Source organism: Pundamilia nyererei, unplaced genomic scaffold (genome assembly GCF_000239375.1).
Source record: "Pundamilia nyererei isolate P.nyererei 1_Seehausen unplaced genomic scaffold, PunNye1.0 scaffold00028, whole genome shotgun sequence".
NCBI classification, from domain to species: Eukaryota; Metazoa; Chordata; class Actinopteri; order Cichliformes; family Cichlidae; genus Pundamilia; species Pundamilia nyererei.
The window spans coordinates 3,394,706-3,454,108 of record NW_005187429.1 but is presented as its reverse complement, the minus strand read 5'-3'; the positions used below and the strand labels follow the sequence as shown (position 1 = coordinate 3,454,108).

Below are 59,403 nucleotides of genomic sequence, written 5' to 3'. Positions count from 1 at the left end.
AAAAAATGCTGTATCACAGTGTGACATGTTTGCTTTCATCCTGCATCGAATTAAAACACAGAGAATATGTGTACTGGGTTTTATTTTAAGGTGATCTTTTTAATTTTTCAACAGCTTATTGCTAATTACAGATTTTTGGGAATACTAAAAATCATGACACATCAGGAAAAACCCCTCTTAGATTTACGCCTACTTTAAATATGATAATAAAATCAAAGCTAGCTACCCCTCACCCCCCAAAAAAGAAATATAATATCTTCTAATATCTAATATACTTTGGCTTTAGTTTTCACAGAAACAAACTCTTAGGTTTCAAGAATAAGTTAAGGACATACAGTTTATGGTGCTATTTCATTACAGATAATAAATAGTAATCTAAGCTTCTCTCAGCTGTTTACTACCTGTTACAGATAAAGAAACCTAAGTGCTGTTGAACTCTATTCACAGTCAAAGAGGAGAGACTGCAGACATCCAGGAGGAGGAAGAAGGCACAGTGGTGACTGAGCACCCGGACTCAAAGTGGTTTCCACGGGGTCTGGATCTTGGCAACAAGACAATGTCTTTCTTTCTCATACACACACACACACACACACACACACGGACATACTTTCACTCATGCGTGCAGATAAACTCCTCTGTGCAGTCGGTCATGTCGCACGTCACTCACTGGGAGCTGGAAAAGAAACGCAGAGAGGAGGACGCATATTGGAAGAGTTCAAATACCAATTTGTGGATCATGTGACATAAAGAGGAAGCTGCCGGGATGCTCACCAGGTGTCTCGTCTGTTTTGGGCTCTGAGTCAGTCGCTCCGGCATCCCCTTTTTCTGTTTAGAAAGACAGCAAATTAAGACACGAACAAGCCGTCATATTTAAGCTGTGTTCTTCTTATTTTGGCCTTTAGGTGCTGACCAAACACTACTGTCCTCTGTCCACACAGCTGGTACAAACTCTCCTGAAAACACTTGTCCCCAGTGTTACTGCACCACACACACACATTTTAGATCAGTTTGTTTAAGGTATCAGGTTATGTTATGTGAGGTTTATTAGCCCTATGACAGACTGGCCACCTGTCCAGGTGTGGTGGGCTCAAGCAGAAGAACAAAGATGAGTGTATTTTTCCAGGTTTGAGGTATTTTGTCTCTTTCACCAAGTCAGAAATGTGAAACAGCTCGATGGACTGTTAGGATACTTGCTGCCAGCATTCTCGGTTGCCTTATGATTACATTTTTAAAATATATTTATTTAAAGCCCATATTTTGACTGGACAGTGGAAAGAAGAAAGAAAAACTGGGAGGAAGACATGTAGTAACTGACCTTGCGACAGACTAAGACGTACTAAGCTATTGTAGTTTAGAGTTAAAAATATAAACATAGAGCTGGAAAAACTGTGAACATAAATCACCCCCTTTCAAATGTTTTAGCACTCTAATCCTGTCAGATTTCCAGCTTGCAGCATAATGAACACAATAACCAGAACCGAGTTGAAGTGTTAGCATGTTTGCATGCAAACAAACAAAACATCCGACTGTGTTACAGCACACTCCCAAAGTATTGTTGTAGTCTGAAGTGCAGATTTTGCATGAACCTGAACTAAAGCCTCCCTCCCAAACAGAAAAGGAAATTAATCTCCATGCAAACACCTTTAATCTGAAGGTGTTAAAACTTATATTGCAGAACTAGGAATAGCAGATTTCCGGCAAGTCGTTCCTTAAAAACAACCTGTAGCTGCGTCAGAAGTGGACGAGCCGCTCTGTCAGCTCTGCTTATGTGACACTCGATCCTCTCTCTCCACTGGCTGTGAAATGGAGGCGTGGAGGCTCAGCCGTCCCGACATCGCTCGTCGCTGGTGGAAGCCCTATATGTGTTGGAACGCTCTAGTTTCTATGTGGACTCAGATTGCATCTTAATGATACCACAGTGACAACAAAGTGTTGGCAACACAAACACATGCTCCATCCAGCATCTCTACACAGGGCTGTGGCCATATTTGAACTCAAAGTGAGTGAAGTTGGATGGCGCAGGGGGTGAAGATCATGATTTTCTAACTATAATGATTAAATGATGAACAGTTAATCTGTGAGACACATCTATGAAGATTTTATGGTAGCATTACTTCATGAATATTTTTTGTAGAATTTTTATTCCCCTTTTGGAAACTCTAGGAAGCCTACAGTCTGAGAGCAAAGTGCTCTGTTGGGATAATATGGCTGTATGAGGTCTATAGACATGATGGGGACTAAGCATTCAGTGCTTTGGATCTGGAGACGCTAATATGGTCTCTCTTTCCAGTTACCGTCAGAGTGTTTAGACAATCTGAATTGTAAAAATATCACTATAGTCTAGGACTATGAATGTAAGTCTAAGAATAAACTTTATCACAAGGGAAATTTTAAAATTAATTTTAAAAGTAGAGCGACTATCTGTCTCCTAAACCCTGACAGCTCTAGGAAACTCTATTAAACACAAGTAAGCCAGCAGGCGGAGAACAAAGTGAGGTCTTTAACATTTGATGGGGCCTGATTATTCATGATTTTGCATGTGAGGAGACAGGTTTTAAATTCAAATCTGGATTAAAAAGGGAGCCAGTGAAAAAAAGCCAATACGGGAAAAACATGCTCTGTCTTTCTAGTCCCTGTTAGCGCTCTCACTGCAGTGTTTTGGATCAACTGGAGGCTTTTCAGGGAAATTTTAGGGAAACCTGATAAGGAAAAGGAAATCCAATAGTCAAGTCTGAAAGTAGCACATGCATAAAACAGTTTTTCAGCATTGCTCTGAGACATGGGCATTCATGCTTCTATTTTGTGGCTAAAAATTACTCCAAGAATCATCACAGATCTTAGACTGAAGACACAAGAATACATTTTTATAAATAAGCAACATTCACTTAATTTTGCCCACTACAGCAGCATCGAGTCTCATAGAAGCTAAAACCTCTAAAAAGTTTGGTGTTTGATGTTTAACCTGCCACCCTGCTCGGCCCGCTTTACTGCAACGAACACTTTGCATCAGACAAAGAGGAAAATGAAGTTGACCTCATCATCATTTGCTACCTGCTCGTCATTTGCATCACTAAGTAACTTTGTGATAGCAGTGAGTGCTTCCTACAGAGCGCTTCCATGTATAGATGATCGCTGGCGGACAGGCATGCAGAGCTATTATCACAATGTAGGTCTGAAGAGCCTGCTGAGGTGCTGTCTTGGAAGTTACAGCAGAAATTTCTAATTTAGAGTCCTACTCACAGCAGAGGGCTGGGAGGCAAAGCAAACACAACAAATGCTTTATTTCCAAGTTTAAATCACACAAATATCCTCAATGCTTTTGGCCAAACAAAAGCTATCAGCTATTTTTTATCCTCTATCAAAATGTCAAATCCCTTTAGTGACAGCTGCCAGGTTTTAATAAATGTTACATTTTACAAGGTAAACCCTCAACAACATCACACTTTGTGTGTGTTTCAGTCAGTGAAACTTCAACAAGTAGTCTAATCCACGACTACACAAAAGCGTGTAATTAAAAGAATTCATACGAAAATTTAACCTGATCAGTTAAGCTTGTGCAATATGCAGACAGATCCTTTAATAGGTACTGATCATAGCTGTGACCTGGAAACGCATTCTTGTGGCCACCCCGGTGTGTTCATTAGAGGCCAAAGTCATGCCAGTGTGTTGTTGGATACTGCGTAGTTACTACAGTTGCGGAGGAACTAAAAACGGAAGAGACATTACGTACCTTTGTACTGCGGCATCCCATGTTGAGGTGGAATAGCACCGCTCAGGTTACTGTTGTACATTTTGTCCATCACTTGTTTGGACACATTAATTATGCGACTACTGTGGTAACTTGTTCAAGAGGTGTCAAGAGAGAAAATCTTCCACTCCAAATGTTCTGAAGTGTCATTTTAAGTAACCCACGCACACACAGGTTCTTGTCCTTGTCTGCCCGATACGTTTCACGAGGATGTGAGCAGCGATTCCCATAAATGTTCACCTTTGCATGAATTACAATGAGCATTTATAATGTGCATGTTTATAAGCTCAGACTGAAGATACAGTGGTGTTGTCATGTGCAGAAGAATTCAAAATAAAACATTAAAACATTACAGAGTCTAAGAATATATGTAGTAAAAGGCCTTTTGTGAGTATTTAACCTCATTCCTGTTTGTGACTCCCGCCTACCTGGCTCTGGGGCAGGAGCTTCAGCCTCTGAGGAGCTTGCTGCTGTCTCAGCGGTGCTGTCTCCTGCTGCTGCTGAAGTCTCAGCGGGCGGGCTGCCGGCTGCATCCTGAGACTCTTCTGCTGCTGGTGGAGTTGCAGCTGTGGTGTCTGCAGACGCGGCTGTCACGGCAGGCTCTTCTGCAGGCTCATCTCCAGGCTTGGCATCGCTTCCCTCAGCAGGTGTCTGGTCTGGAATAGTTTCACTGTCCTCAGCTAGATTCCCATTTTCATTGGCCGCTCCTGTTAGCAGAAAAAAGCATGAGCAAACATTCATTCAGGCCGTTTATTTGGATAATATGAACAGCTAGTTTTATAGATTACAGCTGCAATATAGATTACAGTAGATATATAGTTTAAACACAGTAATAATGGCTTTCACTTAAAGCCAGACATATTATAAGGTATTTATATTATCAATATTAGTGAAAATATGATACAATGTTGACAAAAAACTCTGTTTATATCATATATGTACAATAAGAGTGAAAGTCCCGAGCAGTGACTGTGAGCCACAGCCTCGTATAGCACAGTTTGACACCAGGGTCATTTTCACTTTTGGTTACCAATGGTGATCATGTGGTTCTGCGGATAATTTTCAGTGCTCCTTTAGCTGAAATTAATTTTAAACACTCATAGTATTTTTCTATAATGCTTTCTGTTTCATCTCACAGATCGTTGAAATCAGTGGACCTTGAGTTAAGTTTAATTTACCAATTCAAAAGAAGTCATTTGAGGACACGGTGGAATATAGAGATCTAAAAAACGAAGCATATCTGCTAAGAACAAGCATTCCTGAGTGATACTCTGGTAGGATCAATATTGTGTTTCCTTTGCCTCAGTTTATTTTTTGCTTGTTTTCCCTCCATGATGGCATCACAGGTCACTTATCCAAAACCAGAGGGAAGAGTTCATCTGTGACCGGCCCATGTTAGGCCACAAATATTCTATTAACATCATCCAACAGTGGATAACTAATTCTATTTATTTTTGACTGTGAATGTTTGAATGCAAACCATGGAAGCAGGAAGAGCTGAGAATCCATGCACTGCTTCTAAAACACAGGGCTAAAGTATAAAAAGCAAAAAAACAAAACAAAACACAGCACGAAGAACCGATGCTCACACATAAAAGGAGCCTGACAGGAAGTTAATGTTTCTATTACTGAGGTTAATAAACACTTAAATACTCAAACAGCACAGTTCTATAAACAGGTTGCTGCGTGACAGGGTGCATCACTTCCCTGTTGACTTTTTTCGGAAGAATTTGCATTGCAGGTATTTGCATGGATCACAAAAGTCTTAACTCTCAACTTTTAATATTCTCAAAGCTCCTCGAAGCTTGGCGAAGAAGCAAATTACTTCTTGAAACAGGTGTCACGAAGGAGCAGTGACGACAACATAAAACTTCAGAAAACATTATTCTACATGCTGTCTTTGTGATTTTGGGTTATAATTGGAAAAGTTGAATGAAGGCTGCTGATTTAAGGGGACCAATAAAGCCCACATAGACTGCATGTAAAAGATAAGATAAGATAAGATAAAAAGAACTTTATTTATCCCGAGGGAAATTCTTTTGTCATACACATGCTCAATGCAGCAAGAGAGATATCAAATAACTGTAACAAGTAACAATACAAATATATCCTGGATGTAGATGGATAAACTGATCAAGCCTAATTCTAGACTAGATCCTCTGTTCATTTTTTGCCATGTCTGTCTGCACTGAAATAACTTGTCTTTAAATCAACAAACTTTTCCTCCTCCTCCTCTGTTGGGAGTGACAAGTGACTTTCAGTGAAACGAGTCAGGCACATGCAAACTTAAGAAAACATCCTGATGGATTTCCATGTGACCTCTAAGACACTATTTCCAGAGCACAGGCGGGAGTCACAAACAGGAATGAGCTGTTTAATTCCATGCTGCTGGGAAATTTACTCACATACTTATTAAGCAAATTTCTCCTTGTCACTTTAACAGGGTCACTGGTTTATCAGCTAAGTCCATGAAAGTACTGACTTCTGTGTATGTGTCTCCATGCTTTCAGGGCAGTAAGCAGCCTGTAATGAGTGCAAAGAGACACTTGCTCAGAGGTGGTCTCACTTAGTGAATCTTTTACCAGTTTTTCTTTCACTTATGTCAAACAATGCTTAAGCCTGCAGAACTGCACACTCACATTTCCACCATTCAAATGCATCAAAAGTTTTGTAAAAAATGACACTTAAAAAAAATTGAACATATTTTTTTAAATCTTGAAATGCACCACAGCCGGGGCCATCGCTGACCTACTACAACAAAGGAGCGTCCAGAGTGGCTTCTCCATTTCCTAATGAAACTGTAGACTGTCACTAAATCTGCTTTCGTGCCCCCGTCTCTCTCGAAGAGAGGACAGAGCCAGGAACCACCGTTAAATAATGACAATAAACTTTCCCATCCTGTCACAGTGGAGCTCTGCCTCATTAAAAATAAAGACATCAGATGCTGTACATTTGCATTTAGACCAAGTCCTTATCAGAACAGTGCTCACTTCAGTATAATTAAAGGGATGATGCAACATTCCTACCAGCATGTTAGAAAGTTATTTACTGTGTTGACTGAATGAAAATAACCATATAAATTTGTTAATCAAACCCTTTTTGAATAACAAATCTGAATTCAATAGAAAGTAAGTTTAGAAACAGATGCAAAGTTATTTTTTAACTATATGATGTCGTTTTTTTTGGATGAGAGCTTTGTTTCCAGTCAAACTCTCACATATTTACTGTGACAAAATAAAACAATATCAAATTTGTCCACTTGCAATATACTTGCAGTGAATGGCACATATCTCCCGACTGGACAGATGTTTATGTTTTCAGAAATCTCAATACCTTTATTTAATATCATATACTTTACAAGTATAAATGTTTTTTTCTTTCTTTGTCTCACCTGTAGTGCTGGCTCCGTTGCTCTCCTCGAGCTTAGCGCTTGGTCGAGTCGTATCTACCGCTGAAGTTTGGGTACTGGTGGAGCATCCCATCCTGCCCTGTGCACACAGAGGACTGTGATCTCAAACTTGAGAGGTGAGGACTGACTGTGCCTGCACTGATGACGTCGTGCATATATATCGCTTCTGTAAAATGAGAAACCCTCGGAGGACAGCCTAAACGCACCGTCTGGTCGCTAAATTCCTTCAGTTCCGTGCGTAATTACGCACATTTCCTGCAGTAAACGACTTCAGGTTGTTGTGTTGTGGTTGCAGGTCTCCAGTTGGGCACGCAGGTGAAATGTTGGCTTTTGTTGTGTACTGTAACTTAGGCTGTTTCCCTGAGGCTGGCTCAGGGACGAAAATACATTATTCAGTCAGAGCGCAAAGGCCACCTCTTGGGGCGGGGAAAGTGAAGCGCGACGCTCTCGCCACACCAACAAATAGCTCTACTGCCGACGTGCCACTGAGCAAACATCAATAGTAAATAGCCCTAATGCTGGTATAGCTTACAAAATGTTTAATTTAGCCTTGAGTTTGTCATTTTTTATATTAATTAGCTTGCTTAACTGTAATATTAGAATTTAAGTCATGATCATTTTAATTATATAGCAGACAGTCTTTGACCCAAAATGCTTAACAGGCGCACACATCTGTAATTCAGGTCTCAAGAGCCTAATTGTATAATTACATTTGCATAAACAGACAACATAATAAAATGGATAATTAAAAAATAATAACAAAAAACATATATATATAAAAACAGTCAAAATAATAGAAAACATTTGTGTGACCAATCCACGCGGGACCTCAGACTTGACCAAAAGCAACTGAAAATATGTTGGTCTTAAGAGCCGATTTAATTTTTTTAATTGTTGAAGTTCTTATGAGGTGTGGCAAGCTATTCCAGAGTTGGGGGCGCAATGTCAGCATTTAGTTTTTAAACATGAAGATGGCACTGAGCTCAATGAACTCGAGGCAAATTACGGAGTTAAAAAGATTCCATTCACCATTTGATTGTCAGAAGTATAGAAAATATTCATAACAAACCAAACTAATAATCGATGATTGATTTGATACTAAAAATCGACTTAAAGCAGCCTAATTACATTAAAAGTAGGACACTGGGTGAAGAGGACTCAGTTAGATCGCTGCAGTGGATTTCAAAATAAAAGCACAACCGTTCGGAAGTGGTAAAGTACAATCTTTAAACAACACATCGCTTTTTAACACTTATTAAAAATAGTTAATCTTCTGGGTTATTATTTATTATATTATGCAAATGACATTTAGTTGCATGAATCCATTTATGTATTGCTTTTAATATTTAGGCATACTAAAGACTACCATAATACACATTTTTTTAATGTAAAACACCACAGATTTGCTTAAGTTTAGCTATAACATATTGTTTAATTAATCAATTTTTTAGTAAAAGGCTAAGTAAAATGTTTCAAATAGACGCGTTTGTCCACTACATATCTCACTGCAGAAGTATCTGAAAACGACCCTTAGCCGCCTGCCCAGTCCTGTTCTGCGCATGCTCGCCGAAGTGATACGAGCGCAGTGCACCATGGGACTTCCTTTCTCTCCGAGGCCATATTGGAGTTAACTCACAGTAAGACGAGCTCCGAGTTTTATTTATAAAATAAATATGATTTTCGCCACATTTTCACATTTTGCTGTGACCCACTCTTTAACGACAGTCCTCTGCTATCCTCCTTCTGCCCGCAGGTTGGCCGGTCCGGACTAAACCGCAAACATGGTGGCCGCAAAGAAGACGGTGAGCGAGGCCGGAGTGCACGCGCTACTGCACGGCCAGGCTTCACGTGGAGACGTGTAACTGCCGGGGCCTGCTAGCTAGCGCTGTAGTACTCCGCTTAAAACTTGATATTTCTACTCAGTGTCACTTAGTGTTGATTTTTTGCTGCTTTAAATCTTATGAAATACTTGATTGTTATGACAGTGTTTATTAGTGGCCGCCCGTTTAGTTCATGTTTAACTGTACCGGCAGTAGAGCTAATGCTAATTCATAAAATCTAATAGAAAATGACGACAGCAACGTGGACCCTTCCCCCTTTAATATAAAGTTAAAACATGTTTAAATGTGTGCGCTTTTTATGTGTCCTATTATAGTTATCATATTTATTATATTCGATATGTAGTGGAGTGTGAGAGGTGTGTAGCTCCTGTACTGTCACCGACTTCAGATTTTGATATATGTGTGTGTCTGTGTTCAGAAAAAGTCTATGGAGTCCATCAACTCCCGTCTCCAGCTGGTGATGAAAAGCGGAAAATACGTCCTGGGCTACAAACAGTCCCAGAAGATGATCCGTCAGGGAAAAGCCAAATTGGTTATCCTGGCCAACAACTGCCCAGCTCTCAGGTATATTAAGACTTTCCTAAATATATTTTTCTACACACTATTTTAGCTAAGGAATTGAAAGGGATTCAGTGTGCTACAAAGAACTATGACAAGTTTAACAATAAAAGGAATTCTTTATTTCTTTATTATTTAAAAAAAAATAAAATTTAAGTGAAGTGAGGTTAATTAATGGGAGGGCACTGATGCAAACATAAATTGGTATTACCTTATTGAGCTGCTACATATGTGCTAGTGAATAAGACGACATTCACCAGTGAATGTTTCTATTGTTTGTTGTTTCACATCAGTATTATTCAGGCTAAATGTTCAAAGATGGTGTAATAATGAGCAAAAACATAAATAGTTCAACTAATTTTCAATAGTAAGAATCTGTGTACCTGCAAAGTAAATGACCAATTATCAACACTTTCTCTAAATCTTACTGCATTGATCATAGTGTATGTATATATGTCTGTATGTGCCCTGCCTCCATTGCCACTCTGAACAAAATTTTACACAAACATCGTCACACATGGAGAGGTTATTTAGAAATTATACACAGTTATTTGGATTTTCATATCTATTATCTTCCTGTGAAGGTGGTGATACGTTTTCCGTTTGTGTGTGTTTGGTTTAACATACGTTGCTTGGATGCCAAGGTCCCCAGAATTTATTTCTTTGATGTCATTTTGTTCGACTCATCGCTAAATAGGGAGTTAAGAATTTGAAAAGATGCTGCAGGCGTGTGGCAGGTGGTCTATCAGATAGTTGGTCCCATCCTTGTAATTTCTGTGCAGGTTGGAAGGTTGTACTTGTTGCGCTGTCTTTTAGTGCAGAGGCACAAACGTATACATGTGTAAACTTAATTTTGAGTAGGTAAGGACAGCTACATGTTTGATGTAATCATACTCATGTGATACAGCTAGCAGATGCCCGTCATAATTCAGAAAAGTTTGGGATCTCTGCTATTTATTGTACACTAATTGTCTCCAGTATTGATTTGTAGAAGATGCTGAGATATTCATTACAATTTTAACAAATTTCATCTAAATGTTGATTATAAATTGGTTAACTCAAAAAAACAATGTGCAGAAACTTCTCTACAGTCAGTATAATCAAGTGTTAGAAGGATCTATGGCTGTACTTATCTGCACTTGTTTCTTTATATTTTAAATTGTCTTGTGTCAGCTTTACCCTTTGTTGCAGTATTTGACCACATGTGCGTTTGGCTCACATTTACCTTTATTACCTGTCCAGGAAATCTGAGATTGAATACTATGCTATGCTGGCCAAGACTGGTGTCCACCACTACAGTGGAAACAACATCGAGTTGGGCACAGCCTGCGGCAAATACTACAGGGTGTGCACACTGGCTATCATCGACCCTGGTGAGTACTCATTTTTATTGTGAAACCCATCTTCACTGAACCACTTCTTCACCTCCACAGGAATTAGATGTTATATACACTGTGGGAGAAAGTGTTAAAAAAGCCCAGTGGGATGTTTGAGGCACCAGCTGGTGTGCATCACTGCCTGCAAGTTAAATTGATTTGTGGGCGGCAAGTTCACAAACATAAATCTAAAAGAATTTCAGCCAAAACAATATTTTAGTTCTCTAGGAGATATTAAACGTTCCAGATGTAACTATCTTAGTTAACAAGTACTAGAGGGACAGCATTTAACACATAATATGGAGAGTAGCCAGGAGGGAATGATTGTTTTTAGGTCTTTGTTTTAGCAGCCTGCTCTTAGTTTGAAAAGCCACTGGAACAAATGACCAGAATCCATGAATCAACATAACATTCAAAACAAGCTTTAAAATGACAGTAAATATCTCAAAAGTGACAGATCTGACACTGATATGGTGGACTTCCCTGGGGAGTAGATTGACACCCCCCTCTCTCTCTCTCTCTCTCTCCCTCCCTTGAGCCTGTTAGAGGCAGTCACTAGTCCCACTCAGGACTAGTGGTTTGCTAGATGAATGCTAGTCAGAGCTTTTAGTTGAACTGCCAGCACTTTACAGTCAGTTTATATAGAGATCTTCCAGTGGCAACATTTATCCTCACAATGTCATTATTGTTTTATTTGTGTGGGGCATTTAAAGACATGCAGCATTTCTTCAGGCGGTATAAGTGTGCGTCTTTGTATATGTGGCAGTGACTCTGACTCTGCTCCTCTTTTCCTCTTCAGGTGATTCTGACATCATCAGGAGCATGCCGGAACAGCAGCAGCCTGCTCAGTAGATCTGTTGTTATAAATAAAGTTGGTGTTAACAGAAAGAAGCTGCTGTCTTTTCATTTCTGATTGCTGTAACCTTTTCTCTCCTGTGTAGACAGTTACAGGAAGCTGTTTAAAGAGGTCTTTCTTCATAGGATTGTCACCATATAAACCACCAGGATCTGACCATTTATCACACAGTCAAAATTATGCCATTTTATTTTGTTTCCCCCTCACTTACATAAAGCTTCAGGATGACCGTGTGCTGCACTGTGACTGTAATTGAGTAAGGACACTTCAGTCACAGGCATTAAAGGCTTTAAAAGGTGTTGGCTACATTTGTTACACATAGAGTTGATGTCCTCTGGATCTTCAATGCTAGAACCAAAAACAGTGGTGCAGGGTCTCTTGTAAACCTAGCTGACTTGATTTTTAAAATAAACCCCTTCTCTAAATGCAGACTTAATACATTTAGCCTCCTGGTTGTCAGTCACTCTTTAAAAGCCTCAGATTAATATTGTCGATTTAATCTTTTATGTAACTCATCTGGAGATTTTAACCGGCATAAACAAGAGCAGCATCATTTCTCAGCGCTTGTGTAACGTCAGTATGTTGGACAAGTCTTGTATGCTGCGAGTTCACATGTAGCAGGGCTCCCGGCAGTCACTGAAACACATAACTGGTGTTAACCAATCCATGAGGCTGTGGAGTTTCTGTGTAGCTTTTTACTTCTACAGAGGTCACGGCGCGGCCACAAAAATCCTCTGCTGTAGCGGATGCCTTGCTGAAGGGCAGTTTGGTAGCGTGGGTGGATAAAGCTGAATAATCCTTTCATGTTTAACTGCTGATGCACGTCAGACTGAGGCTGACTCGGGCCTTTTTTATTTTTTTGGTGCCCTAAATTGTAGCAGTTGCATCAGTTGTATTAAAAAGGAGAAGCCTGCTCTCAGGATTTCATCTGAGAGAGAACCACTCAGGGAAACATGAACAATTCAGAGCAATGGTAGATAGACAGGGGGGCCTTACATATGACAGAATAAAGAAAAGTTTCCCTGAGGAGCAGAGAAAACAATCTGAGGATGACCATGTGATGTGATCTTAAGGCTCTGAGCACACTGGGTTTATCTCCCATAGACATGAACCTATTTTTAGAAAACGGCACATTAAAAATGAGATTTTAACAAAGTATCCAAATCTTTCTTAAAACAATGGAAATGTGCATGGACCAACTTAGCGATTTTAAACTTTAACATCACCATATGTGTTTAGCATTGATCATAATAATTTTTAAAAAGCTGGTAACCCCCACACATATCTTACATCCCCAGCAGCCAGGGCTTAATAAAAACTGGCTCTGGTTCGAGCCTTGAATGCAGCAGACTAGTAAAGACTTGGCCAGATGCTGGCAGATGTGTAAAAATAACTCCGTTGTTTGGTGGTGGCTATGGTGGAGCTTCCACAGATGCCAACGGGTAGATGAGGGAAAGGGGAGGCAGGTGGAGGAGCGACCCGAGGCGGCCGCCGGTCCAAATGTCAGGTGAACTGAACTTCAGGTGAGAAGTTATAACCTGCAGTCTAAGTTTAGGTGTAGTTTATTTTCATTGTGCCAACTTTTTACAGTCAGTTACAATAACTGTGTATTAGCTAGCATGACAGAGTTTCTATTCAGCTGGGTGGGTGCTATGATGTTACTGATAGTGAACTTTATTTTATTCATAAGGTTAGTTCATTCATTTTATTTTGTTGGTTTTATCTGATATAAAGCACGTCACAGTTTGTCTTTTAAAAGGTGCTTTAAAATACATTTACTTACTGTGGGAAATATGGGACTGTGATCTTTCACATGTTTAATCAAATTACTGAAATAACTTTGTTTTTACTGCTGTGTATACCATGAGACCAATTTAAAGCTATAATCAAACTGGTGACATCAGTTATAAATGCATACATGAACTTAGAATGGAAGTGTATTGGGAAAATGTGTTTAATGTACTATTTAGTGCAAATTTGAATGTTTTGAGCATGTGGGCTGAGTGCAGTGCCTGAAAACCTGCTGAAAGATACCAATGATATAATAAATTAATCTCTTAGATGCTGTAACAGTAAGTTTGCTGCACCTGCCCAATGACCCAGAGAGATACAAGCTGTCCATCATCCATCGAGTGCTTTGGCCCAGTTTTCTTCCACTCATTGTTTCTCTAAGCCATTTTCTCATTTCCCAATTAAACTGACTGAAATAATTTCTGGTAATATCATTCTAATGAAGCAGGTGCCTTGTGTGAAATGAGGACGATATCAAAGGACATCGGCGTAACTTTGGGGGCATCAACATGAGTTTTTGTTTTTCTGGGATGTCACTTTTTAACTGAAATAAAGTTCTTTGCTGCACATTGGCAGGCCCTGTATGTTATACTGATTACTTTTCAGTGGTAAAAAGCATCACTTACACTAAATTTGAGTGTACATTTACTGGGATCTTTGTCCATTACACTTCCCTCATTGTCTGGTTGCACATACCGAGCTATTTTAGGTCTCTCTTTTGTATCTAATTCAGTAAATCTATCTTTACTTGTTTTATCTGGTTAAAATAATCCTGAAAAACATTTTGGTGAAGAATTTCAGGATTGTCATTCTGTACAAATCCTTCTGCCAGATGTTGAAGAAAAATATTAAAACAAAAAAAACCCCTTTCTGGCTATTGTGTCCCTTTTCAAAGAGTCCTTTTGAATCAGATGTCAGTGCTGCAGCCCTGCCCTGGACAAGCAGTTCAGCAAGAAGAGGGACAGAATGTGACCCAGTTTATTTTCTGTCAGCGTCCCAGTGGCAGAAAGTAGGTGAGCTTGTCTGTCTGGGATCGCACCGTCAGACCCAAGGTAATGCCGGCCACCATTATGAAGCATTTTAAATCCGCTCTCATCTGCCAGCTTGTTTGTACACAGTTGCTCTGAGGACCTTTTTCCTCCCAGTAGTCTCAAAACAAGGCTGCTTAAAGGTTTAGAGCTGCTGCTGAAGTATGAGGAGAAAAAATGCTGACTAAGTTTGAAAAAAAGCTCAGACACAGACATAAAAAGACATATTCCACACTTTATTTAGATAGCCAGCTAATTTAAAGAAATACTGTTATGTTCAGTTTCAGCTCCATGTTTTTATTTTTGGAATCCAATAATCCAAGAATAGAAACAGGAGGCTAGAAATCAGCTGGGATATATGATTCAGTTTATTACTTGCTGCAGTGATTCCCCAAAAAAATGCCTTAGGAAAAGCACCGGTTTGATAATTTTCTGTATCAGCATGTTAAATGGACTCCCACCTCACAAAAAAAAAAAAAAAGACAAAGGATGAACTGAAGCTCTGCCATCACGTAATGTCGCATACTCCTGTTTTTAAGGTCTTTTAAAAAAAAAAAAAAAAAAAAAAGCCCGTTACACTGGGCTCCCATTCATCACAGTATATAAAACTAGTTTGAGCTCCTTCCATTCGGCTCCTCCCATTAAAGCCAACTTTATTCTGATTGGCTGCTCTCTGTAAACAGATGGCCACTGACATCAATCAGAGCCAAGAGGAGGGAGAAACAGTTTAAAACCCAATGCAGAGATTATTTTCAAACAGGGTGAGCTCATTATGCACAACTGTGAAAAAAGCTTCTACAAATGTATGTCTGACAGAAAATATGAAAGTAAGGAGAATCTTAAGATGTTTAATTTAATTTCAATCCCTGTCTCTCACCAACGTGGCTGAATGTAGGTATGATACTCATTGTATCAGGTCACATGATAAACTGCACAGGTATTGGTCTGATGTATTATCAGAATGAAGATATTAGGTTTGAAACTAGAGATGGACTAATGTTTCTCATTCTAGGGTTTCCTGCTAGATGAGTAACAATAACTTACTAACAAGTAAGAGCCTGTTTGCTGAAGGGAAGAGCATCTTACTACAAGAGGTTAGTGAGCATAAGCTGGGTATTGGAGGATGGCATAGGGTACTATTTGACTTAGGCTGGGGACCCTGTTTAAACTATTTAGAGCCTGATATCTCTATTATTATACATTTTTGGTTGTAAAAGTGCTTTCTGTGGTGCTTTTACTTTAGGTGAAAACCAATCAACACTTCCTGGAAAAAGAATAAATTAAGTTAAAGCATAACAGCTCCTCTATAAATAATTTCCCCTTCGAAAACAGACTCAAATTCAGCACGGACTAGATGTTTTAGCTTTTTTATTATTCAGAATTAAAGACGTGAGCTCATGCAGATCCAACAAGAAAACAGAGGAGAACAGTCTCATAGTGACTAATAAAAAAGAGCCATCAGCCATCCACTGGTCCAGACACTGTCCAAGCATTAAAGCCTGCAAAACTTAGCAGAAATTCTCCAGACTCACGAAAATGTTCACCTCTGCAACTTTGCAGACAGATCACACAACAAAGATGGAAAACACAAAAACAACCACAGATACAGCAGTTTTCAGTGAGCGCACACTGAGTTTAAAGTGCAATTTCATGTTCAGCTTTGTTGGATTTGCAGAAGCAGAGGCCATAATTCACACAAACAAGGATGAGGACAGAGGGGCTGACACATGGCTACACTGTGGACAACAGTATTAGTATCAAATAGAACAAAACTACTTCATGGTGCACATACAGCTGTGGTCAGACGTTTACACACACTCATCTTGAACATGAATGTTGGGTTAAGTTTTGGCTTTTATAATGATATATTTGAGCTGTTGTTTTTCCAGGGAAGAATGATTATACAGCTTAACTCCGTAAAGCTCTAAGGAGAATTGTAGATTTGCACAAGTTAAAATTGTCACACAGTTGGGTTGTTCCAACAGGGCAATGACCCTAAACACACATGGATAGAGCAGGACAACCTTAAGCTTATGGAATGGCCTTCCCACAGCTCTGATCCCAACCCTATTGGAAATCTATGGACTACATTTAAAAGTCGGTTCCATACCAGGAAACCAACCAATTTAAATAAATTTTCCTGCCAAGAAGAGTGGTCAAATATCCAGCCAGAATTATGCCAGAGGCTTACTGTTGTCTAACAAAAGCGTCTAGTTGAGGTACCACTTGCTAAGAGACATTTAACCAAATACTAATGCGGCTGCATGTATACATCCGAGGCTGTGAGAAAATTCAAAATAAATTGTGCATCTAGTTCTTGTATTTTTAAAGTAACTAAAGATGTATGTTGTGCAATCATTCCACCCCAGATAAAGAAGAGTTCAAAGAAATCATTGAAAGCCCAAAAATACCAGGCCATTCTAAGTAGATGCAAACTTCTGACCACATCTGTATTTCCAAGCCTAACAAGTTGGTGAATGCACTGTTGCATAGACTGAATAATAAAATGTAATCCATGTAAACTGATTAAATACATTATATACTGTCTACTGACTGTTTTCCTAAACGGTTCTTGACAAAGGACAAGCATTTGCACTGTTTAACTAGCGTCATATAATGTATACTGATTTTGTGTTATTATGCTGAACTACTGCTTTAGAGTCCCATCCAATGTTTTCATTTCAAGAAAGTCACCAACGCAGGAAACATCTCATCGCCGCATGGGAAAACTACATGTTACGACACATACATGACCTAGGAGTTACATGATAATGTCACACGCAGGCAAGCGCACATAAAAATGTAAACACACACATAGAATCTGCATGTGCAGCAGCATGTCACAGAATATTTATAGGAAATGCCCTCAGCCCAGCTAAGTTAGCTCAACTAAAAAGATCAGCTCACACACCATGATCCATGTACAAAAAACAAACAAAGACGCAGTCGATGCTGTTGCAGCCAAAACTCGACCACAACACGAGACAGATGGGAACATTTCCACATATTTATCATTATCATTACTCACACACGTTTCTGTGTATTGGGTTTTTGAATGTGTGTCAGGTTTGTGCTAAGGTCTTCACTGGATTATCACAAACCTTTTCAATTTTGAACATACGAAGGAGGCGGCGAGGAAGGCAAAATGGAATACTGGGATTTAAATCAACGGTGCGAACGGGTTTACGCGGCCAGTTGATGGGTTATGGGTTCACATACTGTGGATATAGAAGAAAGACGAGTAATTAGCGGTCGCAAAACCTTTCTTGAAACACTTTCCCAGCAGGACGAGCAACATCAGCACGCCGGAGATATTTTATAAGAACAGGAGATCCTTTTAGTATTCGTGTGATTTCTCTCAGTTTTTACTGTGATACAAAAACGTCTTACAAAATTTACATTCAACTAAGGAAATTTTTCAATTTCTGAAAAAAGTGCTTTTGTATAACTAATAATGTAAGTTTCCTTCTCGCTATTTTTGTTGCTTTGTCTCTATTCAGGTAGTTTGTTTCTAGACAAAACACTGCAAAGGAGGTTCACAGTAATGTGGGTTAACAGTTGGTGGCCAAACCGTTGCACTTTTCACGTGAAGAAAAGTGCACATTAAGTCAGGTGATCAAGGCGTGCAGGAGTCACTTCCAAGGAACAGCAGCTACCCAGAGGATTGGCTGAATTAGCGTTGGCGGTGGGGTTGTAGTCTGAAAGCTGATGTGATGCTGTCCTTGGAAGAGGACAAAGGGGACGAGAAGAGGGGGCATATGTCACAACAACCGGGAGGGTGGTGGTGGAGGAGGGGAGTAGAGTTTATGGCAATACTGGCTCAGGTCGGCCTAATTTACTCTAAAGTTGGCAGGAATCCAAGCTGGACCAGCATCTAAGACATTGTTTTTCCAACACGATGCAGCCAGCATTGGAGTCCTACTGCTGTAAGGAGATGTGGTCGGAGGATTGGGGTACATAATCCAGCAGTGAGGGTATATCTCATGCCTCCATATACTGTGGGGGAGGCTCCTTTGGTGGGATGGCAACAGCTTCCTCATATGGTGGCAGCAGAACCTGAAGTAAGAAAACAAAAGTAGCTGAGTTCCAAATAATCACTTAAAAACATGCTGGCACTCTTTGCTTTCACTTCCACTTGGCAAGTGCTTACACACAAGTTGGCAACATCCATACAAACTGTGAGCGACCACCTAAATGCTAGGTGGCCCATGCAAAGAGTTTTCAGGGCAGTATAGACTTCTCTCTGAACAATAAATACAGAAAGAAGCCTCACAAAACCACTCACCAGCCAGTGGGGAATACATATTTTTCCCTAGCAAGCAGTGGGCACCAGGGGATCACTGACCAGTGTCTAGAGCCTGTGTCAGTTGAGCTTTAGCAGCTGATTTCACAGTGACTGCCAGCAACATCTAGCAACCAGTTGACAAATACTCATTTTTTCCCTGGCAACTGGTGATTGTCAGGCGGTTGCTAATGGTCTCTAAGGCTGTGTGACCAGAGCCTGAAAGCGATGTGCTGGTACTGTCCAGAGCCTACATGTTGTACCCATTTACTGACAGCAGGGGGCCAAAAATGTGAACAACTGGTCCATGGGATGCTGTGTTTATGCTGTTGTTAATAGACAAAGAGCTTCATTGTAGTCAAACGAAGCTACAAACAATTAAAGCCGTTTACATTTAAAATGTACTGTAAATATTTCATATTGTACAGTTTGTAGAGGAAAGAGGAAAAAAAAACAAAAAAAACGGAGGTACTCCAAAAGAGGTCCAAATGCGTTTATATACAACAAAACCAGAATATAACCCAAATATAAACATTTTGCTTCTATAAACTAAAATGCAGTGTAATAAGATTACTTTAAAGTGTTGAAACTGGACACTACTTTTGCAGAATTTAAATTTCACCTGCTAAATATGCAACACGTTACACCATATCACATTGTAAAGTGGTATAGCTTCCTTTGGAGTTTTTCGTCTCCATCCAATAGACCCTTATTCCATACCCATAGAAGACAAGCTGCAAGGATAGCACACACACAAACACACACACAGGGCCCTGCTTTACAGGCCAGGCTGCACTCCTCTCTCTATCAGAGCTCCTTCTCTGTAAATGGTGTTATAAAACCAGTACTGCTGCTAATTCAGTGAAAGTGTGAGGAAAAAAAGAATACGCTCCGAGGGGATGGAACTGTGAAACAGCCAGGGATGGCCGGCAAACATATCACAGAGAGGGTTTGAAATAAAGCAGACAATTATGTAACATGTCCAGGAGAAGGGGAAGGACAGAGGCATATAAAGAGAAGGGACAGAAAAACATCCCAGAGAAAGAGAGAGAGAAACGACCCTTGTGCATTTTAATGGCATTTATATAAAAGCACTGCAGATAAACAGCTGGGTACTTGATGTTGGTGCTTGTAAAAAGCCATTTAGACACACCTCCAGCTCCATAACAGTAAAAATAGACGCAATGCTCCATTCAGCTGTGTGTGGACACAGGAAACACAGCGATAAATCCACATCATTATTAAGGCCAACGAAAGCTATTTTAACCTCTTTATGTGACACAAATATTTGTTGAACTTAAACCATTTGTTGTCACATAGCTCTCTTATTGAAATTCACAATGCTTATGCTGCAGCCTTCAGGTTTTTCAGCTTTCAAGTCTTTCTTTAAAAAAAAAAAAATATTCTGAATAAATATTTGAATTTTTTGGATTTTTTTACAACATTTATTCAACTATATACACAATGATAAATTAATACATTTATATATACACACAGAGATGTTTTGGTTTACATTAGCCAACTAAAGTGTTTCTTTTTAGATTTGTTTCTTGTATTTAATTAGATGTTTAGGTATATTCATACATTCACTGTGATTTTCACAGGATTTTCACTGATTTTATAAATAATAAATGAAGGAATCTCTGTACGTGTCTCTTTGTGTTGACCTTGACCTACTTCACATTTGCATGTGCGTTTCTGGGGACATAAAGAAGTCTAATATCAAGGCATTGACTCTACATTTACCTGCTACATTATTTTCTTTTTTCTTCGAATATATCTAAGAGTCAGTATAATTCTAGATTAAGTATTTGCTTGTTTTCTTAATCTTCTAATTTAATTACACTGAAATAAACACACTTCCACTGAAATAAACACACTTGACAGTGGAGAGAGTGACTGGCACGTATCTGATAGTTGCTAAAAGGCCATATGATACACAATATGACTTCAGCCCCTGCTGGATTAGCTGCCGGGTGTGCAGTCTGTTTCACAAGGTGAAAAACGTCAGCAGCGTGCAGCAGGGCCATGGCGGCACAAGGACAAAGTGACAGATGAAGTGCTGCGTACTGAGACGACAGCGGCTGTGAGACAGATTAATGTCTTGTGTATCATCCTGGAGGATTACAAACGGACAAATGGAAACCGTGACTATGGTAAAGCCTTTCAAAAACCTTGTGAGTGATCGCTGAGGGGGGGCATGTGGAGTGGACTATACCCAACTCTAAAAAGCTAGCCAATCACACCTCAGGACAACCTACAGGGTCTACGATACAGTGTCCCATCACTGACTATATACAGCATAAACTAACATTAAAGAATTTAAGTACAATTACTAGCCACTGTATAACCTGCAATGCAACTTAAGTACATAATTTGACACATGTAGACAATTTATACATTTTAACCAGAAGGCTCTTAATCACTTTCATTTCTCAATATAATAGCACCTCACTGGTTAAACCTTACTACATAGTAATTATGTATTTATATAAAAAGTTGGACTGTACAAGATTTTATGCTCAACACATACCAGCTTCATCTTTGAAAAAGGCAAATTTATCCAACAAAAATGACTACTGCCGTATTTAAAGAAACATTTTTAACGTTCACTTTGGTGCTACTGTAAGTTGGCTTCATGTACAGCCAGCAAAAACATTTTAAGAGACAATAAGTTCACTTTGCTTTCTGCATTCTTTTTAATAGATAATTTAACTGAAATAACACAGACACTGAAGAAAACATCTAAATCTGAGGTTAAACAGTTACACTTTAAAATCTATGACCAGTAACCAATCTATAAACATTATTTTGTCCATATTATTATTTTGTTTATGTATTTAAATCAAAGCGACTTAGAGTTCTTTGATTTTTTTCATTCTGAATTTATGAAAAACTTCTAAAATGCTCTTCTGTGAAGAGTTTGTATTTTTATTGCAGCTAAATAATCCCTGATTATTGTCGAGACTAGAATTTGATATATTTTAGTGAAGTTAATGTGTCATACAACGAGATGAAAGTGACTTTTCTAAGTGTACATTTTTGCTAATATAATGAACAGAGAGCTTTCAAACCCAAGTGTAAAAATCAATGCTGTGCAAATGCAATAAAATGAAGTTCTGACAGCAGAAGGACTGTTAGTGTGTCCTTGAGGTGAGACGCTGGTGGGTGGCTAAGCGGACTCACCGTGGTGTCGTTTGTGGTGACATAAACCAGGACCTCTGTGGTGCCCCTGCCGCTCACATATCTGTAGCAGTTCCACACACAGCCGATCAGGTAGGCCTGTCACAGGAGGTGAGAGCAAACACACAATGACCTTTAGAAACACTCTTCATCATTACAGATGCTGCTTGCTGTGATCTCATCCATTTATCAACAATAGGCATGACGATGGCAGAGATGCATCATATTGCTGTTACAGACTGGTGACACATGGTGATTCAATTCAGCTGTTAAAAATTAAGACAGTTTTATGTTTGGACATTTTCCTGGATGTGCCTCTAACATTTGACCAAAAGCTTCTCTGAGCCTTTGCCTGCACTGAGGATTGTTCAGCTTGGCAAAGGAAAAGGAGTTCCATTGTGAGTGTGAGTGTGTGTGTGTGTGTGTGTATGTGAGCAGCCTGCTGAGTCCTCTGCCAGCAGTAAGAGAGCAACTAACAAGAAAGCCAAGCAGAGCATAGCCAATTACTTTAGCATTTTCTGAGCTGACCTCCTCAAAGAAAGCAGCAATCTACATATATTTAAAATGCTGACAGCACAGCTAGCTCTACTCCTCGAGGATGTTTATTGGGTTTTTGTTCATCATTTTTTCTCTGCTCACGATTCAATATTTTTTTCTTTGTTTATGAGGAAAATAATGAGTAGTTGCACAGTGGCCTGGCAAAATCTGCAGTTAACTATCTTGTCCTTTTACTTTGTATGCCTCTTCTCTCTCTCTCTCTCTCTCTCTCTCTCTTTAGTCACAGAAACATTCATCCATTCACATTTCCTCTGCTGCTTCATCTTCAGCTCCTTTCTCCCTCCAGCTTTTCCTCTTCCTGCCTGTGACATTTATGCCAAATGCAGTCAAGTGGAGGATGTTGGCTTTAGCAGGGACTTTAGCAGGTGTTTGCTATGTTCTGACAGCTGAATGTGTCCTTGAGGACTCACATCTGGCGTCTTTCCAGCAGACTCACATATGATCTACATAGAAGGCAGCAGCTCATACATACTGCACATTCAACCCATTAACATAAATGAGCTTCAATCCATTTTTCTTGGCAAACGGCACAGATCTATAAGCTCTTTTTAAAGCAGACTTTTTCAGGGAATAAGCAGCCAGGCTATCCCACACACTGAAAGCTCAAGATTCTAAGACATGACATTTATAACTCTTTTGCCTGCGAGTCCACTAGTGTGTCTTCCAGTGGCTGCTTCCTGTCAGAAAATTCCAGCTCCGGCTTTGGATATCTGCCGAGAACACTTCTAATCTCAGCTTAGAAGGGAAACAACTTGATTTGATTGTACAGATGACTGCAACTTCATGCCCCATCTCGTCCAAGAGCCCCAGAGCATCGCTCCGCCTGGAAAATCATCGAAGCATTAAAGGAGAATTTGTTTGATGGGAGTTGGTTTCCTGCTGTCCCTGACCCGCTGCTCTCTGACTGTGTGATGAGCTCAAGAGGAGCATTTACAATAGCACATTCATTAAACATGCCATATGGTTGATTCAGCTATGAGATGAGCACAGTGTGAGACTTAATTGCCTTAATTACACTACAATGTGAGGAACAAATGATTTAAAAAAAAAAAAAAAGGATGTTTCCAGAGTGAACAAATACTCAGTGAGTGTTCTGGAGTATTTGTTTTCTGTGTATTTGTACAGTTTTATACGAGATACAAAAGCAAGCTATGCTAGAATATTTATCCTTACCTTGAAGGACAGGATGCAGCCGATGAAGAGGAGGACTGCAAAGACTAGGCACATGTTGTTGGTGGACATGATATCCTCTTTGTATGGAAATGTCCCCGGCTGGAAGGGAAAGTGGGACAGGAGAAGATGAAATAAGTCAAATGTAAAAAGCAAAGAGAAATGTTGGACCTAAAACACACAACTGGCCCTTCAAAACATAAATAAAGAAATATAAAAAAATAAAAATAAATCTCAGTTACTCAGTATATTAGCACCTAAGCTAATAACTAAGCATCTTAAATTCCCATTAAGATGAAGACAGCTGTTGAGGTGGATATTTTAGTTGGAATGAAACAGTCCTCACCAGCTGCTGGAGATAGTCCTGCACCGTGTTGGGGTAAACCACCACACTAATGGCTACCAGTGTATTAAGGGCAAAGTCAAAGATTTGGTAGCAGAAGAATGGAATGATCCAAGCAGCGTGTTGCTATAGAGGAGAGATTCAGATCAGATAAAAACACTCTGTTAGTTTTCCCAAGTTCAGATTTGTGCTTGAATGTCATTTGCTTTTGTTCGCTCACCTTGTAAGCACCGTATGTCGCCATGCCACATATAAGAATCATGAGTAGGGATATTGCAGTGGCTATGCAGATATCTGAGGAAAGATAAACATACAAAGCAATGGCATGAGAACATGTCACCTTTAATGCTTTCTCTGAAAGACATTGACATTGTACTCATTGGTGATCAGATCAGTGACTGATCTACTTTACAATTAAGCTCTGATGGTATAATGGTTAGAAAATATATGTAAATTTTCTGTTTGAACTATACACACTGTGTTGAAAGGGGCAGATTAGCTTTGTTTGATTTTTGTAGGACTAGATTAGACCAGCTAATCAGAGTTCGTTTTTATCTGTAGGAGTTTTTGATGACTTATGTTTTGCTCCCACAATAAATCCTGCAATTAATAGGCAACGTTAATTACCCTGTGGCCTCATTAAAGTAAACTATCCACACTGCAATCCTTTAAAATTGACCATACAAAACAGTGACAGGTAAAAAAGTCATATTTATACATTTATAAATTATAAATGAATATCTGGCATCACACCAAAATTTAGCTGGGAGACTTAATAAAAAAATTTTTTTTAAAACATCGCTGCATTTAATATTAATTTGGGTTGCTAGGAATAAATTCAATTGTGAGTAATATTACAGGTTAAAAAGAAATATTTATGTGTTAACACTCTTATAGACTCCTACACCTTTTCCAGGTTGTTTCCGTGAAATCCATTTGGGGTGAAGGCTTTTCTGCTGAGGTGTGCTGGAATTTTTTAGATTAACATATATTCATGTCATGAAATGTTGTCACGGTAAATGTTTTACAAAAGAAAATATTTCTGATATCCAATAATACAGATCAATGTTAATTATCAGTCTTCCGGTGCACTATCAACGTAGCCAGACTCCTGTTCACTTTTCCTGCTACCTGAAGCCAACCCAACAAACAAGAGAAAAAGTACACCTTTCAATACCAAGCATGACTCCAAACACCACAGATCACATGCTAGTATCTACATCACACAACACGATCAACATGTGGGTATCGTTATGCAAGAGTTGTCCTTCTCACGTTCACATTACAGCTGTGAGAATCCCTGATGCAACACTAGTCGCTATCAGTGCAGCTCTCAACAAACATCGCTAACATGTGGCCGAACCAGGATATCTGTGTGTATGTGATGGTGTGTAAGAAGGATCCCAGATCCTATATTGACGCTATACTGACTAATAAGTGCTTGTACTGACAGTGAACTATATTAGTTATTATTCCATAACTTCACAAGCTTCACCCTGGTAACACCCAGGAACAGAAGACATGCTTTTAAGCAACACAGACACAGAGGTTCTTACATACTGCATATAAACAATAAACAATACACGCATACATAAACAGACTACCACTCTAACCAGTGCCACATAAGCTTTGTGAGAGGAGACTCTGTCAACATGACCGTTTTAATCCGAAAGAGAATTAGAGCAGTCATTTTTAATCAGAGTAGCCGCTGACAGTATCTGTGGTGCTCCAGAGGCGACTGTGATGATGATAGCTGCTGGAGGGGAAGCACTGAAAATACACATGCACGCTGATTTGTTCTCTGCGGTGCCCAGCTTACTCAGCTATGTCTGTGCTGAGAGCAGCGTTCTCAGAAACGAAGTGGTTGGCAGAAAGGACAGATGATGCTACAGCTGCAGAAACACGTGGAGTTGCATGGACATGACAGTTGATTTTTAACGAACACCAGCATACATTCATATACTACTGTTAATGAGCTACGAAACTGATGCTGCTGATACATCTTCAGCATCGACTGATCATAATCATTCTTGGCTTCAACTTTGCAGAAATAAATGTTTAATTATATGCGTAAAAGCTTCTCAGGTAACATTTTCAGTTGAATCTCTCATGGAAGGAGAGGAATTGAGTAAAGTAAACACCACACGGGTTTTCCTTTCTATTCCTTTATAGTATAACTTAGTTAGCCACTAACCAACCATCTTTTACTTGGTCAGAAATCACAGGAAATTCCTACAGACACAAAATATGAAATTCTGGGTCAATGTCAATACTGATATAGTCTATCCTTGTTGTTTTTAAGCACAAATATACAGCACTTTTTATACGTCTTTGTAAAAAATTATCCTTCTCAGCTGCATATTTCTTTGAACCTGAGTATGCTATTTTTAATAAATGTATAGCATTCATTTTTTCTTATGTTGTAAATTTGCTCTGTACAGTCTTCTTCTTTTTTAATGCTATATTCTTCACTTTTGTATGGCTCTGCATGCTCCATCTGTCTGTGACTTTGCTGCTGGAATATGTGAATTTCCCCATTGAGGGACAATAAAGGATATTTCTATTCTATCTTGTTCTTATTTTTCAACAGGAGCAAATACAGACAATTTCAAAGTCTTTCAGCTCTTCATCACACTGTTTTCCAAAATTTAGGCAACGCAAAATTTACACAAGAAATAAATATCTGTGCCTGCTTTTTTATTTGCTGATACATCACATTAGTTTGGCTATTTCCAGTCTGTTAAATAATGAGAGACAGACACATTAGCTTTTCTACACATAAACCAATACATGCATAATCACTCTCTACAGGCTCATTCTGAATGAGAAAAAGTAAAAATCCACACAAGCGTTTTTGGTTCTACCCTTTCTGGATATGGCTGACAGCAAGAAATCCAATCAGTGAAATCCAATCTCTGAAGCACAAGAACAGGCCCTAACATTCACTTCTAATATTCAGTGGTACATCTAGAACAACCAGAAATGTTTGATTTAAAGTTGCAACCAACTTTTTTTTTTTTTAATCTCCTATATATCCACTAATAACTTTTTAAATTAATTAATCAGTTCCCTTGTGGATAAAATATCAGAAAATTGTCTTGTTTTATATAATCAACAGCCCCAAACACAAAGCCAATCACTTCACAACATTAAATCCTCAAACTGGAAGAGCTAAAACAAGGCATGGGTTGACTTTCTACAGTCTGAATGCTTCGTTGAGGACATTTATCTTTTAATAACGGGAGGATTAGCTGCAACTTACTCGCATCGTCCATGACGTCGATGTCAGTTCCCAGCTCGGAGCTGGTAAGGTGGTAGCGGTACTGAACTGGGTCATTAAGAGCTGACAGCAGGATAAGTAAGACCACCGCATTGATGAGCTGTGAGGACAGGAGAATCGATATTACAGTTGAACAAAAACGTGCAGTTTGTAATATAACTCAGATAATGTGACAGCTGATTAGTAATGATAAGTTAAGATGCACTGAGCGAGTGAGGCAACTATAAAATAACTCTTGTTTTCCTCTTACACCTTCTTGTATTATTTATTAATGCAACTTGCACTACTCTCTTGCACAATATCAGTTTTTAAAAAATCTTTTCTTTAATTTAACCTCATTTTTATTTTGTAATCACCTTTGTATATATAAAAATATTTGCACTACCTCTACCTCACACTATAAAGTCCTCCCTACGGATCTATGGGACTTATTTATTGTTTATTTATTGTAGACTGTACTATTGATTATTCTTTATCCTGCTCCTGTAACACAATAATTTCCCTTTTTGGATCAATTAAATATCTATTTATCTGTCCTGAATGAGGTATCATTTAGAGGTAGGACAAGGTGCAGATATATTTAGGAGACAGGTGTTCAAAAAGATTGGTGACCAGTTTGACAATTGCCAGACAATAGAAAACAAGGCAATATATCTAAACTGCTTTCTCCCCTCTTTCCTCATAATCATCACTGATTGTTAGAGCTCTAATGTTATGGGTAATTTAAGGAAAGTGGTATTGATGTACTGCTGAGCAGCTTCAATACAACATACTGGAATTCAATACAACAGAAAACCATAGGACTGGGAGAACAAGCTCATCGGTCTTATGTCACCACTTTCACCTCATGTGAACACATCTCATGGAGGTTTTTGTTGCTTTTTATGGCCTTGTTGATCGGTAGTAGCTCAAAATAAGGGAGGCTTATGAAGATCGGGGATTTCACCAGTCTTACCGAACTATGTTTACGACTTTAAGTTATCCTTTCGGGTGGGAAATATCGGAGACAAACTATATTTAACTGGGTAAACATGTGTAGAGATGGAAAAGGAGGCATCAACAGCCTAAAACTGTAAGTTTAGGATTATTTTAGGAGGAAACACAAAAATAAAAAAGAAACGAATTTGTTAGACACTTTGTTTATATGCTTATATAGCCAAAAAACAACAAAAAAAACCCCAACAGATGCTAAAGGTTATTTTGCTAACATTTTTTAATTATTTCATACGCTGGCACCCTGTTTTTAACATAAGTGAAAAACATGGAAAACAGATGGAGTTAGCTGTCTAATTAACATGACTCGATATTTATTAAATATTTTTAGAATTTGTCCCACATATTCAGCCATATTCATTCGCGTCTGGGACCTGACGTGAAATGAAAAAAAGGGACTTACCATATACCATATTCCCAAAATAATGGTGCCTGTTCGTACATGGCAGCAGAGGCAGCAGCTCGTCGAGTACCACCGGTCCCACGGCGAAATCATCTTTTTGTCCACACACTGAATTTCAGGTTATTTCATGAATGCCGTCGAAAACAACTGACTAGTCAAGGCTACGACAACCGAAAAAAGGTGGGAAAGATAACGTCTTCGTTGCTAGGACCGCCGCCACATCCAGCGTCTGTTTGAGGAGATGTTTCAGCAAGTGGGAAACACAGAAACAGAGAGCCGTTAATCTGGCTCACCCGGAGTCACGTGACCACGGGAGGATTTTTTTTTTTTTTGGCCGGGATGCAAACGCTTCATAATCACGAAATGTTTCAGCAGCTCTTTGTTTGTCCAGTTTTATCTTCCACGACACATATAGCTTAATTTGATTTCCTTTGTTAAAACAACCAAAACGTTAAATAATAGAAAAAAGTAGAAAAAGCTCAGCATTAAAAATAAGAACAAAACAATTCAACAGTTCAACGACCTTAAAAGTCAATATTTAGAACAGCCACCTATATTCTTCAACACAGCCATGAACTCTCTTAGGCAAACCTTCTTTTCATGTCTTTAAGTAGTCTTTAGTAATAGTTCTCCAGGCTTCCTGAAGGCCTTTTAAAGCTCTTCTACCTTTTCTTACCTTTTTTGTCCCACACTGCTTCAATAATGTTGAGGTCTGGGCTTTGGGAAGGCCAATCCATGACTGATTTAAAGCAGATATTTCAAATATGGATTCACCACAGGATCTGTGATTGCAGATTTTTTTTTTTTTTGGCATACCTCAGCCATTTGTCCCCGTTTCCCTTCACTATTAAATGTCAAACTGAGTTGTTTTTTTATTGATGATAAATGATGTTTTTTACGACAGACTGCTAGTATTACAGTAATACTGCTAGTAAAAGAGTACAATCAACAGATACAATTCAAATTTATTTCTTTGGTAAGATGTTATGTGTAGACAGCTCAGGTTCATCCCTTTAGTTATGTGCCTTTTTGTGTTTAAATGATTCATAGGTCAGTGTTAAGTAAATTAACAAACAAAGAACATTCCTCTGAACATGGTCAGGTACAAGGAATGGACTTAAAGAGAAAATACACCCAATGTCCAAATAAAAACTTTGAAAAACCATCAGAAAGCCTATTGCTCACGACCATTTAAAAAAAAAAAGTAAAAAAAAAAAAAAAGTGTGGCTATGCCAAAAACATTACTGATTCATCACTGATTCTAACTAAATCTGTTTAATCAAAAAAGCATTGTGTTCAGAAAAAGGAACAACAGGTCAAGAGAGACCGTCACGGCCCTCTTTTTTGACACCATATGCTTAACACTGAAACCAAAAGAGATAATTTCATTGCACCATTTTTTTCTTGCTTAAACAAAAGCCTCAAAAACCTATAGATTGATGTGCTTTTTGTAATGTTAAGAGCATGAAACTCCAGTTAATCTTGTGCCATTTTGTCTCTGTCTGTGCAAACATCACAGACCAAGCCTGACAGATGGGCCAGTGACCACAGCTCTGCTAAGCTCCAGTGGGTGGACAGCATCATCGGCACATTAGGGGATTTTCCTCTTCTGCTGCCATGACTTAACACCGATCAGACATGCTGGAATAAGACAAAATCTCAAAGTCATGGTCCCATTTTCCAGGCTGAATAGATTTTCCATATTAATTGTGAGTGTGTCGGAAGTTTTATTATACAAAGGAACGGTCCAACTGTCTATTCTTTTTTAGAATAGATGAGCAAGTTGCTATGTTCTTGTTTCAGTTTGTAGCTGAATCAGACCTCTGCATTTCAGACACAGGGATAGATTTTTTTTAAAGCAGCATTAGCAAATGCTTTTCATAGCAAGGCTTTTAGCAACCACAGTACCATCCATTACAGAGTGACCTTCTCTATTAATACATCTGCCTCCCATACACACACACAAAAAAGAAAAAAAAACCCCACAACAATCCCCCCAAAAAAGGGAAGAATGGGGGAAAAACCATGATGGTCCACTGAAGTGAATGTGAATGGACAGTGAGCCAGAGATTGTGAGAGATTAAAAGCCGGCAAATCCTAAATGAACTGAGAGATAAAGGATGGAGAGAGATGAAGCGAAGGAGGTCAGGCTCTGTGAGCGTGCCACGCGACTGCCTAACCACATTGACGGATGCAGTGTTTTGGCCGCAAGAGGGTCACTGTAGCCAGGGTCTGACAGAGTCCTGACTAGTGACACAGATTTGTACTGTAGCAAGCAGTGAGTCCTCACTTTATTCATGCCAGAATTGGGATTACTTTGACAGCAAACAAACTACATTAGAAAGAAAATACGAACAACAGAGAACTGTTAACAACAGTAAACAGACTTGTACCATTGAACATTACTTATTGATTTAGCCATTCCATACTTGATGGTTAACATGGCACCATTAGTAATACTATTTCTATGTTTCAGTGTCACTGACCACCATCTGTATAGGCTACATATAGCAGTATATAAACTATTAACTGCTAATATGAAATATGACATTTCTCAAAGTCTGCACTTGGATTAAAGTTTAGCTCTCTGGCAGAGTGAGTGCTTTTTAAAGGCAGTTTTTATAAAAGAAAGCTTGCGGTGTTCCACAAGGCAGTAGTTAAGGGCTACTTTTATTTTCAATTTTTTGAAAAGTATTTTGAAGATAATGTTAAAAAAGTACGCATGTTGATGATGCAACATATGCATCACCTAAATTAGTAGTAAGTAAAATTTATGTGTTGGACTTGCAAGGCATTACTAAAAGGCTGCGAATTAATAATACTATATAGTTCATATATATATATCAGATTTGGAGCATGCTACTGGCTGATCATCTGGTCAAGTGCTTTTTAAAAAACATCTTAAAACCCCCTCCAAAATAAAACCCTGAAATTGCATTGAACAGAGCAGCCAGCTCTTCATTATTCTTGCTGTACAAATGTTTACAAGAAGCATAAACAGCTATCCTGGCTAAATGTGGAAGATACATTTAAGGCAAGCCTCCTGGTAACCATGCAAACTGTTTTATGGAATCATACAATAGACTTCTTTCATGATGCCATACACTCACTGGTCACTTCAATAGGTGCACCTTGGTAGTCCTGGGTGCGACCCTCTTTTGTCTCCTGTACAGTCTTAATTCTTTATTGCATAGATTCAACAAGGTGCTGGAAACATTGCACAGATATTTTGCTCCCTATTGACATGATAGCAGTGGCTGCAGATTTTGTGGCTGCACATCCATGATGTGACTCCATCTTTCCACTATGCCTCAAAGGTGCTCTCTATATGTTTGAGATAAGGACTCAACATGGTCGGCAACAATACTCAGGTAATTGTGGCATTTAAATTATGCTCAGTTGGTACTAAAGCGCCCAAAGTATACCAAGAAAACATATCCCACACCACTACACCATCACCAGCTCAACAATTGATACAAGGCAGGATGGATCCATTATTTCATGTTGTTTACATGAAATTCTGACACCACTATCTGAAAGCCGTAGCAGAAATTGAGACTTATTAAATCAGGCAGTGTTTTTTGGTTCAATTTTGGTGACCCTGGTTATTTTGGTTAGCTGACTGGAGTGGCACCTCGCATGGTCTTCTGCTGCTGTAGCTCATCTGCTGTGAGATTTGAGGCGAAGCTCTTCTGCATACCTTGGTCATAATGTGGTTATTTGAGTCTGTCTTTCTCTGGCCTGCTAACTGAATATTTTCTCTTTTTTTGAACCATCTTCTGTAAACCCTAGAATAGTTGGTTGGCACCACCAACCATGTCACGTTCAAAGTCACCTTTCTTCCCCATTCTGATACTCACTTTGAACTTTGACATCTCATCTTGACCATTCCAACATGTGTAAATGAGTTACCGCCATGTGACTAGTTGATCAGATAGTGTTAATGAGGAGTTAAACAGGTGTACCTAATAAAGTGGCCAGGGATGGTATGTTTTCGCATTTGGTTAATTTTTACATATTAAAGAAAAGTGGCAAAGCAGCTGTTTAAGGCACAGGTAATCGATCAAATCAACAATACACTTCACATGAGAATCTCATGTTAGGAGAATCTTTTTAAAAGAGTTAATAACACCAAAAACCTTCTTCACGATATGAAGGGAAGGGAAAAAAAACATTTCCATGACAATGTGATTCAAGCACTTCTCATTTAATTTTCATCTTTACCAAACAAACATAGAAATTTCATTTTTATCTCCTCATTAAACAAAACCCTTCACAAAAAAACATTTCCTAGAGACAAGTATATAAATACGTTGATTGAGTCATCATCATATTCATCAGTAAAAATTTAACAAAAGGGCACCTGAAACCACAGTGACATATCACTTTATCCTCTGCAATCTACCAGGTCTACCAACAACTACCACCATCAGCTGATCGACGCCTTGATGCACTACATCTCACAAAAACATGGTAATGTCCCCTTAAACTGGATGCCCACATGAAAGCTGCAATTCGTCTCCATACAGAAAGCTATTACAGTATAGATACTGAGTGGTACTATGAGTGGACCAAGTACTAACATTTAAAGCAAAAGTTTGATCACTTTATCTCATTCTATTATCAAAGTCATGCAAAATTAAATCAATTCTGACACCAAAACTTGCAACTGGATGGAAACTATAAAAAGGACTCCAACGCACTTTCTATACAACTACAAGTTAAGGCAATGGAATTAAATTCCTTTTATATATGTCTGTAATTCTGTGAGTGTATGTATGTGTGTGTGTGTCTTGTTTAAAATCAAATAGATGTGGAGTTAAAGCTGCTCCACGTCATATCTCTAAGTATATCCTCATTCTCAGTTTAGGTCAAAAACATTTAGCCCATCACACATCTTGGAACAAAGGTCCAAACTAAAAAGATTAAAATAGTTCACAATATGCAAAAGATGATAAAAACATTTCTTCAAAATCAAAAGGAACCAAATACAGCCTTTTGCACAGTGCAATTACAGAACTGGAAAAAGCCCTTACAATCTGTACATATGGCATGGCTTTTTCTAGCACAAAAGTGGAAGAAATGTTTAAAAAAAATCACAAGAGTTCAGAAGTGATCATTAGGTATGGAAAAAAAATCTAAATACAATCCAGTCAGATAAAAGACAGACATACTCAGGACGATATTGTTTATAAAAGTACAGGGATTACACATTTGTAGTCCTACTGCAGTATAGTTTAATCCCACTAGTAACTTCACAATACAGTGCCTCCCGGTGGTTCATATCAGTTACTGCAGCCTAGATGTACAGTTAAGTCTCCAATGGGGATCCAGAATCAGTTGTTTAATATCAAAAATCCAATCTGTCATTCAAAAAGACTATATATCATGTCATTTACTAACTTTCAGCCTCCCAACATTTCCCTTCTGACACCCTGAAGCTCAGACAGAAGTGTTTTCATTTATTTGTAGCAAAGCTGGGTTTTGTGCATACAGTTAGACAGGTGTACAGTTAGGAGTTGGACAGTAATGGCTGTGCTTCTATGGCTAAGATGCCTTTCACACCAGTGTAACTAACATTGACCACAGCTGCCACTCATTCAGTCATTAAAAGCACAAACTACACACCCTACAGCAGAGTGTTTTCACTCAAATGACAGAAATATTAGACAAAAGAATACACAAACCTATCTCAAAACAATACTCACATGCCATATGTATGCTGACAGAGCCGTGAGTTGTGGTTCAGTCACGCAAGAGTAAAAAACAGGACAGCAGCCTCTTTTTAGGGTTGCCTGGTGATTGGATTTATTTAATATTTATGTTGGTAACGACTGCAAGTAGTTGTGGTGACCAACTGGTCGCCCAGAAGTTGAGCATGGAACACCCTCAGCCTCTGGGCGACCACTTTCATTCGCAAATGTGTCTTCAAACAAACATCATTATTCTCAGACAGATTGCTGAAGGTTTTAGAATGATGTTGCAATTAATCAAAGTCAGTCTGCACTGATGGCGATGACACAACTCTTTCCAGTATAGGACTTGACTAGGCTGGTTTTCACCTGGTTGTATTCCTATATAAAAGCAAAGTTGCCAAGTGCCTATATCATTTTGCAGCTACATCACTGTCCTGTAGCACCCATCAGTACCAATCAATGTGTCTAATGGTAGTAGTCACCTGAACACCCTTACAGCTCTTAATGACGGATGTCACATCAAACCCAGTATAAAGAGCAGGAGTATCTTAATCTGTCAGTGTACATATGGGCATGTGAGTGAGATAGGTATATTTCTCTGCTCCATAACCTTTCAATAACTCATAGGGGGCTGCTGCACAGAAATCAAAACAAAGTGCAACACTGTGTGGAACCAAAAAGTGTGGTGTTCTGGTAAAAAACAGAAAAGAAAAAAAAAAATCACAAAAGAAATAAAAATTTAAAACCCGTTTTATTTTTTGGGGTTAACAATTACATACACTCTCAGAGGGGGCAAATAAAATCTCAAAACAAAACACCTTTGCTGTCATTAAATATGTACCTCCACTAAAAGCCCACCTCACCCCAAACTCCACTCTGTTTGCAGTATAGCAAATAGTGCAAATTAGTTAAGTTTTCAGTCCATAGGACTACATTTCATCTCTGAATTTCGCCAAGCAGGTGATACCTTCCACCTGTTTACTTTTTTGTTTGTGAAACTGATCTCTGAACTGTGTACCTGGTAATTATTGCATGTGACACGTTTAACAATCATTTGCATATGCTTTGTCTGGACCTGTGAGGTGAATTCATGTCTCCCTTCGGACCTTTTTCTTCTGGGAGAACTTCGGAGGCTCCGCAATCTGCTCTGACCTCTCTGCACGGAGATGAAAGAAAAAAAAAAGTTTTTCAATTGAAATTTAAGGGCATCCAGTTACAGAACATTTCCTCAAACAAAAGTAAATTCAACAGTGTTTCAACAATGTGTATTATTCGGTTTTCACACGTGCTCTGAATAAATGATCTGATTGACTGAACAGCATCATGTGGGATGACTAACAATACACTCAGCTGGTCTGCATGTTTCCTGTGTGAGTACATTCATTAATGTAGAGACAAAGGAAAAGGCTGCACAGGCTGCTAAAATAACCCTACCGTAATTACAAGAAGAGCTGGACAGAGTAAAACAGAAACGGTCTTAGATTTTTTTCTTCAAAAAAAGTCAACCAAAGTTAAATCTTACATTTTCTTAACTTGGGACTTTTACAGTGTTGGGCCAGAAAAATTTCAGTATTATTAATTTGTCACATTAACGACGTGTCATTATAGTAAAGTTGACCAAGTGTCTTTCCAATGTAAGCTAAATCTCTCCTAAAGTTTAAATGAGCTGCCACTGTCAGCCTGGGTTGCTGTGGGAAAGCAGGGTTGGCCTGTAAGGCAGGGTTAGGAGAGGTGTGTTGACAAGTTGGTGCCGCCCTTCTGGCAGCTGTAAAGAAGTACTGATTAGTGCATCCGATAGAACAGCAACTCTCTGGGATTTTAGCTAAGTGAAACTGAAAGATGTTCAATGGATGGCTGGAGGGCAAAGGACCGCAGTACTGCTTTTGCTCGCCAAGTGGGCGTGTCACGTGAAAACTATGAAATAATGACCTTGGGTATATACCCACAGATAGTGACTTGTGTTTAAATGAAACCTAAACAAGCCGCTCTTAGAAATGATTACAACACAGTGAACACAGATTTGGAGTCAGAGATGTTGAAACCTACTCTGAGTGGAGGATATGCTGGCATTCTGCTTTTTGGAGGGCAGTGCAGGAAGCTCTTGGGGTTTGGGTATTGTGTTGACTACGTGCGCCGTGCTCACCGTCTACAACCCAAGAAATGATTATATTACAACAGGTTAAATATTCACTTGAAGACCTGATTTTATCAGCTTGGTTTGGTTTATTACCTGAGCGTCAGATGCAGCCTCCTCTTCTGTTTTCTTCTTCTTTTTCCTCTTCTTTTTCGATTTGGCTTCTCCGCCGGACGGATCCTCTGTGTCCCTCTCATCCTCCAACACCTGACGCAACAATAAGACATGCAGATCAATTTATGTGAAGCCTATAATAGAAACAATACAGTAAGAAGCCAGAATTAAAACAAAACAAAACAAAACAAAACAAAACCAAACCAAAACCTTATTGGGGACAGGCTGTTCTTTCTGCACAGGAGCTGGTGTCACCAACACGGGGGGCTCTTCATAGTTTCCCCAATGCTCCACTGGGGCATTCCAGTCAGAGCTGGGATCTGCTGCTGCCATCCCATCTAAAAAAACAAATCACACAATACAGATGGAAGATAGTTAGATGGTAAAAACCTGAAGAATCTTTTTAGGAGGATTTGATGCATAGCTACTTACTGAATCCTGACCATTCATCATTAACTTTAGGGCGGCTTGCCCACTGCAGATCCACTGAATTTGAAATTGGATCTGTATGAGACAGAAGGTTATTTGTTAATTTATTTATTTTAATGAGGGACGTAGACTCATTAATCTAGCCATGACAATTATCAATCAATCAATAAGCATCCACACTGGAAGCGATTAATCGCCTTGAAGCTGATGGCTGGTTGCTTGCAGACATTTCTGTATCTAGTTGCCTTGGTAACCCTGTAATGTATTTACTGCCAGGTCACATGCCAATCAACGGCATCACGAGCTTTCATTGTTAGTCACTTCAGTTCCGTCATTTGCAAGCCTTATCCTGGGTCCCGCCCACTCTGTGCTGGCAGCAGCACTTATTTTCCCGAGTGTCACCGACTCGCTTCCAGTGTGGACACAGCTGAAAGGTCTGGTGTGTGACTGGGTGACAAACCTGTGGTGTTTAGTCCCAGCATGGAGAAGGACACTGGGCTGAGGTCAGGCTTTATCCGGCCATCAATGCCACTCCACGCTGTTGCTGACAGCACACAGAAAGACAGGTTATGCTGGTGGAATGCAAACAAACTGCAGCGGAGATTAAACGTTAACAGCATGGTTTCTAATATGAGGCTGGAGTATCTTGTCTTTTTTCCACTGGCACGTTTTCTTGAACACCTCACAGCATGAAATCCAGTCTCCTGGAGATAAAATAACTAAATAAATCAAAATCACATTATACACAAAGAAAGGTCTACTCTAGTTTTACCAAACATCCTGCTCAGTTTCATGATAAATGCACTGTGTTTACCTTGGCAGGCTTGGCATCCACAAGGTTTGTCTGACAATAACCCATAAGGACAAGCCGGGTTATTACTTGGGCTGCCCTTGTTGAGGCAGCAGTTAACTCAAGTTTAAATTTTCAAAGATTTAACCTGCTGTCATAGCTGCTTACTAAATGTTAGCTCAGGTTATAATTTCATTAACAGACTGTCTTTATTTTCACTACACCCTGACCTTATGTCAGTGGTGCCAGTGCTGTGACAGAGCCAGTTCTGTCTCAGTGTCTTCTGAGAACTAGCCCACACTTGGAAAGCATTAAGAAATGATCTTTACATAGAATTTAGAGGATTTGTGGGCTACATCTGCCAATTATTGATGAGTTTCTTGCAGTAGGGTCTCTCACAGCCACTGAGTTTAAACTGCTATGCCTGCGCCAGCTTTTCGACCTGGTTTTATTCTCTCTTCTGCTGAAACTGATGCTAGATTGACCACCAGAATCTGCACTAGTGGAAAAGGGGCAAAGGTCATTTCATTTCATTATCAGCTCTAATGTTTCGTGTAGAGAGAAATCTCCTCCAGTATGTTCAGTCTAGAATCTCTTATGTCATACAAACTATTAATATCTACATTTGTGGTGTAAAAAGGTTTACTCAGATCTAGATGGTACCTTGTGACTCCTGAGCCCACGGCTGGGGTTCTGGCTGGGCCCTGTAATGTGTAGCTGCTGAGATAGCACTCCACTTGTTTCCCTCCATAGTGCTCATCTGACCTGGGATCTTCAAGGACATATCATTCCAGCCTCCACCATTGACCGAAGGTTCCTTCCTCCAGCTGGAGGAAACTGAGGGAACATGCAAACAGGAAAGACCATCAGAGTCCCTCAGTAACAGTTTTGTTCAAAATATGTCACAGGAGGGGAGTTCAGACCAGTTCACTGACAAGAAAACAACACTTATGAGCAATATCGAAATTTCACTGGACTGAGCAGCTTGAAAATCACCTCTGTGATACCTTAAAACTCTGAATAAGTTCACGTTTAAGCGAGCCTCATAAAAAAATGGTTTACCTTTGTCTTTAACGGCTTCACTGGCTGTATCTCCCTTTCCAGTGGTTCTTGAATGAAAAGACTCTGAAACAGGGTTGGAAACAGGGTTATTACCACATAATACTGTGTGATAATGCGGGTAGACTATATATCAAAATTGCATACTGAATATGCTACCTTCTTCTGTCATTTTAGAATAAAATACATTTGCCTTAATGCACTTAGTTGCTGCAATGTGACTGGCTCATTGGATACTTGTGTTAATGAGCACCTCAACAGGTGTAGCTAAAAGAGTGGGTGGTGACTATATTTAAACATAGTGAATTCCTTCTACATGAATACCATGGTTTCCTCTGTTCCTCTTGTTAACTGCTGCTGGTACAGTTGCCTCCACGTGCGTTTTTGATGCTTCCACACTTCCTGAACCGCCAGAGTCCTCAGGACCCTTTTCCTTCCTGCGCTGCTGCCTCTTTTCTCGGTTACTGACTTTTGTCTCCCACACACCTGGATGACACACACATACATGCACCCCAAAAATAACACGACATTCTAAGGGAATGTGGTATATATCGGACTATGAAGGATATTTGCTCATTACTATATTTTAAAGAGTCTGGCTGCAATCAGAATGACAGGACATGCATGAGAAGCACATTCTGCATAATATTAAAATGTCCTTTTGAAAATGAGAAGCTATTGTGACATTTCCGCCTCAACGGTTGAGCTGTACCGTCATCAGGTTCCTTCCCATCGTTTGAAGACAAAAGCTGAACTGGTTTCACATCTGTCTTGTTCTTCTTCTTGTTCTTCTTCACCTGCACCGGGGCTTGCACCTCCGGTTTCTGTGGACAGAAATAAAAGAACAATCAAGTTACCTCATAATAACAACTTTACTGCACTTAATGTCTTTTATTATTTATCATCCCAACAGTAGTCTCCAAATGTATTTTTTCACTGCACAGAAGTGGAGTTTTAGCAGTATGTCACCAGTAATAAAACTATCTTGCAAAACATCAACAAAACTGAGCAATTCAGGGAAATGCTGCGCCTACTCTGCCCACCACTGGTTTCACATTTCCTTAATTTTGATCATACCTTCTCAGTTTTGATCTGTGCTGGCAGCTTAGAAACTGCCTCAGCCACTTTAACTTCCTCTTGAGCCACAGTCACTGGCTGCCCATTGGACTGAGACTTCTGGAGGGGTGAAAAGACACAGATAAGAAACATACAGCATGACAACCCAGAAAAACAGGGAGTGCTAAAGAAAATATCAACTTACTTAAAATAAAAACGACAGTTTTTGCGTCAACACTAAATTATTAAGCCTTATATGACTGGTTAATAGCACACTTATTGTCTGTTAGCTTGTTTTAAAAGTTATATTTAACAGGTTAAACAGATTATCGCTTTCTAAATACGAGCTTCAAAGAAGCGCGCCTGGGTTGCGGACGTCTTTAAAACCATTTTCACTCATCAAAGCGAAAGTTGAAGCTTCAGGTGGCTAACGATGACGTATAAACTAGCTAGCTAAACAGGAGTATCAGGTGGTTGCAAACACCGATAACACCTTCCCTTTCTTAATAAAACACCCTACCTTCATCCATATGCAGTTAGATTACGGGTTTATTTTTGTCACTTGTAAGTGGGTCGTGGAATTGTCCCTAGATGGCCTAATTTGTGCTGTGTAAACAAAGTATACGACGAGCTATACGACCATCAATTCATACATGCCAGGTAGCTAGCTGGCTAGCTAACGCCAAACTTAACCGCTTTTGTTAATAAAATAATAAAATAAGTGTCTAACTGAACTGTTTTGCAGAGGGAGCACTTAGGTTAAGGAGTTAAATGAACACCCGCGCGTGTTGTGACTGACTCGCTGTGATTAGACGGCTCGGTAAAGGCTGCCTGCGGTACCTTTTCTACCGTTTTCTTTTTGTTCTTCTTCTTCTGCTCTTCTGGTTTGGCAGTTTTAGCGAAACCGGCCTTGAGGGGCTCACCGCCGCCGCCGCCGTTGCTGCTGCTGCCGTGTGTGACCGGGGATCCTCGCTTTTTCCCGGCGAGCAGCCCGCCGCAAACAGCGGCCCACGACAGACTGATCAGCAGCAGAAGACCCGCCGCGGCCGTGGACAGGATGACCCACGTCGGGTACAGCTCGGGCTTCAGACCCAAGTCAACCCCGAATCGAGCCCGAACATATCCCTGTCCCGAAGACAGCAGCTCCTTCAAGTGGCTGGAAAGCAGCTCGGCTTTCTCCAGCGCAAGACCTCGCAAGTCTCCAGCCATCTTTCAAAATTGCGCATACACTAGCTGTAGCTATCATTTCCAGCGCCCGTGCTAACGGAGGAGTGGCTAATCTAATCTGACTGTTAACATCAAGGCTACAAACAGCAGCATATCAATACTACATCTGCTCAGTATTAAAAAGCTCACACTCACAGGTTTGTCCAGGACAGCATCATGCACTTACACGAGCCGCTCTGTAAGAACAGGAGCTTTTCTGTCTTACCCATGAATTTGAAAATTACCCATGCACAAAATACTAAAACACATATGCTATATAAATGACACCTGTCCTGAGGTTAAATGTACACCTACCTAGTTGTTGAAAAAGTGGTTCCAAACAATTATTTAAAAATACAAAATAACAATTTAAAAATATAACAACTAAAATCAGTTACAACCCACTTTTTCTGCTTTGTGTTGATAGACTTGTAATTGTTAAGCCTTAAAAGAAAGAGATAAAACAGTGAGACGAAAAAGAAGTGACACAATCCAGTCAGGTGTTAACTCCAAAAACACTAAATCTTTGACAAATTTTGTGTTTATCCGATCTTTATGTCTAGATTGTGTCACTCTAACCAGTTTAACCCACATTACAAAAAGACAACAAATTAATTTTTTGAAATTTCTTTCTTTTATTTCATTTAACTGCATTTACCCTTCACTTTCATGCGTTATTACATTACACAGCTCACGTTTTATTTCTGAGAGAACACTAATATTAGCACTGATTTGCAACCCAGCTGCTCGAAATCCTGTGAGTGCACATATAAAACATTACTGTACAAACATGTTAACAACATACCGAATATTATTAAACAATACACCCGTGGTCCTGAGTATTTTGTTTGAGTTAGACTTATGTCATAATCTGTGAATTTAAAAAAAAATCCATTCATCCATGTTATCTTGTGCAACACTGTTACTCTAATATTAACCCTGGTGCTTTATAATTTGAATAAAATAACCATAAATGTTTTTCTTAGCTCACAAGGGAGTAATCTATTGCCTTTGTAGCATAGTTTCAATTATTTTCTGAAAAGTGTACAAAAAAATGTATTCAACAAACACTCAAAGATAAATACTAAAATTACAAAAAAAGGTAGGTTCTGAAAGTTGTTTAAATGAATGAAACTGTATGAATATTTAGTATGACGGTGATTATCTTTAATTTAAAGGTTAATAATTTCTAAAACAATATTTATAAAGTCCACTTTTTCATGTCACAGCATACAGCAACCAAAGTATTGCATAAAAAGTGTAGCTTTGATGCCTGAGCTGAAATAATTTTTTTTGGATGGTTTATTATTTGTTCTTCTTACATGCATAAAAGAAATTTAGAAAATAAAGAGTCCTTTTTTGACTATTTACAATTTTTGAAGCCCACATTGTCCACCAATCATAAAATGACCCACATCACATTTATTTCCTGTCACCTACATTTGAGAATAAGGCTGTTGTTGGTTCTCAGCTGTACAAACATTTACCTCTTGCACTCATTTACAACACCTACACATATTTGGCAAAACATTTTTTTATTGTATTCTAAAAGTTAGAAAATATTAAAGCAATTTGCCATAGAAACAAGCAACACGAAGCAGAAAAGTAAAAATATATTCTGTGTTTTTATTATCCACAATGCTCAGTGAGGAAAGAAATACTATTTATGTCACCTCCCTCATTATTTTGTCATGATGGCAAAATGTTGATGCTCACCCATTCTACTTATAAACTGTACTGGTTGCTAAATAATTCTCCATCTCTAATACAAAACAAAAAAAACATCCCAAAAAACAATAACAACAAAAAAAGAGTACAGCCTTCACTTCGTAGCACTGTATCAGTATTACAGTAAGACTTGAAAACCTCTGTTGTATAATAACCGTATGGAAATAAATAAATAGGTTGACCGAATGTAACAAATTTACAGTAACATGCCATGTCAGTTTTTAGAAGTCTGCGTCTAGTGTGAATTCACCGTCCATCATGCTCGACATGACTCCGAATCTTTGATACTCTGCCACCCGTTTCTCAAAGAAGTTGGTTTTCCCCTCGAGTGAGATAGACTCCATGAAGTCAAATGGATTTTCAGCTTGGTAAACCTTGGATTAAAAAAAAATGAGGAAAAAAGACAAAAATAGGTTTAATTTCACCCATTCTGGTGTGCAGAGGGTTTTGAACGAATGATTATTAGCATTACCTTGGTCAGTCCGAGATCAGTGAGAAGCCGGTCAGCCACAAACTCGATGTACTGTTTCATGAGGCAACTGTTGATTCCTATGAGATCTACTGGCAGGGCCTCTGTGAGAAACTCCTGCATATGAATAATAACGATTAGTGACTTATAGCACTGGTACGACCTATTAAGATTTTATTGCTTCAGAATGTCATGCTGTAAAGCAGCGGTGGGAAACTCCAGGCCTCAAGGGCCGGTGTCCTGCAGGTTTTAGATATCACCCTGGATCAACACACCTGAATCAAATGATTAGCTCATTACCAGGCCTCCTGAGAACTGCAAGACATGCTAAGAAGGTAATTTAGCCATTTAAATCAGCTGTGTTGGACACATTTAAAACCTACAGGACACCGGCCCTTGAGGCCTGGAGTTCCCCCACCCCTGCTGTAAAGCTACAACTGATCCACTGCAATGTGAGTTAGTGCAGACAAAATGAACAGGAATATGAGGTGAATAGCATTTAATAAGCAAGCATATAATGTATGTAATGTGTAACATTAGTTGACCTGTTCGATGCTAACAGCTTTGGTGATGATGTCTCTGACTCTCTCCTCTGATGGCTTTTTCACCAGGTAGCTGTACAGCAGGCAGGCAAAGTTACAATGCAGACCCTAGCAAAGAACAAAAAAACATGTCAGAACAGCTGATCCGAAAAAATGTGTATTTATGGTGTACTTAGTCCCAGGTTTATTTTAGGAGACTTGTGTTTACACAACAGCATTTATTACATCAGCTTGATCTCAAGGAAGAACAATGATGGTCATGGTTGATACAGCACCCCCTGGTGAATTGTAAGAGAACTGCATGTCCAACAACTACTATTTTGTAATTGTTAATTAATAGGGTGATGATTAGTTTCAACACAGTGAGTGCTGAGTGAAAGAAAACCGGGTGTCAGCAAGATGTAAAAGCAGTGTTTTCAGAGTCTGCCACCATACAGTCAGCATAAATGACCAAAAACTTGTTATATTAACTAGTTAGTTGGTATGAGGCTCTTGATTTTTTTTTATAACAATAAGATATTATGAAAATCTGACTCTCAAAACAGCCAGTGCAGAGCTGCTGTTGTACAGTGTTTGCTATAACAGGGAAATATCTGTCTGAGGGCATTTTCCAAAGAGCGAGGTGAATGTGCAGTCATGACTCTGCTGCCAGCTTTGACAGTATATTGGTGTTTATGATTGCTGTTTAATCTTTCATGTTTATTTTTATCATTTGACTTATTTTTAAAGACCAATGTTGTCTTTACAGCATATATGAATTATACAGCTCTTATGAATTTGGCCGCTGAGGCTGCTGCACAAAGTTAAGGAGTCATACCAGTTATAAGCATGACAATGCAGGTAAGGGCAGACATACTGTTTCTATTTCTGAAGGTTTTCCACAGCAGTTCAAACTTATGGTCATTATGTGCATCTACTCATTTAGTCACATAAGACTGACAACAGACAAATCTAGATGGAAAACACTCTGTGCCACGCTGTCATTTGGAAAGGAATAATTACATAGATGCCACACCTCCATTTTAAATATGAGCTGCTTCTCTTACCCACAAGTATGTCTGATTCGCTCACAACTCAGGGATACTTTCAACACATCAGAACACATATTTTTGTGCGTGAATTAGTCTCACCTCATCCCTGCTAATGAGCTCGTTGGAGTAGCTAAGGCCAGGCATTAGCCCCCTCTTCTTCAGCCAGTAGATAGCAGCAAATGAACCAGAGAAGAAGATGCCTTCCACAGCTGCAAAAGCCACAATCCGCTCCCCTGGGGCACAAACGTCAAAAATGACTGTTAAGTGATCAAACACGAGGTTCCTTCTAGGACAGTTTGATGTTATATTTAGTTTTCAGTTGTCGTGTTTTTGTCAAGTTTTGTTTCTCCCTTACCAAATGTGGATTTGCTGTCGTTTATCCACTGGAGGGCCCAGTCTGCCTTCCGTTTCACACAAGGCATGGTCTGAATGGCATTAAACAAATAGTCCCTAAAACACACAAACATGAAAACACATGAACTAAAGACTTTTTAATGTGTAATTATACTGTAGTAACAATATGTAGGGAATAGTTTATTTTGTTTGTCTTTAATCAAAGACACTCAGGAACAGGGTAAAAATAATGCAACAAGACTCATGGAGTTTGCTGAGTGTTTAGACTTAAAAGCATCTGTAAACAGTCTGTTGATGAGTGACGTTTGTTGTTTGAAGGCACATCAAAGTTGCTGCAGCTGGGAAAACAACGGCAGTTACCGCAGAACGGTCTCGACTTAACCTGTGACAAACAGGTGCAGGAGTCTGTTCCAGAAACCAGGCTCAGTGAAAACTCTGAACACCTAATAAAGGTAACTTAAACAGTGGATCAGTCACTAGGTAGTTGCCTTTCTCTGACCCTTTCCCTCCTGCTGGGCCTGACACAGCTGTCTGACAAACTAGTGAGATCAGTGAGACAAGGCTGCAGTCTGAATATATTCTGGAAGCATTTCCTGTTGAACTGCTTACATGTCTTGAAATATAATAAATAAATGCTGCCAAACAAGACTTTTTAAAACAGATGTAAAACATTCTTACTAGGTGAGACTGACTTTACAATCAAAGATTAATTACAAGGCATCTTTAATGCATGTCTTCATGGTGCTACATGAATAATATTTATAAGCAGAATGTGATAGGATTCAAGTTTTATCATCCATTATGAAAAAATAAAGCTGGGTAAATGATGATTTGCTGGACTTTGCTGAATAAAATCTGACAGGCTGTGTATTAACTTCCTCAACTTCCTCTTTTTGTTCGATAAACAACACACTCTGCGTTTAAATTTTAGGTCTACTGTGTTTAAACCCCAGGTGCTACAGTTTGTTGTAAATCTCCAGAAAGTTTACAAAAGCAACTCATACAGAAGCCGGTAAAGGATTTATACTTTCATTACAACATAAACACGACACAAAAACTGTTTTCCGACTTGCTAAAATAAAAAATAAATAAAATAGAGCCACCACGAGTAACTGACCTCTCCTTCAGGTCCCTAATGTAAGTGTTGATGAGCATACTGTACATCTCTGAGTGGACAGTCTCTATGAGGATCTGAAAGCTGTAGAAGGATCGCGCTTCAGGGACCTGTACCTCCTGGCTGAACCTCTGCACCTGTTGTGTAGATTAAAAACATTTGCGATGAAGCGTGCAAGTCCCACAAAACACTTGAACCACACCAAGTAAAAAAAAAAAAATTTAGAGTGCCATCTGCATTTATGTTAACGCATCAAGTATGGTTATCTTTTGATAGCCATTCTTGATGTGTGACTTCATTTTTGAGGGCTTCTAGTAATATCAGTTTCATTAATTTTGCAGTTCAGCTGCCAATGCATCAAATGAGCTTGTTCTCAATCTACATGCAAAATATATATTCTTGAAATTTCTTTAGAGGCCTGCAAACTAGTCTCACCAGGTTCTCATTGACGATACCGTCGCTGGCAGCAAAGAAGGCTAAGATGTGGGAGATGAAGTGTTTTTCCTCTGCCTTCAAACGGTCCCAGTGTGCCAAGTCTTTGGATAGATCGACCTAAAAAAAAAAAACCATCAAAAGCACACCTGTTTCAGTTCCTTCATTTCATGTGTGGATATCAATATGTGCACAGTGGAAAGTAGCAGCAGCAGCAACTGTCAAAACCTGATGGTTAGACATTGTTGCATTCAATATTTTCTTCCTAAGATCACTCAGTAAACCACTCAAAGTACAGTACCCACCTCCTCCACGGTCCAGAAAGAGGCCTGGGCCTGTTTGTACATCTTCCAGATGTCTCGGTACTGGATGGGAAAAATGACAAACCGCCTGGGGTTCTCTCGGAGCAGAGGTTCTTCCTCCGTCTCCAAGCCATTCTGGCAGGCTGTATCATCTTCTCTGAAGCCGTTCTGCAAACAATCCTTTACATTTAGTTTGGTGTCTGTCTCGTTTTTGTTGCATTTTTGACTCCTAGTCGCTGTTTGAGAGAAACAGCGACTAGGAGTGTGGAGCGAGAGGCTCCACACAACTCGTTTTACAGATTGTCCCTTTACTTACAATACGGAGCACTGCGCTTGCGCGTTAACTCTTTACAAAACAAAGGACATAACATTAACGTGTCCACTTGAAAAACATAAATGAATAAAGCAAGATATTTTTGGTCGCCTTCCATACACATTTTAAACGCTTTAGTTGATTTATTTATTTTTAGTCGTTATTTCCTTAACCTCAAACACCGTGACTGACAGCTAACACGAGCAGGAAAGCACTTTCACAGCTAAAACTTGCCGTAAACCCTATTATTTGTCACATTTAGCTAAAAATATGCTTTTCCGAAGCTACAAAGGCTTTAGCTCCCCATGTTTCAATAAAGGGTAAGGTTACTACACAGCTACAAACCTACAGTTACACAACCGTCGTCCTCGATACACACAGTAACAATAAACGTTTAAGCTAGCTGTGCTTCAGGCCGATAGTAATGAGCTCCAGTACCTGAGAAGATGACTTTTTCACCGTCGGAGTCATTCTGAGGACTGGATTTGGGTTTTTTATTTAGCTAGCTTGTACTCGGTGCCATAACCCTGCGGACGTAGTTGTAGCTCTGTTGATTTGACACTTTAAATCCCCACATACGGGGTATAGCGCCCCTAGCGGAAATACTAAGAAGTTCACCTTTAAAACAACACGTGGTACGGGTAGCACGATAAAACTTCCGAAAATGACTAATACCGTGATTTTTACCTACTCATCTCACTTGCACTATCAGACATCAAGCAACACCTATGAGTAAACAGATTAAACTAAAAAAAGCTATTTGTTACAGGAAGGCAAGACAAAACTGTAGTTTAGAGTAATAAATTCTTTATTTGAATAGAAATGTTATTAATACATGCATTGTAAACACCAAAAAAATGTGGAATATCTTTCTAGAAGTGGCAGCATGACACCGCAGTGTGAATTCAGAACTGGATACAAGTGAATGTGAACCTACTAATCCAAATCACTACACTGGTATGTTGTGTATCCCCAGTCGAAACACATCATTCGTGCATGCCCACGCACAGTTTTGGGATTTCAGCATAAACACTTGATGGAAGGCCATCGGTGGATCATCATCTACCTGTTGGAAATAATTAACAGCAAAATCGTGAAAAACTAAAACTGTAATGTTGGCAGGAATATAAACTTAAATCACATCAGCATAACTCATTAGGACTCTAAAAACGCTGCAGTAATGATAATAAAGCGCATTGTATTGTAATGTAGAAGCCATACATGTTGTTCAGAGTTAACATACAGAGTAAAAACAGCAGACCCACACACACTGGTAAGAAGTTCTCTATCAAACACTTAATGAACTGCAACACATCATTTATCTACATGCTCTTCAGAAAGTGAAACAGTCATTTGTACTGGGAAAGTGCAGCCTGCCACAGCCAGACTGTCATGAAAATAAACATAAAACTTCCCTGCCACCCTGCATTTCACTGGATTTAAAAATGTAACTCTTCCAACCACAAGGGGGCAATCTACAAAAGCTGCTTTCTCAGAGAGAGTAGTTTTGGATCCCAACACTCAAAACAATGACACCTGCAGGTCTGAATGATGATTTTAGAATAAAATGTAAATTGTAATTTTTTTTGTTTGCTTTTTGGGGTGAACAAGGTCACATGATATACACAATGCCACTGATATTTGTTCCTCCTCATCTTTTCTGACTGAGCACAAATTGGGTAAAAAGACCCATTAGTGAGAACATTTTGTGTACATTTGAATAAATTCTGACCAAAACTGTAGTCGGAGAAGTGATTTTACTGCAGATGCCTTGGTGTAAGCTCATCAGTCCTTCAGCCAGATGAATAAAAAACATAAAATAAAATGTGAAGAATCATAGAATACCTGTAGCTGTCCAAACACCATGATGAGGATACAGCTGTCTACTGTGGGCTGGAAGTCCTGTTCTGTGATGATGTGCTTAATGCGCTTGAAAGGCAAGTTCTGTGAATTGTGAACAATATTATTGTTTAGACTGATGTGCTGATGAAAGGAGAGGCGTAAAAATATTATTAATAAATTCACAGACACAACATAACCTGGATTAGAAGCAGCACTTATGGAGTTTCTTTGTGCATGCCGGACCAACAACCTGCTAAAACAAGATACTTACTACTAGTTTGCCAGTTATAGCTTCTCTCCCCTGAAAAGGTGATCCTTCCCACGTCAGACAGGCATCAGGAGACTGCAGAAACATTTTTTCTTTCATAACTATAGGCTCAAAATATTTTTAACATCCAGCGTGATGGAACTGAATAGACATCTGGAAAGCTTACATAAAGGTTACCCAGTCCCATCCTATTGGTATTGTCAAACTGGTTGTAATACTCCTGGACAAAGCCCTCTCCAATCTTTTGCCAAATTTCTTTCTCACAGGCCATGTTTGCAGCTTTGGATCTGTAAAAGAAGACAAGCTAAGTAAAATAAGTCAAGAAATGAGAAGAAACTTGTGTTTATTATTTACACTTAAATAAGACTTTTCTGGTGTCTAATGTGACTTAAACAAAATATGTATGTAAAAATGAAGGGCCAGTTAAATGACTATCTTAATGGACAGCCTTTTGAAATTGCCAACAAAGGTACTGTCTAATTTAACCCTGCATTTAATGTATTTATATTATTACAGACAGGATCATTTCAGATGTTTGTCACTGTATTTTACAACCTCAATCGCAAAAACCCTATACATAAAAGGAACACAATAAAACATATTTAATGTTTAAACTCAGAAAAAAAGTGCCATTGTTAAGAAAAGGGTACATAAAATTGCAATTGTGAATAAAATACAGCCTTATGCGGTTTGGAAATCACTGTTTGCATTTTGTTTGTGTTCACATTTTACACAGTGTCCCAACATTTCCAGAATAGGACTCATATTTTATTGATTTACACACAATTTCTTATGCCATTTTGTTACGTGTGTTGTGTTTAACCTAAGTTTAAGCTGCTGTAACAAAGCAACTTCCCGACTTTGGAGATTTAAAAAAAAAAAGAAAGAAAATATTATCATCTTAAATAAACTTTATTTTCAACCACTGCGAAGGACTGCAGGCAGGATGTAGATGAGTGTCAGGGGTGACTTGTGACATAAACATAGAAGAAAAAGTGAAAGGGAAGGTTTACAAGATGATAGTGAGACCTGCTGACAGAAAGACAGGAGTCTGAGCGGAAGATGTTAAGATTTTCAGTGGGAGTGAGCAGGATTACAGATGAGTACATCAGAAGGACAGCTTAAAAGAGGCATGCTTTTACAAAAAAGAAAAAAGAAAAGAGCCCCACTCATATTTTAAATGGAAAAACAATGGGTTGCCTCTCGTGCTGAAGGATACAGATGTGACTGCACAGCTGGGGGGAAAATGAGGCCTGCTTCTTTAAGTGGTGTGGTTTCTTCGTGCTAAAGTTTCAACCAGCTGCAGCGACTATAGCAAGAGAAGCAGATTCAAGTCTATTGGGAGTTAACCAAGTTGCTGTCCAGGTATTTTCAGACTAGTTGAGATTAGTTAACGCAGTCGGGATTAAGCAGAATATAAATCGGAGCTGTCGCAATCCTGCCGTTTGTTAACCAGAAACCCAAGCTGCGGTCTCAAAGTTTTGGCTAGCCTCTGCTGCCTTTACCGAGAACTGTTTTTAAAACCTTTGTCTCCACATTAACCTCATTAAACTCGTGTCAACAAAGGCCTCAGTAACCCGTCATCTTCATTAGACACTTGACTCAAAAAGTACTTTACCTTGTCCGCTATTTTTGCTTGCTTTTTTTTCTCCAGCAGCAGACGTTTCGGCGTGGGGAAACGAGTCAAAACGAGGCGACCGGAGTTCCCGCTTCCTCCGACTTGTGACTAACGCGTGACGTCAGCACAAGCCGCCCAATGAGAGAGCCTCGCAGTTCTCCGTCAGGAGCTTTTCCTGCTCACCGAGTCCCACCCTCTAAAACACTAAAACTCAGGATCGCATACATGAAACAGAAACGAGCTTGTCTCAAATATTTTTTAATGATTATCTCAAAATCGTAAACCAAATACATACATGTAAAATTAAACATTTTTAATATCTAATTTGGCAAGTAATCAAAGAACCAGAGCTGAAGCTGTGACCATTATTGGCTAAACTTTGCAAGAAAGGGGCCGCACTGCATTAATCTGTTAGGTACTGTTGCTCCCCTCTCCATGATGAGGTCCAAAGTTCCTCTTCTTCCTATTTAGACTGCAGCTTCATCACTGGCACAAAACATAATCAGCAAGTGACAACTAATCTATAATGTGCTTTTTTTCCTAAAAGGTGCAATCAAAGACGTAGCCTCGTGTCAGAGAGAGGCAGTAAGATAAGGCTCGAAATAAAGTGAATACTTTGAAATGGAAGACGTTAAATGCTTAACAGGATAAGATCAGTATTGCTCGGCGGGTGGGGGTGTAGAAGAGACAAAGAAATACAGCTCAGTTCATAACAGCGTGCAGGTCTTTACAAACACTATCAACAGGAATGTAAGTCATAAAAACAAAGCTGGGTTATTTCTCTGTGTATTATTTGAAGATCTTATTGTACCTTCTATACAGTGCTCTACAGGCGAGTGGGACGACTTTGTCCTCCTGACTTGCCACAAATTTAACATCTTACATTTTCTTCACCATTAGTGAAAACAAAACCAAAGACCCATTCAGGCACTTTTAAAATAATTTTGCTACAGTTCAGTGTTTGTTGCTGCCAGGGAAAGGACTTTCAGGAGCACAGATTGTCTGCACCCACTTGACTTCCAGTGACTTGTTCAGAAAGGCTGCTATTGCTTTGTTGAAGCCACTGCACCAATAGATCCTCCTTGCAATAGGTGGCAGTAAAAGTCATCTGTGCAGTTTGGCCCAACAGGCCTCTGAGGTTAGAACCGAGTTATGTTTTGAACGTTCAAATGCGTCACTGTTCCGGCTGTGACGTGAAATAATCATCTGTCCGAAACACGCTGGGGATTTCTTGACGCTGATGTGGTGCTGGTCGTCTTGGGCTGGCTGGTTTCTGAAAGCAAAGAGACAAAAGTTAAAAACCTAATAAATGAAGTGTGGTTACAACTGCTGGGGGAAACTTTAAAAAGAACACTAACTCCGCAGGCATGATGCTGTTTCTTGAACACCATCAATCTTAATCAGACATATAAATAAAAACACTGTGGGTGTTTTTGTTTTTATGAAATCTGAACCTTTACTCATAATGATCTCAATGAAGTCTGGATAGTGACTACAAATGACCTGGGTGGCCTTGATCCCAATCTCTGGACAAACAACAAACGTTGAGCAAATCAAATTCTGTGTGGATGCAACTGAGGTCACTAACGGCAGATCGCCAGTTTCCTCCATGATCGTGGTGGAGGCAGTCAATTTTTTTCTTTTTCAGAGGCAATAAATGGCTCAGCAGATATTTCACTGTCTAAAAGGAGAGCACCTAATATTTCCCCAAATCTATTTCATTCTATCCCATTTAGACCCAATGTGGAGAAAGTGGGCAGGGCATGTGGTTTTAGCCATCAGCAGCATTTGGGATCCTGGCTAAATGCATCAAATGCATCTCAGGATAGATGCATTTGATGCACAGCTATGGGTCTTTTGGGAGATTTTTTTTTTTTTTTTAATCCATAAGCATTTTTCGACTCCTCCTTCTTCTTTGTAACAGAAAAGCTATGAAGACAAACCTCACTCCCTTTGCTTCATTCCAGTGGAAAAGTACAACCAAATAAAGTATGATATTAATTTAAACATTGTGAAAAGTGCTGGTTGTTACAAGTAGCAGCAAAAGCTCTGGACTGCAACCGATTATTACAGTACATTGCTACAGTAAGAGTGGGCAGCCCACAGCTGAACTAGTTTGGGAACCTTCTAAATAATAAGTTTTTGTTTAATCCTGCAAACACCAAACTCAGTGGATAGTGGAGAAAATTTATAATTCACAAGTGCAGAAATTGGCTCTTACGTTTAAGAAGCCTGGGACAGTCATTGTGCGGAGGATCTTCTTGAAAGCACCCGGTAGTGTACCTAGCTCTCCCTCTGCCTGTGTGACCTGCTCCTCCATTGCGCTGACATTGGCTCCCACCATCTTTACAAAGGCCTGCAGACACAACAGCATATTTAAGATTCACTACAAAAGTTACAATATTCAATTTACCTGTGGTTGGCAGACAGAAAAGACAGCTGACACAGCAACGCTTTGTCCCCAGTCAAAAATGACTGTGCTGTTACACCAATGATGGACTGTTACGTTATGAAGCAGACATGCAGATGCCAACCTTGGCTCCACAAATAATTGTAGTCCAGTCTGACTCTTTATTACAAATCAGGAAATATTAATCATATTTTGCAATGAAAAACAAAAACAAATGTGTCTTTAATTTTAACTATAGATTGTGATAGATAATTTTTTAATATAAAAAGGTTTATGCAGTTAATATACAGTCATGTAAAAAAGGAAGTTTACACAGCATTCTATCCACTTCTATGAAAAACGTACAAACTTAAACTTGGCGTGCACCACCTGAGATAAGGGCTGAACAATGAGCATAAGAACACCGTTATCGCTTCAATAGGAATTATGAGCCCAAGTAGCTGTCAGGTGATAAAATGCACTTGATTAACTGATCATCAGCAAGTGTGAGCACCTCTGTAAAAGCAGTTTGGCAGTTTGCTGGACTGTAACACCGAAGTGCGAGTCAACACAACCTTCTCAGGAGTGGACGTCCCTGAAAGTTCACCTTAGGTTTGCAAAGTTGGATGTTCGAAAGTACTCTAGAATCAAATGTGAGGCCACCTGTTTGACAGCTAAAGCTTGGCTGAAACTGGGTCATGCAACAATGATCAATGATCCCAAGCACAGCAGCAAATCTACAACAGAAAGGCTGAAAAAGAAAAGAATTAAGGTGCTGCAATGGCCCAAACAAAGTCTAGACATCAAACCGATTGAAATGCTGTGACGGGACCTTAGAGAGCTGTGCATAAATGAATGGCTGCAAACTGATAAAGTCATACAGAAAATTATTACTTCAAGTTATTTCTGCTAAAGGTGGTTCTACAAGTTGCTGAATTATGGGATGCACCTAGTTTTTCACAGAACTGCATAAGTTCCTCTGAAAAATTTCACATGACTGTTTATCATGAAGTAAATTTTATTTTTGTCTCATCACAAGTTACCTGATGAAGACATTTAATGGCATTCAGCTGAAGAAATCGTGAGTATGAACTCAAATAAACATAGTTTTTGCAAATAAGGTCCCCTTTGCTGGTAGATTACCAGACATTTGAATGCATGGTAAGCTTTTACATGAGGAACAGGAACTAATACTTCTACCTTTTCGGTACACGAATGAATAAATAGAGGAAATAGAAAAACAAACAAGTGGCTCAGGGTCTCCATTTGTGAGGATGATACTTTCCGTATTTAATTATGAATAAAAACACTGCACACAAATCAATACACATCAACTCACAATCACGCATTTCATATTAGAGTTGTTAATGCCGCTTGCAGTTTGGCAGGATGCCTCTCTGAGGAATCCGTGTGCATTATAAAAGCGGCAAATGAATATTTTATACAAAACAAAATGAACCGTATGAAACAGTCGCTTTACCTCCAGCTTATCAATTCTTCTGTATATCTGTCTCATTTCATCAGACTTCTGCTGGATTTGAGGTAGGTTTTCATTCACTATCTGCGAGGTATCGTTACGGATCTGTAGACAAAACAAGACAGAATATCAGAAGCAAATTATCCGCGTAAACATGAGATGTAAGACACACTTTTATATTCTGACTGAGCTTACCATATCCAGCATTCCAACAAACTCATCCACTCTTGTCAGCATCTCTTCCAAGCTTTTCTCCAAGCACAGGATCTATATAAGACAATGATTTTAAAGTAAGGGTCCCAGAGTGTGTGAAATATGTCATAGGTATGCTGCCCACACACAAGCTTCAATACGTTTAGACTGCATGGCCAAAACACAGCAGCCTTTGTGCTCCTTCTTCAGCTTCTCTGTAACATGCCTTGTATCACGCATCTCCACTTAAGACTCAAGTCACATGGCTTGGGCTTGAATCAGTTCTCAGGCCATTTTTCTAATGACTTTTGAAGTGACATGAAAAATCCCACAACCCAGTTTTGACCTTAACAGCAGTTAATCGCACCTTCACCCAGATTCAAGCCCTTCGAGTTAGAATTAAAAGCTTGTAAATATATGACTTTTCAGAAACTTTTCCTGCCATCAGATGCTCTAGCAATCATTCTGGCAGCAGCGAATCATCTTTGTGGTTTTCCTCCTGCCTGGCACCTCCATATTCAGCATCCTTTGTCTAATATATCCTCTATCCCATCTCTACACATCTCAAACTCTAGCCCTTCAAACTTTACTACTAAATTCCTCAACCTGCGCTGTCCCTCTGAAACACTTGTCCATTCTGCTCAATCCCAGTGAAAATCTGAACATCTTCAACTCTGTCATCTGTCTTTTTTTTGGGTCAGAGGCAAACTGAACAAACCATAAATCATAGCAGCACCTCGCAAATCTTCTTTTACTTTTGCTGCTATCCTCTTGACACTTGTCTCTATCTACTTCCCCCATACTCTCTTCCTCACCTCACTTGTGCCCTGTCCATCGCTTTGGATGGTTGACTCCAGATATTTAAACTCATCCACCTTCACGATCTCTGCTCCTTGCAGCTTCACATTTACACTTTCTCTCTCATTCACACACATGTATTCTTTCTTGATTTCATTGACTTTCATCCCCTTTCTCCCAAGAGCACACTTCCTTTCGGTTAATGGTGAGGCATAAGTCATGTGAAGGCCAGATTCGACGTTAATGCAATTTAAAAAGTAAGCTTCAATGTTTGCGAAGGTCTACTTATACTGGTGTTTCCCCTTTTTCTATCAAAGTTCATCAGGGGCTAAATTGTTACTCCAGCTGCTGTTCTGACAGCCTATAATTTTTTGGTTTGAGTAGAGTCCGTGCAGGTACATGTCTTTTTGGGGCTGCATATTTCTTGTGAGACTCATTAAACCCAGTAAAATGTGGGCCACTGTCTTAGTATGTGGTGCTGGTGGACCGCACTACCCCACTGCACTCGTCGAGCATTTAAAACACAATTCTTTCTACTTTGTACCTGTTTTTGAAATTAGTTGGCCTAATTTGGGACTTCCGACATAAACCTCTGCAATACATCTTTACAGGCCAGCTGATGTAAGAGGAAAGCCAATCCTATCACTACTTTCGTGTCGCCTAGCAACTGCCATTGCCAACACCGTCCTAGTTACTGACAAAAGCAACGTGAAACTTTCTTGTACCGTAACGTTCTTGTTGTATAAGAAAATGCTAGGTAGAATAAGACATAGTCCTTAATGGAGACGATGTAAACCAATTTATTTGGTACTCATAATGAAAGTGGAACACTTCGTTTACAGGAAGACTGTGTAGGGCTGCTGCGGTACTGACAGTCAAATCATAAACAAAGAGCTAAACATAGCTTAGCTGCTGATATAACAGCACGCACCTCGTCTCCTGCTGTCGCCCTGATGTAGGAGGAGTAGCTGAGCGCGGTGTGCCTCAGCACCTCGTCGTCCTGCTCTGGGTCGTGCTTGTCGGTTGTCCCGGGCTCTGCAGCTTCATCGAGGCTCGGGCTTTGAGAAATAACGTTAGCTGCTCCTGCTACTCCTGCCCCCGCCGCTGCTCCAAAGCTGGGGCTCTGCGACACCGTCCCGCTGCTGAGGATTTCGCTCACCATCGACAAACTGCTCGCACTCTGAGAGACGATTCCGCTGTCTGTGCTGATCTCAGCGCTGGACTCCTCCAGGGGAGACAGCAGGCCCACCCTGTCAACCCGTTGATGGTCCATGTCGCTTGTCTTTCTGATCTACTGCCGTGTTTTGCCTTGTCAAATGACTAGATCACGTGTGTCGCACAATGGACGGAAGCTCGTAAGGGACAAAGGTGTTTTTAGTGCAGCAGAAAACGGAAAATGTAAATAAAGAAAAATATAATATAAATAAATAGAATATAATGGAATACATTCTCAATGATGGATACAAGCGCCATTTCTTTGCATGTCTGCCCCTTTGGATTCATGCATCAAAATTAATAAATTCCATTAGCCACTTGAGTTTTAAAAATTATCAAAGTTTTTCAGTTTATTTCCCATCATTTTCATCTTAGGACACGGCAGTTTTACAACAGAATTCCAACCACTGGATCAATTTTAGAGGTTTTACTCTTAAATTTTCGTGCTTTTAACTATAAGGCAAACTTATAACTTGAACACTTCAAGTAAAAAAAGATAACTGCAATGAGATTTGTTATAGTGCAATGAAAAAGTATTTGCCCCTTTCCTGATTTCTTAGTTGTTGTTGTTGGGTTTTTTTGTTATTGCATATTTGTCACCCTTAAACATTTCAGATTATCAAATAAATGTTAATATTAGAAAAAGATATCCAAAGTGAATAAAATAAGGGAGTTTTAAAATTATGATTACATTTATTAAGGAAAAAAAGATACCTGACCCTGTGTGAAAAAGGAATCTCCCCTAAACCTAATAACTGGTTGTGCTATTCTTGGCAGCAAGAACTGCAATCAAGCCTTAGTGCTAAGTGGCAGCAAGTCTTACACATCTCTGTGAAAGTATTTTGGCCCACTCTTATTTGCAGAATTTGTTTATTTCAGCCTCACTGGAGGGTTTTCAGGCATGAATGTCCTGTTTAAGGTCATACCATAGCATCAAAATCTGATTTAAGTGCAGACTTTGATTTGGCCACTCCAAAAGCTTAACTTTGTTTTGTTTTTTTGTTTTTCTTTGTAAGCCATTCAGAGGGGGGCTTGCTGGTGTGTTTTGGATCATTGTCCTGCTGCCAGATTTGAGATGAGGGCATTAAGCTTTTTCACCTTTTTCTGGTAGAGTGCAAAATTCATACTTTTACTCTTAGAGTATTTTCTGTAGGTCGCCAAGTTGGTTTGGGTAGCCTAATCTAAACTAAAATCGATTTCTACATGGATGAACTTGTATGATTTGACACCGAGAGCATTGAAAAGAGGCAAGTGTAGTTTACTTTTGGGAAAAGATTAAATATTTATGTTGTGGAAAGTGCTGTAGGTTTTTTTTCCAACAAGCACTAAGGACTCTTGCAATAGAAAAAAAAAAAAAAAAAGATTGTCTGGTCTGATAAAATACAACAGTAACTTTTAACATTTCAGTACGTGTTATTCCAGTGTCGACCAGCATGTGGCAGAGTGAAATACGGCATGGGGACTTGGGGGAGTTCAGATGTCTGACGCAGGTCAACATGTTTTGTATGCAGAAAAAAAAAACCTGCCTATGATCAAAGGGGTTTAACACGTTTTAGCATACAAAGTATCCAATGAAAAGGATTACCTGTCAAATCCGTCAGGCTTGTGCAGACGTTTCCAATAATTCCCTCTGAACCTCAGATCTTCAGTTGGACGTGTTCATGTCCAAGAAAGCATTAAGGCGGCCACGTCTGTTTATTTTGAGTTTGTCGGCTTTAATCGGTGTGCGCTTGAATCCTATATTCTATCAGCTGAACATCTGTATCACATGTGGGGAACATAACATAACTGTTTCTAACTGTAACTGCCCTTCCTCGGCTGACTCTGATAAAAGGACACAGATAGTGAAGACTGATTGCGTGACAGTTAGGATTTCAGGTCTCCGGCTAAACCCACAGTCTGCTGACTGACAGTGCTGACTAGTTGGGTGTGAAGGATCTATTAGATGTATGAGCAGTGTGGCACCCTGAACAAACACAGGAGGAAAATATTCATTAGCAGTGAATTGAAAGATGT

At 39.3% G+C, this 59,403-nt stretch overlaps 7 protein-coding genes across 8 annotated transcripts; 1 reads left to right on the top strand and 6 right to left on the bottom strand.

Annotated features, from left to right (window-relative positions):
* Window positions 1-587: 587 nt before the first annotated feature.
* On the bottom strand, window positions 588-7,521 carry LOC102207010 (skin secretory protein xP2). Its single transcript, XM_005728483.1, has 4 exons — window positions 7,140-7,521; window positions 4,177-4,455; window positions 772-825; window positions 588-673 (listed from the first exon to the last, which is right to left on the bottom strand). The coding sequence occupies exons 1-4, from the start codon at window positions 7,228-7,230 to the stop codon at window positions 660-662; spliced, it is 438 nt and encodes a 145-aa protein (XP_005728540.1). The 5' UTR covers window positions 7,231-7,521; the 3' UTR covers window positions 588-659.
* Window positions 7,522-8,708: 1,187 nt separating this feature from the next.
* rpl30 (ribosomal protein L30) lies at window positions 8,709-11,841 on the top strand. Its single transcript, XM_005728482.2, has 5 exons — window positions 8,709-8,794; window positions 8,911-8,959; window positions 9,417-9,562; window positions 10,799-10,929; window positions 11,732-11,841. Exons 2-5 carry the CDS (start codon window positions 8,939-8,941, stop codon window positions 11,782-11,784), a joined length of 351 nt encoding a protein of 116 aa, XP_005728539.1. The 5' UTR covers window positions 8,709-8,794; window positions 8,911-8,938; the 3' UTR covers window positions 11,785-11,841.
* Window positions 11,842-15,958: 4,117 nt separating this feature from the next.
* Window positions 15,959-29,117, bottom strand: laptm4b (lysosomal protein transmembrane 4 beta). The gene is made up of 7 exons (XM_005728481.1): window positions 28,820-29,117; window positions 27,406-27,523; window positions 24,364-24,437; window positions 24,147-24,269; window positions 23,804-23,902; window positions 22,076-22,171; window positions 15,959-18,663 (listed from the first exon to the last, which is right to left on the bottom strand). The coding sequence occupies exons 1-7, from the start codon at window positions 28,910-28,912 to the stop codon at window positions 18,589-18,591; spliced, it is 678 nt and encodes a 225-aa protein (XP_005728538.1). The 5' UTR covers window positions 28,913-29,117; the 3' UTR covers window positions 15,959-18,588.
* Window positions 29,118-33,010: 3,893 nt separating this feature from the next.
* mtdha (metadherin a) lies at window positions 33,011-41,425 on the bottom strand. Of its 2 annotated transcripts, none has more exons than XM_005728479.1 (12): window positions 40,938-41,425; window positions 40,119-40,217; window positions 39,754-39,865; window positions 39,366-39,527; window positions 39,045-39,107; window positions 38,646-38,819; window positions 37,653-37,730; window positions 37,196-37,267; window positions 36,974-37,101; window positions 36,746-36,856; window positions 36,562-36,661; window positions 33,011-35,671 (listed from the first exon to the last, which is right to left on the bottom strand). In XM_005728479.1, exons 1-12 carry the CDS (start codon window positions 41,304-41,306, stop codon window positions 35,604-35,606), a joined length of 1,536 nt encoding a protein of 511 aa, XP_005728536.1. In that variant the 5' UTR covers window positions 41,307-41,425; the 3' UTR covers window positions 33,011-35,603. The 2 variants fall into 2 exon arrangements, with proteins under 2 accessions (XP_005728536.1, XP_005728535.1); XM_005728478.1 differs by having other exon boundaries at window positions 37,653-37,736; window positions 40,938-41,422.
* A 514-nt stretch (window positions 41,426-41,939) lies between these two features.
* Window positions 41,940-48,175, bottom strand: rrm2b (ribonucleotide reductase M2 b). Its single transcript, XM_005728477.1, has 9 exons — window positions 48,027-48,175; window positions 47,279-47,443; window positions 46,977-47,093; window positions 46,545-46,678; window positions 45,429-45,523; window positions 45,173-45,306; window positions 44,046-44,150; window positions 43,504-43,617; window positions 41,940-43,405 (listed from the first exon to the last, which is right to left on the bottom strand). The coding sequence occupies exons 1-9, from the start codon at window positions 48,057-48,059 to the stop codon at window positions 43,253-43,255; spliced, it is 1,050 nt and encodes a 349-aa protein (XP_005728534.1). The 5' UTR covers window positions 48,060-48,175; the 3' UTR covers window positions 41,940-43,252.
* A 203-nt stretch (window positions 48,176-48,378) lies between these two features.
* LOC102205224 (nuclear transport factor 2-like) lies at window positions 48,379-51,472 on the bottom strand. The gene is made up of 5 exons (XM_005728476.1): window positions 51,317-51,472; window positions 49,865-49,985; window positions 49,702-49,773; window positions 49,434-49,532; window positions 48,379-48,654 (listed from the first exon to the last, which is right to left on the bottom strand). The coding sequence occupies exons 2-5, from the start codon at window positions 49,967-49,969 to the stop codon at window positions 48,538-48,540; spliced, it is 393 nt and encodes a 130-aa protein (XP_005728533.1). The 5' UTR covers window positions 49,970-49,985; window positions 51,317-51,472; the 3' UTR covers window positions 48,379-48,537.
* An 86-nt stretch (window positions 51,473-51,558) lies between these two features.
* bloc1s4 (biogenesis of lysosomal organelles complex-1, subunit 4, cappuccino) lies at window positions 51,559-57,587 on the bottom strand. Its single transcript, XM_005728475.1, has 5 exons — window positions 57,104-57,587; window positions 55,378-55,449; window positions 55,186-55,287; window positions 53,538-53,672; window positions 51,559-52,589 (listed from the first exon to the last, which is right to left on the bottom strand). The coding sequence occupies exons 1-5, from the start codon at window positions 57,443-57,445 to the stop codon at window positions 52,491-52,493; spliced, it is 750 nt and encodes a 249-aa protein (XP_005728532.1). The 5' UTR covers window positions 57,446-57,587; the 3' UTR covers window positions 51,559-52,490.
* Between the last annotated feature and the right edge of the window lie 1,816 nt (window positions 57,588-59,403).

Bases quoted from the DNA above. Each gene is read 5' to 3' on its own strand.
- LOC102207010 (XM_005728483.1), bottom strand. From the start codon at position 7,230: ATGGGATGCTCCACCAGTACCCAAACTTCAGCGGTAGATACGACTCGA. The intron at 4,456-7,139 runs GTGAGACAAAGA...TTCTGCTAACAG, and splicing joins CAACGGAGCCAGCACTACAG to GAGCGGCCAATGAAAATGGG. The intron at 826-4,176 runs GTAGGCGGGAGT...CTTTCTAAACAG, and splicing joins AGCTCCTGCCCCAGAGCCAG to AAAAAGGGGATGCCGGAGCG.
- rpl30 (XM_005728482.2), top strand. From the start codon at position 8,939: ATGGTGGCCGCAAAGAAGACG. The intron at 8,960-9,416 runs GTGAGCGAGGCC...GTCTGTGTTCAG, and splicing joins TGGTGGCCGCAAAGAAGACG to AAAAAGTCTATGGAGTCCAT. The intron at 10,930-11,731 runs GTGAGTACTCAT...TTTCCTCTTCAG, and splicing joins ACTGGCTATCATCGACCCTG to GTGATTCTGACATCATCAGG.
- laptm4b (XM_005728481.1), bottom strand. From the start codon at position 28,912: ATGATTTCGCCGTGGGACCGGTGGTACTCGACGAGCTGCTGCCTCTGC. The intron at 24,438-27,405 runs GTAAGTTGCAGC...ATCTTTCCTCAG, and splicing joins CGACGTCATGGACGATGCGA to ATATCTGCATAGCCACTGCA. The intron at 24,270-24,363 runs GTGAGCGAACAA...TCTCCTCTATAG, and splicing joins CGACATACGGTGCTTACAAG to CAACACGCTGCTTGGATCAT.
- mtdha (XM_005728478.1), bottom strand. From the start codon at position 41,306: ATGGCTGGAGACTTGCGAGGTCTTGCGCTGGAGAAAGCCGAGCTGCTT. The intron at 38,820-39,044 runs GTAAACCATTTT...ATGTTCCCTCAG, and splicing joins TGAAGCCGTTAAAGACAAAG to TTTCCTCCAGCTGGAGGAAG. The intron at 36,857-36,973 runs GTTTTGGTTTGG...TTGTTGCGTCAG, and splicing joins AACAGCCTGTCCCCAATAAG to GTGTTGGAGGATGAGAGGGA.
- rrm2b (XM_005728477.1), bottom strand. From the start codon at position 48,059: ATGACTCCGACGGTGAAAAAGTCATCTTCTCAG. The intron at 45,307-45,428 runs GTAAGGGAGAAA...TTTGTGCCCCAG, and splicing joins CGACAGCAAATCCACATTTG to GGGAGCGGATTGTGGCTTTT. The intron at 43,618-44,045 runs GTCAACTAATGT...ATTCATATGCAG, and splicing joins AAGCTGTTAGCATCGAACAG to GAGTTTCTCACAGAGGCCCT.
- LOC102205224 (XM_005728476.1), bottom strand. From the start codon at position 49,969: ATGGCCTGTGAGAAAGAAATTTGGCAAAAGATTGGAGAGGGCTTTGTC. The intron at 49,774-49,864 runs GTAAGCTTTCCA...ATGTTTCTGCAG, and splicing joins TGGGACTGGGTAACCTTTAT to TCTCCTGATGCCTGTCTGAC. The intron at 49,533-49,701 runs GTAAGTATCTTG...CACAATTCACAG, and splicing joins CTATAACTGGCAAACTAGTA to AACTTGCCTTTCAAGCGCAT.
- bloc1s4 (XM_005728475.1), bottom strand. From the start codon at position 57,445: ATGGACCATCAACGGGTTGACAGGGTGGGCCTGCTGTCTCCCCTGGAG. The intron at 55,450-57,103 runs GTGCGTGCTGTT...TGTCTTATATAG, and splicing joins GGGCGACAGCAGGAGACGAG to ATCCTGTGCTTGGAGAAAAG. The intron at 55,288-55,377 runs GTAAGCTCAGTC...TTTTGTCTACAG, and splicing joins TTGTTGGAATGCTGGATATG to ATCCGTAACGATACCTCGCA.